The sequence below is a fragment of the Canis aureus genome, chromosome 13 (assembly GCF_053574225.1).
Source record: "Canis aureus isolate CA01 chromosome 13, VMU_Caureus_v.1.0, whole genome shotgun sequence".
NCBI classification, from domain to species: domain Eukaryota; kingdom Metazoa; phylum Chordata; class Mammalia; order Carnivora; family Canidae; genus Canis; species Canis aureus.
This window is the reverse complement of record NC_135623.1, coordinates 39,343,659-39,415,747: the sequence shown is the minus strand read 5'-3', so window position 1 is coordinate 39,415,747 and position 72,089 is coordinate 39,343,659. Positions and strand designations below refer to the sequence as shown.

At 39.2% G+C, this 72,089-nt stretch overlaps 1 long non-coding RNA gene and 1 other non-coding gene across 2 annotated transcripts; both read left to right on the top strand.

Moving 5' to 3' along the window:
* Positions 1 to 27,906: 27,906 nt before the first annotated feature.
* On the top strand, positions 27,907 to 45,737 carry LOC144282305 (uncharacterized). The gene is made up of 4 exons (XR_013350700.1): positions 27,907 to 28,071; positions 38,051 to 38,644; positions 39,471 to 39,681; positions 39,925 to 45,737. It is a non-coding gene; the product is annotated as an uncharacterized LOC144282305 (long non-coding RNA).
* Positions 42,591 to 42,663, top strand: TRNAK-CUU (transfer RNA lysine (anticodon CUU)). The gene has a single exon. It is a non-coding gene; the product is annotated as a tRNA-Lys (tRNA).
* Positions 45,738 to 72,089: the final 26,352 nt, after the last annotated feature.

Genomic DNA, 72,089 nt, shown 5'->3' with positions numbered 1-72,089 from the left:
GTGTTTCAGTACAAAAGCAGCCATCGAAAATATACTTAAATGAACAGGTGTGACTGTGTTTCAATAGAATTTATCTACAAAAAATAGACTGGTGGGCCAGATTTGGCCTTCAGAGTGTAGTTTACCAACTCTTAATGTAGTGTATGCCAACAAACTGATATTAAGAATGGGAATAGGGGTGTCTGGGTGGTTCAGTTGGTTGAGTGTCTGACTCCTGGTTTACAGCTCAGGTTGTGGTCTCCAGGTTATGAGATCAAGGCCCAACTAGGGCTTCATGCTCAGCGGGGAGTCTGGTTGAGATTATCTCCCTCCTGTCCCCCACCCTGGCTCACACACTCTCTCTCTAAAATAAATAAATAGATAGATAGATAGATAGATAGATAGATGATAGATAGATAGATAGATAGATAGATAGATAGATAAGTAAATAAATAAATAAATCTTAAACCAAAAAAAGGGATGGGAATAAAGAAGGCCTGCCAAGCTGCAGAAACAGCATTTGCAAATGTCCTGTGGTAGTATATGTTCAGGGAAAAACACAAACCAGCAAGGCTGTTTTATGATATACAAAACAAAGCAAGAGAGTAACAATAGACACATTTGGAGAAGTAGGGCAAGAATATGGAGGGACTGAAATGCTAGAGTAAAGAATCTATTCTAAATCCAGCAGGTATGGGAATACCATTGAAGTTCTTGAGCATACTGATGACCTGCAGTGACTGTACATAGATTAAGAGGGTCATAAAATAACCTAATCAAGGAACTAATGACCATAAGAATGGAAAGACAGGGGCAAACATGAGAAAGATTGAGGCAAAACTGGCAGGAACTGGCATAGACAGAATAAAAGATGACACTGACCTCTCTATCCTGGTGTCGGGGAACATGCAGACCCAGGAATAAAACCAGGAAAGGCAAGAGGAGAGACTGGCTTCAGAAAAAAAAAAAAAAAAAAAAAAAATGACGAATGTGTTTCAGACATGTTAAGTCTGATTTTCATACTTGTTTTGCCTGGTTAAAGCCTAAGTTTAAAATACTGTGACTTATAACAGCATTCCTTTCCAAAACTGGATTAAAATGTTTCTGCCATTTGGCAGGGAAAAGACTTTTAAATTCTTTTCCCAAATATACCTTTCTGTGATGTTTGATCTCTGTTTAATTTTTCTTTTAAGTTCCATTTGTCCTAACAACTAAAAACACTTAGGAAGTTCCCTCTCCTTTTCCATGTTTTTAAATTTTTTAGTCACATGTTATGTAATTCTGGACCAATTTCTTTAGGTTCACATTTCCTTCATAAAATGGGACAAATTAATCGTCAGTGCAGGGAATTTGGGTCATTCCTTATGAACTGTGATTACTGAGGTAGAGTTAGGGTACAGCCCAATGATAAGAACACAAAACCTAAATGTCAAGCTAGAGAAACAACTGAAATTGAATTGTAATCATAAGATGTGTCTCAAAGGAAAATTGATGTGGCACATAGAAATTGAGGTCAGGAACTTGCAAGTTCTGAGTCAGGTTGCCAAATCTTGGTAAGAAACATCTGAGAGCACAGCCCAAAAGACTAAATCAAGTCATATGGTTGAGACTCACATACAGGAACCATGTGCAACTGAGGATGCAGAGTGTTAGTGGAAGGGAGAGTGTGTGGGTCTTATCTGATTGTGATCAACCATGAAATGTAAACTCACCCCAAACCCAGTGATATTTGGAGCCCCTAATGTCAGACAAGGGCAGAGCTGGTTAAGTATAAAACTTACAGTTGAAAGCCACACTCAACTCCTTAGGGCATAAAACAACAGATCTACCATTACACACCTATTAGAATGGCCAAAACACAGAATACTGACAATACCAAATGCCAACAACAGAAACTCTCAACCATTGTTGATAAGAGTGTCGACTTTGGAAGACAGTTTAGCAGTTCCTTACAAAACTAAACACAGTCCCATCATACCAGCAATCATGATCCTTGGTGTTTACCCAAAGGTGTTGAAAACTTAACATTCACACAGAAACCTGCACATGGATGTTGACAACAACTTTCATCATAATTGCCAAAATTTAGAAGCAATCAAGATGTTTCTTAGTAGTAGAATAGTAGAATGAGTAAAGAAGCTGCGGTACATCCAGACAAGGGAATATTATTCAGAGCTTAAAGGAAATGAGCTATCAAACTATAAAAAGACATGGAGCAACCTTAAATGCATATTTACTTTTCTTGAAAGTGAAAGAAGCCAATCTTAAAAAGCTATATACTGTGTGATGCCAACTATATGACATTCTGGAAAACAAAAAGCTATGGAGACTGTAAAAAAAAAAAAAAAAAAAAAAAAAAAAAACCAGACAGAAGTTGCTAGGGATGGGCTGGGAGTGAGTGTTAGGGGATGAGCATGTGGAGCATTGAGGAATATTATGGCAGTGAAACTATTCTGTATGATACTATAATGGATACAGGTCATTTATACATTTGTCTAATCCCATAGAAGGTACACCACCAAGAGTGAACCCTATGTAAATTATGGACTTTGGGTGACAATGATGTCACTATAGCTTCATCAGTTGTAACAAAGGTACTACTCTGGTGGGAGGTGCTGATAATAGGGGAGGCTGTACATATGTGGGGACAGAGAGTAAAAGGGATATCTCTGTACCTTCCTCTCAGTTTTGCTGTCAACTTAAAATTGCTCTTACAATAAAGCCTTAATAATTTTTTTAAATCATTCACTAAAAAAAAAAAAAAAAAAAAAAAAAAAAAAATCCTAACAAGGATGATGAAATTGGAAGATACAAGAAAAACTTGCAAGGAAAAATTGTACCACAATCTGAATAAAGTCTGCAGTTTAGTAAATAGTACTGTACCAAAGATAGTTTCTTAGTTCTGACAAATGTAGCATGATTATGTAAGACGTTAACATTAGAAGAGGGATGAAGGGTAGATGGGAACTCTTTGTACTATCTTTGCGACTTCTCTATGAAATCTAAATTTATTCTGAAATAAAGAGGCTAAAATAAAAACAAAATCTCCACATGCTTCCTGGTTCTACAATTTACCTAGTTGAAAGATTAGTCACGGCTTAGATTGGCTTTTCTGCAAAAAAGTCCTTACTGCAAATAACTCAATTGCTCAGGGCACATATGCCGAAACTCAAGGATTCTGGTTTCAAGCCTGATTCTGTTTTACTAGTTGTGTGACTTGGAGCAGGTTTACTTCACTTCTGTAGGTCTCTATTTACTTCACATACCAAGTGAGTACACTAACAATACTTACCCTTCACAAAATCATCCGCGAGCTTTGCACATTGCCACTGATACATGGATAGTACTCAATAGATGCGATTGGTGTCAATAGTATCAATTGATATCTGTATATTGTCTGTGTGTAAAAATTTAACTTGTCCACAGGCAGAGCTGAATATGCAGCCCTCAGTCATATCTCATCACTGCCCGAATGAAATGCTAGACTTGTTTTGCTGTGCTTTGGGTTCACAAACAGAAGACTTGTTCCAGCCTTCTCTCAGAAGTATGATTTTCAACTCAGGCAGTCTTTTATATTAAAGCAAGCACTGTGAGCAGATGGTCCCTGTTCTGGAGTTCCAGAATGACATTAAAAATGAGTGGGCAGAGGGATTTTATTAGTCATTTGTTGGCTTCACAGCAGCCATTTCCATGAAATTATAGGACAATGACAAAATTAAGGCAGCTTATGTTGGGCTTTGGAAAGCTGGTCCCTATGTCTGCAAATATTCATAGGTCAGGAATGTAGAACACGGGCAATAAATTGGAGAATTACTGCCTGATGATCTCGGGTCCTTCTGACTGAAAAGCCAAGACCTCTCAGGAGCTAGGCCCAGAGGAAAATTAAGCTCATGACAGGAAATATTGTGATGCCGAAGAAGGCCTATAATGCCTCAGCTTTCTGGTTAGCACTGTGCTGCCAATGGAAGGGAGGTATTTCCTAATGGGCTGCTGGAAATTGCCCTTGAACTGGATCTAACAGGTGAAGAGAAACTGGGATCACACCTGGGACTTTAAACCAACCCATCCAAGCAGGACTTCTTTTCAAGTCTTCCCTGGACTGCCAGGGCCCTGCCTACCCCTTTATCACCTCATAGTCACCCCCTCTTTCCCCAACCATTCCTCTGCCAGACTGTCTTCTCACTATTCATTGCCATCTCCACCAGCCTACCTCCCAGCTCAAGTTCTCAGAAGCTGGTGACAGATGATGTGGAACAAAGGAGCATGAAGCTTAGAGGCTCAGACTTAAGTTCTGGTGCTACCTCCACTACTTGCTTGCATGTGAAAGAGTCTGAACATCTCCCATCATCTCTGTTTTCTCATGTTCAAGAGCTTCCTTTGCATGAAAAACAACATCAAATCCTCTCCTTGATCTGCAAAAGCCACATGGAGTTGTTGTGAGGTTTAAATGGAACATATATTAAAAGTAACCAGTACCTTGTAGCCACTCCATAGACATTAGTTACCCTCCCCTTATCACCCATTGGAGGACTTTATTTAAAAATTTTTTAAATATTAAAATACATATTTTTTAAGTAAGTTCTTTTTTCTACACCCAACATGGGGCCTGAACTCATGACCCTGAGATCAAGAGTCATATGCTTTACTGACTGAGCCTGCCAGGCACTCCTGGAGAACTTTAATATCCACTGCCATTGGCCTGAATTTTGGTCTTGCTCATAGGACAGTGAAAAATAAAATATCTTAGAATTTCAGAAAATACTGCCTTTTGAGATTTCAAAGCCACATGAATATCTAATGGAGTGTCTGATCTGAGCTCAGCTATCTCTGACAGCAACTGATTTTGATTGTTACACAAAGAATATATAGGAAGTAAGTAGTTAATTAGATGACCTTCTTTCGGGATCCCTGGGTGGTGCAGCGGTTTAGCACCTGCCTTTGGCCCAGGGCGCGATCCTGGAGACCTGGGATCGAATCCCACGTTGGGCTCCCGGTGCATGGAGCCTGCCTGCTTCTCCCTCTGCCTGTGTCTCTGCCTCTCTCTCTCTCTCTCTCTCTCTGATGTGACTATCATAAACAAATAAAAAAAATTAAAAAAAAAAAAAAAGATGACCTTCTTTCTTAACACTCATGTGATATTTGCTTGAATAAATTTGCCCACTCTTTCCATCGATATTTTCACTCTAAATCCAGTGAGAAGAGAACAGGGAAAGCACTCTGATCCAGGTCTTGTGTCTCCTTAAAAGTTTTCTGGATATCTCCAATATATCTATCCTCTACCCTCTTTTCCCTAGGAAGTGACTGGAATCGACTTTGCCAAAATGTTATCCATTTCTTTCAGCAGTTCCTAGAATTTCTAAAAGTGACAGAAAGGCTGCTTTTGTATTTTTTGGAGGATGACAGGGAAAGAGAGATCATTTACAAGTGACTGAAAGGTTATATTAGCTTTTCAAATTGCCCTTCCTTTAAAATCTCAAGTTTGATACTGGGCACCTTTGGTTCTAAAGCTGAAAAGAATTGGTCAGTTGCTGTGACTCACAGGGACAGCAAGTTAGTTTTATCAGAGTAACTTAACTGTCAGAGTAACTTTCAGAGTAACTGTTAGAGTAACTGCCAGAGTAACTGTCACAGTAACTGTATGAGAAAGAGTATGTGTCAGAGTAAGTGTCAGCTCTTGTGCAATGATTTCAGCATGGTGCTCCTATCTGTGCACCTCAACTTCAGAAATCAGTACCGATTGATTGGATGTGAATTAGACTTACTGTGGTGGGCATTTCACAACGTATACAAACATCAAATGTTTTATGTTTCACAGCTGTAATTAATATAATGTTATATGTCAATTATACCTAAAAAAACTTTATAATGTATTTTTACCCTCTGCCTTATATTGTTCTCTGTCTTCTATTCAATTTAGAGAATACGTTGTATCTTCATGTACTTACTTTCAAAACTTTTATTAGAATGATGATTAGATATTTTGTGGAAAATAAACATATTGAAATGAAAAAAAGCAAACATTTGGAAGAGCTGGTAAAGAGGTGTAGCAGGTCAGAGTTAAATTCAATGTGTGACTAAAAGGAAATTGTTTTAGGATGAAGAGAAAGAATAGAAGAATGCAATAAAAGCAAAGTAGAAGAAATGATTATGACACCAAAGAGGCAGGATAATGCAGCAGTTAGGAGCATAGATGTTCTAGTTTCTCAACCCAGATCCACTCATGTTAGCTTTGTGATTGTCTTAACTTTTTTGCCTGTACCAGAGATGATGTGCTAACGGTAACTGTCTAATAATGTTGCTAAAAGGATTAAATGAGTTAGTGTCTATCACATAGAAAACACCATAAAAATCTCTGTTAAATACAAATAACAATGGCATAGTAGAAACATGACATGATGCCTTTGTTGAAACCCATGGAAATGTATGGCACAAAAAGTGAACCTTAATGTATGCAAATTTTTAAAAGATCATTTAGGACATTGGGTGGAAAGCAGAATATGAGAAAACAATCTAGCTATATGACAATTGGATCAACCAAGCTCCCTGAAGATGGTGGAGGGAAAGAGACCAACCTAAATAACTTTGGGAAAGAGTGGAGTCTATGAGACTAAAGGCAAAAGAAACAGCACATGAGGTCCGTATTGCAAATGACAGAGTTACATATTGGTTAGAGTCTCTGATAACACTTTTGTTAACAATTAAATAAATGGATGGCAGGTGTTGGAGCCAAGCTTCTCATTTGCTGGAGTGGGAGGTTACAGGAGAGTGAGGGGAGGCGGCAAGAATGACTGGTATGGTATGGTATGGTAATGGACTACAGTTGGACACATCAGTATGAACTAATGTTAAGCTTAATATAGAGACAGTTATATAGAGAGAGTTATATATAGACATATTTACAGATGTGTGTACATACATAAGCTGGTCTACACATATGCATTTTCTTACTCTATCGGTTGAGAAGGCCTAGAAGCAATAACACTCAGTAGCAATGAGTACATCTAGCACCCAGATCTTGGCTTTTAATGCCATCCCATAAAAGAGTCAGGATTCCTGGAGGAAATGGATAACTGTGGGACTGAGAAGGGAAATGTAACAGCTGAAATGGGAGCATCTTGCAGTGCCAAAGAGTAAAGAAACTAACAGCTCAGAAAAACTAACAACAACAACAACAACAAAAAAAACCCACTCCCACAACAAAAAAACAAGTTCATATCAATGGGAGTATTTCAAAGGGACCCAAGAGTTGATAGAAAGCGCTCCCAATGACCAAAGCTGGAATAATTTGAGCAATAAAATAAAATAGTATTGGTTTATAAACCAAAATATAAAATGAATATCCATCGGTCCATATTGACATAAAGAATTGAATAAATAAAATTATTGGGGGGTGAGGAAAAGAAATAGACAAAATTCCCAAGCATACTTCCCAATAATGTATGTAGATAGGAAGCGGACATACCCCTCCACACACACACACTCTTTAAACATGGGCAGTGCATAATGACTTCTTTCTAACGAGTACAGTTTGGAAGAAGGAGGGGAAAGTATCTTTGTAGTGGAAAAACTGCCACTCGCTACCTTAGCTAAGTAACCAAGGTGAACATCAACAGTGATAAGTCATGTTGATAGCATATATTCTCAGAATGATGTGATAAAAATGGAATGTGACCTATGTGGTGTTCCTCTGCAAAACACATAATCCCAGTGTCATCATGAGAAAAACACCAGACATATCCCAGGGGAGGGACATCCTACAAAACATCTGACCAGTACTCCCCAAAACCGTCAATGTCATTAAAATATAGGAAAGTCTGAGAAACTGTCACAGCCAAGAATAGCCTGAAGAGACATGGCTACTAAATTTAATAACGTGGTATCCTGAGTGGGATCCAGGAACATAAAAGGTCATTAAGTAAAAACTATGAAAATCTCAGTGAAGTGTGGACCTTATATAATAATAATAATGTATCAACAATGGTTCATTAGTTTTAACAAACATACCATACAATGTACCATACAAATGCAAGATGCTATTAGGGGAAACTGAATGTGGGGCATATAGGACACCCATCCTATCTTCACAACTTTTCTGCATATCTAAGACAGTTATAAAATAAAAAACTGAAAAAAAAATGACTAACATCTATGAAGCACTCATTATATGGTAGATACTTCTATGTATTAAGTTTATAACCCCAAAATGATTGATACCACTTATAATAAATCAACCAAAAATAAGATCTTAAGTTAGTTTCATAGTAAGTATTGGGGGAAAAAAATAAGTTTGATTGGATACCCATTTTGAAAAAGAAGACTAGGGCACCTGGGTGGCTTAGTTGGTTAAGCGTCTGCATTTGGCTCAGGTCATGATCCCAGGACCCTGGGATCAAGTCCTGCATCGGGCTCCCCATAGGGAGCCTGCTTCTCCCTCTGCCTATGTCTCTGCCTCCCTCTCTGTGTCTCTCATGAATAAATAAATAACATCTTTAAAAAAAAAAAAAAAAAAGAAAAGACTAAAATGATGAAACTAACCTTATTTTTTAATATTTTTATTTTTTGGTTTCAATAAAATTTTTTTGCCTTTCTTTTTAAAAAATATTTTATTTAAATTCAATTTGCCAACATATAGTATAACACCCAGGGCTCATCACATCACATATCTTCCCTAATGCCTGTCACCCAGTTACCCCATCCCCCTTATTCATCTCCCCTTCAACCCTCACTCTATTTCCTAGATTTAAGAGTCTCTCATGGTTTGTCTTCCTTGCTAATTTTTCCGTTAGGTTTCCCCTCCTTCCCTTATGGCCCCTTATGCTATTCCTCATATTCCACATATGAGTGAAACCATATGATAATTGTCTTTCTCCAACTGACTTATTTCACTCAGCATAATACCCTCCAGTTCTATCCATGTCAAGGTAAATGGTAGGTATTCATCCTTTCTGATGGCTGAGGAATATTCCATTGTATATATTTGCATAGCACATCTTCTTTATTTATCTGTCGAATGACATCATGGCTCCTTCCACAGATTGGCTATTGTGGACATTGCTGCTGTGAACATTGGGGTACAATTTCTACTTTACAACAATCTTGTTTTCTTTCTCATAAGCCTGACCTTCCCCCTCCAGGCACGGCTGTCAGGCCATTGGCACTTTTCTAGTCTTCCCAGAGAATGCCAATACCTCTGCTTCCAATTGCACAGCAAGGTTGGTTTAGAATTTCCTCTCTTCCCAATAAAGCAGGTTTGTCAGTACATTTTAACTGCATGGTAGCTATAGTCTATTGACCTCTGACCTCTGAGGTGCAGTGTTGAGAACAATTCTGATTTTAGGTCCAGAAACAGTGGAAGAGGCCCCCATGACAGGCTAGAAATATCCGTCATGACTTTAGGATCCAGGAACTGATGATATATAATCTATGATCTCAAAAATGTAGCGACCAGCAATTTCTCAGCCCCTCTATGTGTATGCTGTTCCTCACCTCAAGAAGTAGAGTTGATGTCCCCTCTCCCTAAATCTGGGCTGAGCTCCTTAGACCAATAGAATTTGGAAGAAGCAATTTAGGACTCCTGAGGCTATCTATGCCTTAAAAGGGATTAGTAGCTTTCCTTCCTCTCTTTTAAAGCTAGGTGGCATTCAAGAAGTCAACTAACAAGACCACCATAAAGAAGCCCAGGCTGGCCATATGGAGAGAGAGTCATCTTCTGGAAGATCACTGAGGTGCCAGTCACATGAATCAAGCCTTATTGGACCATTGGAGTCCAAAGGTCTCCAGCCTGAATGGCTCTCGGTGACATTATGTGGTGCTCTGAAGGGTCAGCCAGTTTAGTCCTGCCCAAATTTCTGACCCACAGAATCACCAAAAACAGCAATCATTGTTTTAAGGCATTGACTATTAGAATCGTTTATTACACAGCAGTAGATACACAAAACATCGTAATGAGACAGGGTTTTGACATTTTTAATTTAAAGAGAAGCAGTTAGCTCCCAGGCCCCAATTCCAGGTAATCTGATTCAATGGGTCAGGGATTGGTATGTTTTAAAAGTTCTCCTTTAGAGACTCTTACCTAGAGCTATGGTTCAGAACCACTGGTCCAGCTGGGATCATAATAAGTACTACACACAAAGTTAGAAAGTAAACTGAGCTGTAGCACAGGGATAAGACTTTAGCAAGTCATTAAAATCTGGGATTAGCCAGATAAAGTAAAACAAAACAAAAACTCTTCCTTGTCATCAATGATATGACACACTAGGCCAGGTAAGTTGCAGAGGGGCAAATAAAGAAAACAGGAATCAAAATGTATAACCAACCTGGCAAATAAAAGAAAACTCCTCTTCTTTGTTTGTTTCTTTGGTTTTTTTGTTTTGTTTTGTTTTTCTGAGCAACGTAAGATTTTTCTTTCTGCTTTCTCTATCTCAGCCTTTTCTGTGTGTCCATACTAAATAAAACTTGGCCTGGAGTTGGGTGACCAAGGTCTGCATTTAACATCACCTTGAGTGGATTTTGCAGTGTGTTGGTGGATCCATTAGGTCCTCACCCCCAAATTCAGGCCCAGTGTTACCTCATTTGCAACATACATAGCAGTACAATCAAAGGAAAATACTGATTTTTTTTTTTTTTTTGGCTAAGATTTTTGGAATTGTATTTTGTGCTTCATGTCCTATTCTCAATAGAAATTTGGATAATAAAAAGGCTTGACAATTTTTGGTGAAAATGAGAGAAACGAGTTTAGGAGCCTCAGATGTGTGGAGCACTGTTAGATATTTTCATCTTTCCCTGGAAAGTCATTAAGGAAATACGTATGCCAAGCCACACCATCAATTTCCAGATATTGACTCTAACAGAGATGTCGACATTCTAGTCACATCAGCAGAGTTTAACCTCAACTAATGTCTACTGACACCTGACACTTTCCTTGCCCTTTAAACCGTTTATATCTTTGCTCTAGGCAAAATGCATTCGGGTCTCTATTGATATGTAATTGTCAAGTACTTGAATCTAAAATTGTAGACTTCAACGAACCAAAAAAAGAAAAGAGGAAAGAAAGAAAAGAAAGAAAAGAAAAGAAAAGAAAAGAAAAGAAAAGAAAAGAAAAGAAAAGAAAGAAAAGAAAAGGAAAAAGAAAAGAAAAAGGAAAAGAAAAGAAAGAGTGCTGGTTTTCATTGGAGGCATGTCTGCTTTGAAGCTTCATATTTCAGAAGCTGAAATAAGAGTCTCCAGTGGTTTTGATTATAATCGTTGCTATGTGGTCCTCCTGTTTTCCAGGGCACCTAATATAAGACCACGTGTGCGATTGGCTGAATAGCACTGATTAGTGAATGAATATGACACAGAAAAGCCTAGAGGTCTTTCAGCCCCCAGCCACTTTCCAGGAGGGGAAAGAACATCCTCTGGGCCAGGCACATTCAGCCTTTGGATGTGTTCATATAAAATACTTTCAGCGCTCCAATTTCCACTCCTGTGGATTTTTCCTGGCTCCAACTCAGTGACCTGATTCTCTAATTTTTCCCCCTCTGAGAACATACTTTTTCTTAAGTTATTTTTTTCTCTGAAATCCACACCGCCTCCCCTCCCTTTCCTTTTGATTTCTTATTCAGCCTAGAAACTACCTCACCAGTTGTAATTAGCCCGAATACTTGAGGGAGGGAGGAGGGCTCTCCTCAGGAAATAGCCAGAATAAAGCAGGATTCCTTCTTCTCAGAGTAGGGAAGAGAAACCCAAGCCCATGTAAGCTGATTAAATCTCTTCTTGCTTTTTCATCTATTGTGAAGCACCGAACTCTGATGAGGGCCTGTTCTTTGTGTTATTTTATAACCTTAATTGACCCATACCACACATTGTCAGCTTGTTAGGCCAAATACACTTTCTAATATGCTTTCTTGGACCAAGGGAAGAGCAGAAATATACAATTTTAAGTGTCAAGTTCGCAGCTTTCTATGTTTTTTTCTATCTCAGCCTTTTCTTTGTGTCTGTACTAAATGAAACTTGCCTAGAGTTGGGTGACAAAGGTCTGCATTTTACTCCTATTAATGTCAGCTTGAGCAAATTTTGCAGTGTGTTAGCGAGTCCATTAGGTCCTCACAAATATTATTTCTGTGAAAGGATTATAACGTTTCCTATGTTTTCTACAAAGTCAATTTGTCGGGTTTTTCCGGTTATAGTAACTACGAGCCACGCGTGCTGTACATTGTTCAGCCTTTTAACGATATAATCTCGAGTGAATATAATACCCCTCTAAAATAACCCTGAATGTAGTTATTGATACCCCCATTTTGCAGATGGAAAATCTGAAGCTTGGCATTAGATATAATAACTGGCCCAAGGGGGCACAGCTAGTGTCAGACCTGAGATTCAAACTCAGGGCTCCTTAGCACCAAGCCTTTATATTAACCACTATATTAAACTGTCTTTCAGGGATCCCTGGGTGGCTCAGCGGTTTAGCGCCTGCCTTTGGCCCAGGGCGTGATCCTGGAGTCCCGGGATCGAGTCCCGCGTCGGGCTCCTGGCATGCAGCCTGCTTCTCCCTCCTCCTGTGTCTCTGCCTCTCTCTCTCTGTCTATCATAAATAAATAAATAAATAAATAAATAAATAAATAAATAAATAAATAAATAAATCTTTAAAAAATAAAAAAAATTAAAAAAATAAAATAAATGTTTAAAATAAATAAATAAATAAATAAAAATAAACTTTCAAAAACATGTACTGCCAGCTTGAAAAATCATTGAAGAGGGAGAGAACAAGAGAGAAATTAAAAAAAAAAAAAAAAAGAGGAAAGAGAGACAAAAGAAAAAGTTTTCTTTTGTGAGTATCCCATATGTGATGGCAGGGGAACCCACCAACTGCATAGCTGGTCAGAAGCATTAAAACCTGAGAAAGGCAGGTGCTTGGCAGAGAATACCCTGATTTGCAGAGAACTAAAGTAATAAAAGAAAGCTTGTTCCCTGGGTGGCGCAGCGGTTTGGTGCCTGCCTTTGGCCCAGGGCGCGATCCTGGAGACCCGGGATCAAATCCCACGTCGGGCTCCTGGTGCGTGGAGCCTGCTTCTCTCTCTGCCTGTGTCTCTGCCTCTCTCTCTCTCTCTCTCTCTCTCTGTGGCTATCATAAAAAAAAAAAAAAAAAAAAAAAAAGGTGCATCATCATAAAAAAAAAAAAAAAAAGGAAGCTTGTTACCTGGTTGCAGTGTTTCGAAGAATGCTTACAGGTATTGCTATGTTTCAAAATTAGTTGTTGGGGCTCCTGGGTGGCTCAGGTGTTAAGCATCTGACTCTTGATTTCAGCTCAGGTCATGGTCTCAGAGTCCTGAGATGGAGCCCTGCATCAGGGCTCTGTGCTCAGAGAGGAGTCTGCTTGAGATTCTCTCTCCCTCTCCCTTTGCCCCTCCCCCACTCCCATGCCCATACACTCTCGCTCGCCCCCCCAAATTAATAAATTAATCTTTAAAAAATTTTTAAAAATAAAAATTCATTGTTGAACTTGATGTACACTCTGTCTCTAGTCATCAAGAAGTCACTGGGCTGAGATATAATCCTCTTTATCAATTAGTGTTTGTTACTGATTTGGAGAAGATGTAGACTTTTCAGTAAAGAAAGCATAACATGCTACTCTCCCAACAAAATTTCATAAACTTTCTCTCTCAATAAAAACAAGTGGTGCCTCGGTGGCGCAGTTGGTTGAGCATCTGACTCTTGGTTTTGGCTCGGGTGGGGATCTCAGGGTCATGAGATAGAACCCCATGTCAGGCTTGGCACTCAGTGTGGATCCTGCTTAAGATTCTCCCTCTCTCGCCCTCTCCCACTGTCCCTCCTGATCATGTACTCTCTGTCTCCCTAAAATTAATAAATAAATCTTTAAAAAAAACAGTAAGTATAAAAATGAGAAGAAATGTAAACACAGAAGCTTACATCATCATGTTTGCATACCCCCTACTGTGTGCTAAAACCATTTTATTCCTTTTCATGTATTTTTCAAATTCTGAAGTGAATATCTATGTAATTATAATCTTTAAATTCTAGTTCTTAAATATCTCTTGATTTCTATTTGCCAAAATTGATTATGAAAACTAGTACTTGCACATGTGACTGCTTTATTGATAGATACTATGTTTAGACCAGAGACTCCTGATTCAACTGCCTGTTACACTGGCACCGACACCACCAGGAAACTACTCCCTGACCTGCACAAAGTCATTATTTGATGTGCCCGAAAGATAACTGTGGTTACAACTGCTTGGCTGTACCCTTGATAAAACTCCTGATACGACCCAGAACGAGTTTCCAGAGCTACTGTAGCTGACAGTTGGCTGACTGACTGGAACAGAATCCTAAGAGAGACATAGGTGAAATCTCGGGGACCATGGTCACTGGACAATGAACACTGGGAAATCTACGGGAAATGTAATTTCATTTTACCTTTGAAGTTCATGGTGAGAAGATCATTCACATTTGTGACCATGGCACTGAGACATTTTTGCAATTTCCCATAGCTTAGGGGCTTTTCATGGTGCATTAAGTATCTATGGTGTTTAAACAGCATTACAACCTATTAAATCCACGACCCACAAAATAGAAAGCTTGATAGGCACAAAAAAGTAATTCACAAGAACAGTTTTCTAGGAGGTTATTTCTCTGTAAACTATATATTATATCCTTTTTGTAAAGAGTAGGTATTTGGGTCCTTGGGGTCATCGATAAGTGGAAGATAAAGGGGAAACAAATTCAACTGCTTCTACCTACTTTTCTCTGTCACATGTTTTGTTTCTTACAGTAAATGGGTATAGATGAGTCTGTAGCATTGCATAGTCAAGACATTAGGAGTCATTGCCTTAGAATTCATAATTCTACTTACTTTCTATGCCAAAGTTTGACCACACCTGTGTATCCAAAACTGAGAGAGAGACCTACTCATTGCAATAAAAATATCTTCAACCAGGGGCTGCTCTAATTTAGCTTGGCTTTGGTCTTATGAAATGACTCACCCAACACTTACAAAAACTTCTCCCATATTGAATAAATAAAATATAACTGAATCTGTAATTTGCAGGAACCAACTGAACTACTTACTAATCCTTACTCACTTGGAGATAGAAGGACTGCAACATTTTATCCTCTGAAATGAAACTTTTTTTTTTTTAATAGATCCTTGGAAAATAACCATTTGACTTCTGAACACAATGTTTCAAACTTCAGTGTTAATTTCATTAAGCAGTATAATCAGAAAGTCACTTGAATCATCATGTAATCATTTTTGCTTCTGGACCTTAATAGTCGTGGCTCTAAGGCCTGAATGCTCAAATAGTCATTCCAACCAAGAGGGAATTAATCAACCCAATGCTATTCAAACCCCAAAGTAACTCCTTGTAGCAATTCTCATTTTTAAAAATGTAATCTTAAAAAAAAAAAAAAAAAAGAATAGGGTACTAGGGATTTGGGGAGGATTCTTACAACAGAGGTGTGTCGGCAACTTTGGAAAAACAAAAGGAGAGGCACACATCTTATGGAATCTTGATACCAAGTACACACAGTCTACAGGGTGAGGGCACACTTCCTATCTTCTTTAGCAAAATTGAACTAGTTCTATTGAGTGATCTCACCATAAACTCTGGAGAAAAACTTAAGTGTAATTTCAAGACAAAAAGAGTAGAATGTTCAGGTAGAAACCCAAATATCTCTAGTGTCATAATATCATACAATAACATGTAGTACCCATTCTCCCTCTTTTTAAGTTCTGCTTGTTAGTATTAGTTTTTGTAATTTAAATGGTGTCCATATTCATTTATGTGAAAACTTTCCTTAGATTACAACTTCATATTCATTCCACAAAAATTTAATGAGTATCTGCGCCTGTGTTGTGTTGTAGAGAGGATGAATGAAACATGGCTCAGCATTCAGACTGCTCAGAGATTAGTTGAAGAGATAGAGATAGAAGCCAACATTATGATTGTAAAAATGTTATAAGAGTGTAAGTTACTGTAGCGTCCCAGGGGAAAGAAGGTACTCTTTGGACCTCCCCCATTCTCTGTCATACACACTTTGTATAGACTTTCATCCTCACTATTCTTCAAACAAAATATGGCTCCTATGTTGCCAAATTTGGGTCATGCCTTAGCCTTCATCTTGCTCAATATGTTAACAATATTTCACATAGTTGTTCATTTCCTCCTTCTTGAAAGACTTTCTTCACTTGGCTCCTGGGAAGTGATTCTTACTTCACTTCCTGTCTCATTGGTCACTCATTTTAAGTCCTTTGTTGGCTCCTCTTCCTCTTCCCAACCTCCAAATGTTGGAGTGCTCCAGAACTTAGCCTCTGACCTCTATTCTCTTCTCATTTCTCCCTAACTGATCTACCTCATTTCTAGGTTTTAAACATCATCCATCGCAGATAACCCCCAAATAGCTATCTCTGCCCATGTTATTTCCACTGAACTCAAAAGCTATTATTCAACATCTAATTAACCTTTCCACTTAGAGATCCGATAGGCATCTTGAACATAACATAATTTTTAAAAAATATTGGTTATCCCCACCCATCTGTTCTTCCTACAGTTTTTGCTATCTCAACAAATCAGATTTCATCATTCCAGTTGCTCAGGTCAAAACTCTTGATGTTATCCTGGAGTACTTCCTTCACACCGTAACTTTCAGCTTTGCCTTCAAACTATATTCAGAATCTGACAACTCACACCACGTCCACTGTGATCACCCTAAACAGCATTTGTCACCTGGGTTATCGCACTAGCCTCCTTAGCAGGTCTCTCTGCTTTCATTCTCACCTCCCTACACTGTGTCCTACATGGGACCATCAGAGTGATCCTATTAAAATATAAGGTGGATCACACCACATTCTGCTCTCTATCTTTCAGTGGTTTCTATTCTTAATTACAATAACTGTGGAAGAAGCCAAGATGTCCTTCAACAGATGAATGGGTAAAGAAGATGTGCTCCACATACACAATGGAATATTCCTCAGCCAATAGAAAGGATGAATACCTACCATTCACATCAATGTGGATGGAACTGGAGGGTATTATGCTAAGTGAAATAAGTCAATTGGAGAAAGACAATTAGATGGTTTCACTCATATGTGAAATATAAGGAATAATGCAAGGGATCATAAGGGAAGGAGGGGAAACCAAACGGGGAAAAATTAGCAAGGCAGACAAACCACGAGAGACTCTTAAATCTGGGAAATAAACTGAGAGCTGCTGAAGGGGAGGTGAGTGCGGGGGATGGGGTAATTGGGTGATGGGCATTAGACAGGACATGTGACATGATGAGCACTGGATGTTATATGTTGGCAAATTGAATTGAAATTTTAAAAAATAATAAGTAAAAAGAAATAAAGCCTAACCATCAACTTTTAAAAGAAAAGAATAAGAAGAAGAAAACTCAAAGTCCTTTCCGTGGCCTATAAGGCTCTAAAAAACCTTGCCTACAGCTACTTCTCTGATCTCATCCCTCTCTCCTTCACTCCACTCCAACCACACTGGCTTCCTTTTACTTCCTCCAGTATACCAAGAATACTCTGCCTTGGGCGCTTTGCACTTGCTATTCCCTGGGCCTGGAATGCTTCCCCACACCTCTTTCCTCATCCACACTGACTGAACTCAGACTTTATTTTCATCTTTGTTCTCCATCTCCTGGTCCAAGGTTACTTTTTTCTTTTTTAAAGATTTATTTGTTTATTTATTTATTTGAGAGAGAAAGAGAGAGAGAGTGCGAGAGAGAGAGCATGAACTGGGAGAGAGGCAGACGGAGAGGGAGACAAAGACTCTCAGCTGAGCAGGGAGCTCAATGTGGGGCTCGATCCCAGGACCCCGGGATCATGACCTGAGCCTAAAGCAGACACTTCACTGACTGAGCCACCCAGGTACCCATTCTATCTAAAGTAACATTCTCAGCCCCTGTCTTTGCTATATTTTCTCCATTTTAGTTCCAGCTGGCATTATGCTTTTGTTTGCTACTTATTTGCTGTCTATTTGCTTCCACTAGAATCTGAATTCTTTTTTTTTTTAAGATTTTATTTATTTATTTATGACAGACACACAGAGAGAGAGGCAGAGACATAGGCAGAGGGAGAAGCAGGCTCCATGCAGGGAGCCTGATGTGGGACTCAATCCTGGGACTCCAGGATCACGCCCTCAGCCAAAGGCAGACACTCAACTGCTGAGCCACCCAGGGATCCCTAGAATCTGAATTCTATACAGTAGAAAAGGTTGCCCTTTTCACTGCTGCATCTCTAGATCCCGGGATAGATTCCGACACATAATAGTCTTCCAAAAATTAATAAATTAATTTATTTGAGGTGTGTGTGGGGGTCGGGGAGGGGGGGAGGACAAAAACTCCAAGGCAGAAGAAACCAGCTCCTATAAAGGAATACATTGGTCTAAAACAAGGCTTGGCAAACTACAATCTGGAGGCCAAATCTTGCCTGCTACTTGTTTGTTTGTTTGTTTAGTGAAATTTTTTTGAAACATAGCCATGCTTATTCATTTATGTCTTAATGATGATTGTTTTTGTGCTACAATAGCAGAATTGAATGGTTGCGCCGGAAGACCACATGGCCTGCAAGCCTAAAAATATTTATTGTGTGACTATTTACAGAAAAAGTTTGTCACCCCTTGATCTGGAGGGTAGAATGCATGGCAGAGAGAGTGGGAAAAGAGAAGGGTAGGTGAGCGCAAGCTGGAAACGATTTAGACAAGTTTGGATGTCAGATGTAAGCCAAGAGAGAATGAGACAATGGATGCTTTTAGGCAAGGGAGCCCCTGAAAGGCAGGACTATGTCTAATATTATTTGTGCATAAAAGAGCGCTTCATATTCAAACGAGTCATCCCAGTGGCAGCTGCTGCCAGGACTCCAGCCTTAATGTCACGGCCATGTCTGGGATTAGCTGTTGCTGCAGGAACCAAAAAATGGTGAGAAGTCATTTGCTTTTCCCACCCCGTCCATACTAGAGGTTGGTTTGGAACTGATCTATCTCTTGTGGTAAGTCTGGTATAGACTGCTCCAACAGAATCCATTGGAACCTCTGGATATCTGGCCTGGGCTAATTTCAAAAGTTCCAGAAACATGAGATTGGTTCTAGGGTCACCTAGAGACTTGTATTTTTGGCCTTATTGGTCCTGCTTTAGGAAGCTTCTGGAATTTAAGAAACTTCTGAATCATTTCTATATACAGTGACAAGCCAAACTCTAACATTTCAGTGGTTTGACAGCTCAACCAGTGGTTTGACAGACCTTTTCCTAATTATCTAAACCATGTGGATCAGTTATACTTTACTAGTAGGCAAGGTCAAAAGATTGCTTGATCCTCTTGCTTTTACTCAGATTGGATTGGATTTCACAATAAAGCAACCTTTCTGCTGGTATTTTTTGGCTCTTAGTATTTTTGTTCCAGGCAGACTGTAAGGAAGGGCAGAAGTACATTTTGAAGGCAAAAAAAAAAAAAAAAAAGAACAAATGTGTTCTGAATTTCACAGAACAAAGTGGAGCTCTGGCTTGTGGTTGAGCCTGGGCACAGTGGCCCCCCCCCAGCGCTCTTCCCTCTGAGAACACAGTGGTGAAATCTGGTCTGCTCCAGTGAAGCTGTGGCATTTGGGTTTAATTTGATAAATCCCAGTGTTGCCTACTTCGGTTTGGGACTTGGTTCTGGCCAGACTTTTTTTCCTTTTTCTTTTTTACCCATCTCTCAAGTGCGTATAAGCAGAGCAAGCCAAGTTTCCACTTGTATCTACTGAATCACTCAACTGGTCTGCTGCCTTCACATCAGTTTGTGTTGTTTATTGGCTTCTGTCTTTAAAAATTCTGAGTATGGATTAACTGAAAATTGATCGGTTATCATTTCGAGGAGGAAGCGGAAAGCTCCAAACAGACAACAGTCTAGCCTTAAGCAAAAGAAACAAAAACTTTGATTTCTACTGTAGATTTGGGGACCCACCCTTTCTCTTGGCTTTGCAGCAGATCAGAGGGCTTTTTTCTTTTCTTTTTTTTTCTTTTTGGTTTAATTTAATACTTCGATTTTCGGGAAGGAACCAGATCAAGCTTTTTAGGCATTATCTGCCTGGGACGTGCTGAATTAATTGCAGGCTTCATTTTGTAGGAGTCAGTATCAATGGATGGGGTGCTAGCTCAGCCCTTTTGAAAGCAACAGACGGAGGTGGCTCCAATAATTACATTAAGACCGTGGATACACACTTGCCTTGGGGATTTGGAGTTGGGTTTAATCAAATCTGGATTTGACATTTCACAGCCCACATCAAGGATTTCTACAAAGGAACATCAGAGCATTGCCAGCTATGATCTTGCTCTTACTTACTGCCTCCTCCTGAGTAACTGAACAGGCCTTGTGCTAATCTTGTTGATGCTTTGGCTACATCTCTACCCTGCTGCATAGCACTCAGAGCATCTGTAGGCTATAGTTTCTTTCAGTGAAAAGGCATTCATTTAGTGCCCATCATGGCCCAGGCCCTGGGCTGGGATCTAGGAGAGACATGATGGTGAGCAAGACTGACCAGATCCTGAGCTACCATCATACTTACATGGAGAAGGGACCACAAAAGCCCAACCCATGCCTCTAAAGTAAGTAACCATTTGTCTTCATTCATACACCTACCATGTACCAGGAGGTGGTACTTGCCCTTGAGTCCAGTGGTTATCAAACGTGAGTCCCCTAAGAAGCCCCGGGGATGCCTATTTAAAATGGGAGTGAGGTATTTGTGCTTTTCATAGGCAGACTTTCTGGAGGCGGTTGTTCTTTGAGCCATATTCTGAGAAATAATGATAAAAGTAGAAGTGGTGCCAACAAACATTTGCTAATGTGGTATAATGAAAGCTGCCCCTGTCACAGTGAAGGCTTAGAGGGGAAAGAGCTTCATTGGGGAGGCCAGGGAAGGTTCCTGAGATGAAGATCTAGCTCTTGCAGGATAACAAAGAGTTTCACAGCTGACCATACCACAGGCAGAATGCTGGACGGGAGGGAGAAGTCCAGGTGGAGAAGACAGCAGGTAGAGGACACCGAGGTGTAGCAAGTGTATGTGTTTGGGTGCCCTGTGAGTGTAGAGCTGAGAGGGAGAGCCCCAGACACCCCAGAGGCAAAGCAGGCTGGAGGCAGGGCATGGAGGATCTCGAAAGCCAATCGTGTTCAGAATTAGAGCTGAACTGCCAGCCTCAGGAGGAGCAGGGCTGCCAGCTTCACCCTAATGCCCTTAGCATTAGGCCAGCATCCTCCCTGCACCTGCTCCCCACCTTACTCTCCATTCACTGGCTTCGTAATTCTCTTGGATCCACCTCACATCTTCTGGCCCCAAATTTCTACTCCTTTAGGAACAAGTAAAAAAAAGATGCAGCTCGAACACCTGTAACATAATGCACTAAGTTTTAGAAAGGATGCCCGAGAGCATATTAAGCCTAGGTGAAGTCATTTCACTTAGAGGGTGGCCTTGAACAAGACCTTCTATATATTAGTGATCCACTTATTAGTGGATCCTAAGTTTCTTAAAACCATGACAGTCATTGGCTGTTTGTAAAAAAACAAAACAAAACAAAAAAAAGGATCTTTTTTACTAATTCATCACTAAGGGAGCCACAGCTGGAAAGGAATACAAAGATGCATAAATGTGGGCTATTTCTCTGGCAAGACATCATCAATTCACAATGATTGGAAGAAAACAACTACTAGCATAAATATATGAATATTTTGAATTGTGGACCATCACAAAGCATTCAGTCTTATTTTCGAGTGTAAGAATTCAAACTGAGTTCCTATTGGAATTGGATCCTCAAGGCCTGCTGAAATAAATTATTTAGAGTGATTTGTAATGGAACATATCAATGTCTTTTTCTGTAAACAGTCCTTCCACATTTTTTAAATGGTCCATGATTCTATACAACTTTAACATTCTCCTTGAAAAGGTGAATGCATCATTCATTTCTTTAGCAAACCTATTGCTACATGAAGTGTAAGATAAATTTTAAACTCAGCCCCAGCATCAACTGTTACAGATTAAAAATCTGTCTCACTCTCTTAAGAGTAAGAGAAACATATTTCGGCAACCAAAATTCATTAAAAAAAAAAAAAAAAAAGTCAGAAGTAGTGAGGTGTTTCTGTGTTAGCCCCAGCTTCTTTCCACAGGTTATTATTCTTGTCTCTAAGACTCTAGGTCAGCCGTGGAATCAGGTTTCAAAAGCCTTTAGTTCTGCAAACATCCAAAAGTCATGAAAAATTCTCATTAAGCCCATTGGCAGTGTTCCTCGTAAACAGCAACTGCCCCTCCTTCCCACAATGCTGGGCTATGAGAACCCGGGGAGCTGCCTGCAGCAAATACTCACCCAGAGTTCTCACCACACACACGTTTCCATGAAAAACAAGCACCAATGGGGCTGGCAGGAGGGGCAGACACAGAGTGCCCATCCATCCCCAGTGCTGCTCGGGCCCATTCCTGATTGCTTTAAGGCTAGCAGCTAATTTGCAAGCATTGGAAGGAATTCTGTATGAAGGTTTTTGCCAATCAGCAGGGAGGCCAAGACTCCCCTTCTTGGCTGCTCCGCGTGGAGCTGGTCTCCCTGTGGTTCGGGAGGTTCTCTCCCTCTCCATCACAGCTTCCAGGGTGGTAGGTCTGGTCTCTGCAGCTGACACAGAGGCAGAGGGATGGGGTGTGTGTCCAGTCAAGACCCTACATTCATTCCAGTTCTGCTAGCACTGTGTCTGACACGCTTCAAGGGAGGCCTCGTTGCTGTGGTGAGCATCAGTTTAGGTGAATAAATTCACGTCCTTCGGGATTTTATAAACTTTTAACTAGATCCCCTCATAATGTGGATCCTTCAAGGCCTAAGAGGCATAATTATTCTATTCTGTCCTCACAGGACTCTCTTATCATCTATTCCATTGATTTTGCCACACTTTGCTGGACTTTGCAGCTCTGTTCTGTGTCTTTTGAGAATTCTGTTGAGAGACTGATTTGGTATAATGGGTAACCTCACAATCCTTTTAGTTTGTAAGCCCAGAGATGAAGCAGAGGCTCTGCTGTGAAACTGCACTGTGACCTAGGACAAGGTGCTTAACTTTCCTGAGCCTCTTTACTCACCACTAAAGTTTAAAGACCAACAGTATGTTCTTTATCAGGTTGTTATAAGGATTAAATAAATTATCACATGTGCCCTATTAGAACAGCACCTGGTCCATATAAATGTAAGTGTGATAATTTGGAAACACTGATAGAACGAGATAACTGAATTTTTCATTTCTTCGTATGAATATTCGACACACTATAATCTATGCATTTGCTAAGAATACAATTCCAGAAGTTTTCTGACCAACGACAAGTTGCAGTTGAATCCATCGAGCTTTAAAGTGGTAGCTGCTGGAATGGTGTTGACTTTGCCCGTGCCATGTACAGGAGCACATTATGCACTTTACTTAAGGCCATATTTAGTATTTATCTTTTATTCCATGCTTACTCTCATGTAGGTGCTGCATTAGGCAGTGATGTCTGAAAGAACAAATCGAAGCCTACCCTTAGAAACCTTTCAGTGTGCTCACAGTGTGCGCATAATTACCATAAGCTTTGTTCCTCTGTATTAGTGTTTATACACTGGAACAAACAGTCTTGATGTCTCAGTGACTCAATAAAGTCTTGCATTTATTCATGTTATATTAGCGATCTATTGCCGTGTAGCGAATGGCCTGAAAACTTGGCAGTTTAAAACCAAATATTTATTATCTCTCTCAGTCTCTGAGAATCAAAAATCCAGGAGCAGCTTAGCTGAGTGATTCGAGTTCAGTTTGTCACCCAAATCATATTGAGACTGCTGGAGTTGTAGGTTAGCAACTCCCTGAACTAGCAGGCCTCAACTCCTTGCTGGCTGTCTGAGGGAAGCCTCCATTCCTTACCATGTGGGCATATCCTTGGGCTGCCTAGGTAAGCCCAAGACAGGACAAATGACTTCCTTGAGAAAGAGTGGTGACAGAGGGAAAGAGAGACAATGAGCGTGCAAGCTCCAACACAGAAGCTATGGTCTTTAGTGATTTAACCTTACAAGTGACATACCATCACTTCTGCCGTACGCTATGTGACCCTGGTACCTTTTGGGAGGTAAATACACAGGATATGAAAATCAGATGTGATGGTTGGACTGTCGACCACACAATGAACATGTGTCATAGTCTACTGTGAGTCATTGGTCAGGAGAGACAGAAAAAGGCAGAGTCTGTGTGTTCACACAGTCTTATTCCAGGACCCAAGTTCCTTCCATCCAGAGGCTCCTCCTTATGCTCTTGGCATTCCTCACCTTCACTCTGCACCTTGCCAGGAGATCGGGAGCCTAGTGTAGAGGATGAATGTAGGAGTTGCCCAGTAGATTCTAGTAGCCAGACTGGAACATTGTATACATTACTTTGGCCCACATTCCATGGGCTAGAAACCACCTAATTGCAGGGGTGGCAGGGAAGTGTGTTCTATCTGTGACTTGGGATTTAAAAGGAATGGGATTTGGCGAATCTCTTTTCTACTTGAAAAGAGACTGTACATTTAAACAGCTTATTTAAAAAAAAAAAAGCAGTCTGTTCAGTTTTAATACAACAACAAAAAAATATGATTGCCTGCCACTACGCGACAAAGCGACTGATTGATTGCATATTTTCACCTTTTCAATGCATTGTAAATGCAGCCCCTATTTAAGGGGCCCATAAGCAGGTGGTGGAGAGCAGATCCTGAACCATTAAGTTTGCTGCTTTTTCAGGAATACTATTAGGATGCTGGCAGGAACAAGTCTTGCCTTGTTTCCCAAGTGGGGAAAAAAGAAAGTCTTTGTTCCCAAGCAAATGAAAATACAAATCACAAGACTAAAATTATGAATGCAAAACAATATATTAAAATGTGGCTTGTATTTGCATGCATTTTAATATGCATCTGTCATTCCTTTTGCTAAATTCAGTAGGCGCTGAAAATATTAAACAACTGAGTACAATTAATAATTAGAGGAATTGTTTTAAGATATATTTCAACCTATGTTTCTATTGCCAAACCTCTTGGTCTTTCAGGGCTCTAAGATGTCAAAACATATCATTTTATTGGTCAGATTTCAGATCTTTGTGGCTTGAGAACAAGTCATGAAAATATTTTTTTACAAATTGATGTGATAACACTCGAAAGATTAGAGCATGACTGAAACCATTTCTAGGATAGAAAATCACATCTAAATTTGAAAGCTGGAAAAGGCTTTGGAGATACTTTGGATTAGATATTTTCATCTCTCCTATTTATCCTATTTATTCTCAAGTCTGGCTATCTTTATTCTCCATCCAATGAATGAATGTCTCATCCAACAGACTCATGAGAAATTTAAGACCCCTTTTTCCAAAACCCCAATTCGCTAAGCCTTCTGCTCCAGTTATCTTTGCAGTCAAAGTTTTCAGTCACAAATGCCTCTTCCTGGGGACCGTTTACCTGGCTTTCAAAAGCAAACCCCCAAAAGAGAAATCACTTTTAGGGCAGTAGCAGAAATGAACCTAAATTTCAGTCAGACTTTGAATCCTTGCTCTCTGCACCTCAAGGCTCCTGGCCCAGGGAAGAATCTATTTCATGAGAACCTAGCTCTAAGTCATAAACTTGAAATACATCAAGCTCTTTGTTGTTAATTGGCACTTACCTCACCTGAGGGCCTTTGCCAAGGAGAGCAGAGGGGTTAATGGGGAAGGAAGAAAGGAAAGAGCCTGGAGCTCTGGAAAACAGTCCCAGCCACATGTGATTTTTCAGCTGGGGGACTTCCCACCCCTCAGTATGCTAGAGCAACAAAGTAGCCTATGTGCTTTCTCAAACCTCCGCTGTTTGTTTGGGGGGTAATGCTCAGACTGGGGCTCGAGTGATAACTGCTTCATGTAATTATGAAGACAGCTTGAACACTATGCCCCTCTTTGTTTCGGCCTCCAGATGACGGCTGTCTAACCGCTGTTTGTGCCAGTTTTATTTCAAAGCACTTTTCTTTCCATATTTCAAAGGTCAGTGTGTTTACTGGTGGCCAAAAAGAGCCTGTGTGTAAGAGAAAGAAACACATGTGGTTGAGTGGCAGAACTGGATGAGGAGTAGGGAGTACTGGACTTGAATCCTAGATTGGCTTCTAGATACGTGAAAGAGTGAAAGAGCTGAGAATATTTGCCCTCTTCTTTTTCATTACATAGAAAGGAGGGGAGGTAAGTATCAATGGCCTCTTTTAGGGGAAAAAAATGTAGAAATCTGGTTTAGGAAGAAGAAATGTGGGTATTTCCAGTAAAGAAACATTATCAAATATGCAGCCAAGAAAACGTCTACTTCATCTTCTCAAAATGGAAATATTTCCCCCTTCAAAGAAAGCAGGCTGGATATTCTGGCCACCTTTAGAAACCTTGAGATTGTTTTTGGTCAAGGAATATTAGCACAGGGAAATAAAGCAAACCACAAACACTTTCTCAGGAGGCTCAGTTGGCTTTCTGACATCATTACTTCAAACATCAAGGTTGATCAGACCGTTACCTGCCCATATATAAAACATTAGTGTTTCTATTATGAATATTTGAGAACAGCATCAGATTTCAATTACATAAGCTTAATAACTATTTCAAATGTTCTTCATGATTCATTTTCTTCTGATCTGTGTTTTCCCCATCTATCTTCCTTCAATTCTCTGTGTGTTGAGCTCCCAGGGAAAAGAGATGCATACAACTGTTGTAATGGTACAGAGCACCTATTCTCAAACTAGATTTGCCGGCGTTCAGGTCTTGATCCGACCACTTATTAGCTGTGTGACCTTGCATCAGTCGCTTAAACTCTCTGTGCCTCTGTACCCTGCCTACGAATAATACAGGTGTTGTGAGGATGAAATGGGTTGACACGCGTGAGGTAGACAGAAGAGTGCCGGGCATTTAGCAAGCATCCAAACTTGAGCTAATCATGAAATGAATCCTACTTTTGGGGAAAAAAAAAAAAATCTTCTCTTTTGTGCTAGTATTTTTCTTCTTGAATCAATCCACCTACACCTGTAGAAATAAAAAAAAAAAAGTAAATTTGCAAATGCCAAGGAAACGGTGCCTACACCTTAAAAGGAGGCAGAAAGTGAAATAGAAAAAGAGATTGGACATGTCTGCGACTTAATCTTCCAGGTCCTGTGGTAAGTCAGGGTACTTTCTGCTCGGAGTTTGCGCAAGACCAGCAATTCTTGGCGATTCTTGGCCGTGCCTCTGGAAGGGATACAAGTCGGAGAAAGGCTAAGGCGAGGAAGCCCGAAGTGCACTGCGCACGTCGTCTAAGCCTTGCATTTTTATCTTCTGGAATCTACGGCTTGTCACAAAGAAAACGCGGTTCGGCGAAGCGCAGAGACTTTTCAAAGTCTGTTGAGCCGGGCAGGGACGCGGCTGGGAGGCGAAGCACTCCTTACTGGATGCAGGAGTCGTCGGTCGCCTTCCTCCGTCACCTGCTCAGGAAGGAGGCAGCCCAGGGCCCAGGTGGGGGCCGCCCCACACAGCGCCAGCGGGAGCCGCCCGCATTGGTCTCTAAGCCATTCCTACCCCCTGCTCAGATGAAGTAGCCTCATGGGGCAGTTTGCCGCGAACCGTGTAATTCTAGGCATCCACGGGAGGGCACTTTGGAAAGTAACGTCCTTTTCGCTGCTGAACCCAGGACTGCCTCTCGGGCGCAGCCACTCGGGCGGCGGCCCGCGCTCCGCCCCCAGCCCTTCCGGTTCTCCGCAGAAGCAGAGGTTCATGGGAGACGGTGCCGCACATGCGCAGAGCCTCGAGGCCCGCCTCCTCCTCCCGCGCGGCCGACCCTCTGAGGGGCCGACGACGCGCACCGAGGCGCCTGCGTGAGGGGCTGGCGCGCAGCCCCGGGCCCGGCACCCGCCGGAAGTCACGGCTGCGGAGCCGGCCCGCGTCAGGTTAGGAAGGTTCCAGAAGCCGAGGGGCCCGGCAGGCGTGGCTGCGGGGGCAGCGGCAAACCTCAGCTCCCCGGGCGGGATGTGCCGGCGGGTTGAGGCCCTGAGCTCGGCGGGGTGTGCGGTGGCAACGATGGCGTGAGCTGCCCGCAGAAGCTTCTAACAGCTTCTCTTCAGGTTTATGAGGTAATGCCATTGCCCACCCCACCCCATCCCCGCGCTTATTTTAAATTTTATTTTTTTCCTAATTACTGCAGTTTGGAAGTCGAGGTTGGAGGTGCCTCGGTGGGTTCCTGCTGCGAGGAAATCGAGCACATCCTCCTCCTTCACTTGCAGGACATCCAGGGCGCCACTTTGAAAGTTTTCCTTCAGGTTACAAGGGGAAACTGGAACGATGCCACATGGACCCCACTCTGGGTGGTGTGGGAAAGCACAAAACCTCTTCATGGAAATAGAGCTTGCGCATATGCATTTCTTCGTGGCAGGACCTTGTTGTCCACTCCCCTCTTCATTGCCTTGGAACAAGTACGGTCCCATGTTAATAGGAACCTGGCAAAAATAAATAACCAAAAAACAAAACAAAACAAAAAGCCAAAAAAAACCGTTATTTTCTTCATACCTAATTATTTCATTGAATTCAACCAGGTTTTCTAAACCTGTTTGTATTTAGACATACGGCATGAGTAATTTGTGAGCATTTACCGAGAACTCTTATCCAAATTTCTTTTAAGAAAGATGCCAGGACCTCATTCTCAGTTCTGTTACTGAAGCTGTGATTTTCCCATTTTAGAGTTGAGATGCTACAGCTAAACGGGAATATGGATTTCACTTTCAATAAAATCACTGGCTGGTAAAGCCCAAATTAAAACAGAGCATTGGAAATCAAGCTGCCTTTTTCTATTAGAACTAACAAGAGCTGTTTCATTTTCCAAGTCAAAAGTTCTAGATACTGAAATCCTATTTGCAGGCAATGCTCAAGCATTATTAAAAATGCAGATAGTCATCACGAGCTGGCATGTCTTCTCGTGGTTGCCAGGATGTCTTAACAATAAAGCCGAGGACAGGTGCACATAACACATCAACGTTTTAATCGAAGAATAAAGACGGAAGACACGAAATTCTCCAAAGCAAAGGAGAGATAATGCCTCCTCTTGAGAATCAACAGTGACCTTGTTGTTTAGAAAAAAATAAAAATGCTACTCTCCATCTCTTTTCTGTATTTCTCTTCTGTCTGCAGTTTTCGATCTTAAAATCACAACAAAAGAGGAATAATGGCAGCAATGAGAACTTTGTTTGTCTTGGTGCCCCCGTTAGTCCCTATTTAGAAAAGGGATTCTTAACCTGGCCTTCATACAAAACTTTACATACATATCTCTAATGGTATTTTTTTTTCTGAGAATTGGGTCCAAAGCTTCCATAAACATGCAAAGAACTTATGGCTGTCCAAAAGAAGTTAAGCCAAACACACAAACACTGAAAAAATATGTGACACCCTCTTAGTCCATCTTTCCTGTACTGCTATTTTGTTTCCTCAGGGTTTTTGATAAAAGCTAATGAGTAGTCAATTCAAGGTTAATTTTTCTGGTCAGAGTAGATATGGTGCTGCTATGACTGTGAATATTGTAAAGAGATGGAATCACTGGGACATCCTACCACCTACTTCAGTTCAAACCCATCTTTCCTCCAAAACCATTTCCCTTCTACTATGGTATCATCCTGTCCATTCCCTTAGGCTTGAGATCTGAGTTGTCTTGGAGTCTTCCCTGACCTTTATCTCTCCTGTGTAATCAATCAACAGTCCTTTTAGGTCACCCTCACAGGTTTCTTACCACTCTCCCGTTCATCATTAAAAGCCAGCATAGACTACCACTGGTGGTTTTATAACTGGCTGAACATTAGGATTACATGGGGAGCTTTTTACATTACACTAAAGCTTACATCCTGGACTCAGAAAGTTTCATAAAACTCTTCCGGGGTAAAGCCTGGGCATTTGAATGTTTGAAAGCTTGTAGGGGGCAGCCAGTGCTGACAGTTACTTGCCTACCCTAGCTGTTGGACTATATATATATATATATATATATATATATACACACACACACACATATATATACACACACACACATATATATATGTTAAAGTACATATATTTTACTTTAAGAGCTTTCTAGTTGGTGATCTAGTATCCAGTGTTGCTATTCTTTATCTTATTCCATATTTACTGTATATATAGTATACCATAGTATATACAATAAAAATATATATTTATATTTAACTATATATATTTGACTCTATAGTGTTTACCATATATATTTTTGTGTAAGAGCCTTCTTGTTGGTGATACTGTATCCAATCTTGCTACTCTCTCTATAACATATATATATTTATAGATATATTTTGTTGTTGTTTTGTTTTATTTTGTTTTTACTATAGGAGCCTTCTAGTTGGTAATCTTGTATCCAGACTTTCTACTATCTTATTCCATATTTTCTCTCCCCCAGATTAATCTTCTCAGTATCTTAATTTTCTCATGGCTTTCTTTGATTAGGAAACCCCATTGTTATTTATTGTCTGTCTGTAGAGGCACCTAAATTACTCTGTGGGACTTTAAGGGTGCCCCAGAACCCCACTGGGAACTCTGAGGAAGGATGAAGAGATGAAGGGGCAGTGCTCTTAGAGCATCTCTCCCCTAGTTTTGCAATGGAACCCTCCAAGATAAAGGGGTTTGACTCGCTTAAAGACACAATCTGTTAGTGACAGAGATGGATCTAGAACTAAATCCTCTTACTCTTGACCCCCTTTCTGATTCGGAATGCTACATATCCCAGGGCCATTAATAATTGGTGATGGAAGTCAGTGCTGGGCCTTTGCCACATTTCTCCATTTGTTAGCTTTATTCTGCTTTCCTCTGTTTGGAACATCTTCAGCAGGTGTATCTACATCTTTAGGAAAATCTGATGTGACTGAGAGATTTGGCTAGTCCAATTTGTCAGACTTGTTGACAGCAGCCCTGGGAGCTGTGGGACCAGTAACACAGAGGCCTTGATGCCATGCCTGTCAACCTAATATCATGGTGTTTAAGCACAGAGAGTTCTGCTTTAGCCTCAAACTCTGTCCATGATACTTTGTATTAAATAACTTTAGGACCAGCTCTTCGGTTATCCAAATAGCAGCTTATCTGTGATTCAAGGAAGATGGAATGCTCTACCTACCCCTAAATATCATCCTTACCCACTTTCTACATTACATGAAGTTCTTAATTCTGGTTATTCTTCCTGGTGATAAGACAATCTTTATTTTGTAAAATGCAAATGTGAAATCCCAAAAGCATAACATTAACTGATCAGCATCCATTAATACCTTAGATTAGATTTTTTTTTTTTTTTAATATTTTCACTGGTTCAGAGCAAAGTCCTGACGGAACAGAACAGAATTAGTGTGGGTAAAAGGTGACTGAGGAAGGGTAAATATGGAGGGGAGCAGAGAAAAAAATCTGGAGGTTGGGTGCAGTATTCTAGGAGGAACCTAGAGAAAGTAAAACGGACAGAGGGAGCCAAAGGCTTAGCTTTGCCTGATTCCCAGTCTTGCCAAATTCTGTATTTATCCTGAGTTCTCCTTGGTTAGCTCCCTTTCTTTATTGATTTTGCCTGGCATTGGCTAAAATACTAAAAATTTTGGGGAAAAAATACTACCAATCTCTGTAGCTAACATTAATTGAGCACTCACTATGTGCCAGACATTGATCAAAGCATTCTACATGCATCAACTTATTTTATCCTCCCCATAACATTTGGAGATTAGATGCCATTAATATCCCTCATTTCATAGGTGTTGAAACTGAGGCCCAGAGGTTTGAAGAACTTCCCTAAACTCAGCCAGCAAGGAAATGGTGAAATCAGGGTTCCAACCCAAGTGGTCTGGTTCCAATGCCTAAATTCTTAACCCCTGTGATCTACTGTCTCAAAATCACAGCATCTGTAAGCAAATGATGGGGTTCTTCTTCAAATCCAGACAGTCTGATTCCAGATCATCCCACTATAATGCTTCCTAGGCTGCAGTGAATCTTTCAAGTACATCATGACTTTTACAGTCATAGAGACTGTAGTGGTCCAGAAAAAGTGTCTTGGTTTAGGATCTTTCTAAAGTGATCGTAGTCTCGTGTCTTAATAACAGTGCTCTATTGATTTATTATCAAATGCCACCCTGACAAAGGCAGTCAAGTTCAAACCTCACAAAATGTGGGACACAATCCCTGTCCAGCTGTTATTGTCCCACACTGAAATGGAGAATCCAGATAAAATTACTTCTGGTCTCTGTAAAAGACCAGCTGAAATAAAAATTGTTTAATATATCTTTTTCTTCTATATAACCAAACATCCTAGCACCCAGGGAACATCAAAGATAAATCTGAAATCTTGGATTTAGGAAATCACTGTACCACCTTTAGTTGTTATTTTGCAAGGGCCTCCAAAGGGCATTCGGGATATTATCTAACGAATCCTCATTGACATTCAGCCAGGTTTTCACCCCCGGAGTGCTACCTTCCTGCTAAGAAGAACTTCCCTGGAAATAAAGCAGATGGCAGGTGTCAGATTAATATAAAAATGTAGCTGTAGTTTGGAGAAAGGCTTGCTCAATGCATCCCCTTCCCCGTAATGATGGAATGAATTCTAGTAAGATGGTCCATTTGGGGGCTGGAGAGAAGAATAAAATGTCTTTTAGGCCAGTGCTACTGGAACTCAACTTCTTGATGATTCTCTGGGAGCTGAGGAGGGAAAGAGAATGGCTGAGGGAAGGGAGGAGGGAAAGGCTGAGAGAAGGAACAGGAAGGTTATATGTTGTGTAAACTATAAGGGCTCCATCTTGGAAATCCTTTCCTTTTTTCTTCTAATAATTAGCTATTTTCATACCTAAATTAAATCATTTCTCCCTACTTTCAGTAAATAAATATGAAACAAAACCAACCAAACAAAATGATACCCTTGTTTCATCAGAAAATAACCTTTTCTATTATTCTGCACTTTTCAGGAGGCAAATGCCTCATCCTCTCTCAATAGATTTGACCTATCTTTGCTTGGGAACATCTTTCATTTCCATGGAAGTCTTAAAGAAATAGCAAGACATTGCAGCAGAAATTCCCAATCTTTTTGTCAAGAGAAGCTGCTTTTCATTTCCCCTAAAGCTGTAAGGTCAGGGGTGGGGGTGGGGAGTTTCCAGCAGATGTTTCATTCCTCCCTGGGGAAGCTGTCAATCCCCAGGCTACTCAGTGGAGCATTATCAGATCAAGCTTTGAGCTCTACCAGCAGACTCTTAGCAACTGGTTGAGGACTGGTATAAAAGGATTCCTCCATTTGATGAGCAATGGAAAAACTTAAAAATAACAGAAAGATAAGGAGGGAGAGGATGGAGAGACAAGGAAGGAAGGAAAGGAAGGAAAGGAAGGAAGGAAGGAAGGAAGGAAAGAAGGAGAAAGAGAAAGAAGAGAGAGAGAGAAAGAAAAGAAAAGAAAAAAGAAAAAGAAAGAAAGAAAGAAAGAAAAAGAAAAGAAATAAAGAAAAAGAAAAGAAAAAAGAAGAGGAAAGGCAATTACTTGCTTTTTCACTTCCTGAGAACATGTTCTGAGTACCAGCTAAACTCGTTTGCCACCAAAGTTGATCAAACAGTGAAATTGATGGAGTTTAGCCTCTGGAATTTTTTTTTCTTAGCTTTGTATCATCCTTGTACACATCCCAGGCCACTTTTCCTGTAAATGCCCTTGTTGCCCTGGCAAGTTTCCAGGCTTGCAGGTCCTGAGTGGGACATTCAGCTAGCTTTCCCTCTTTGGAGTACCATTCTTGCTGGGCTAAGAACTTCCCTGGAAATAAAGCTGTAACTAAGGTACTCACCATCCCGCTATTTATTCTTGCGTCATTCATATTTCTTGAGTTTTCAGGATACAAACTATGCTTCTGGTTCGAGTTGGAGGATGTAATATGGAGATGGAGAAACTGAACTTTCCAGGTAGCTATGCTAGGAATAACTTATAGAAGAGTATATGGACATCAGAATTCAACTACAGAAAAGTAAACTGCAAAGCTTAGAGTTTGAAGAAATTTCAGTGGATCATTTGATCCAGTTCAAACATCTTGGATAGAATGATCCCATTTTACAGATGACACAGATGACACAATTGACACAATAGAAGCTCAGAGACTAAAGACCATATCTAAAGTTATCTGGTCATCTTTAAGACAGAGGGAAGCTGAGGGCCCTTATCTTTTACCTCCTACTTTATGCTATTTTACAAATATTTAAAGGAATGTATGATGCCAAAACATAATGATTTATGCAAATGTGGTATCTACCAGGGAGAGAAAAAGAATGGGATACTTAATAATGCAGCATAGGAAGTCATGTGATAGCAATCCCTTCTGGTTAGTAGCATACTTTGGCTTCTTTAAGAATCTGACCCAAACTCAAAGTTAATTAAAATTAATGGTTTAGATTCCTGACTTTATAATATAGCAAGTTATTTCTTATGCCATTTTTGTCAATTTTATTCTATACATGGTCCTCTGTTAGAATCTCCTCCTATCCTCCTCCTCTTTGCCTCATGACTTGCCATCTCAACTTGGTTGTTTTGGTACTGTTGAGATCTTTCCCAAAAGGCTGAGTGATTCCTCAGAAGATCAGATAGATAACACTATTGCTGGGTCAACCAGGTTCCCAGGCCTTATCTCCTATATGCTGCTTGTAGATGGCCTTAGTCAGTATACACTAGACATGGGTGAGTGAGAAAGAATGTTTCTGGTAATAGTTATGATTATAAACCCCAGAGCTATGTATAAATCGTTTTCATCATCACTGCAATAAGGATAGGCAGAGTTTAGAAAGAAAGAGAAGACAACAGATAGTGGGGGTTCGTTTGAGGTGTTTCCATTTGGTGTGTATCTTTGCGACAACCCAGTAGTATCTGGAATTCTAGATATAAAGTTGAAATACGGATTCTATACTTGAACTATGAATTTTGAATTACTACAGATAGAGACAAAGAACGTTTCTGCAGTTGATATAAAAATACCCATTCCCACACAAATGTGGGAAAGGGGACCATATGGAACATGAGAAGAAAGGGCCATATTTTAAAGAACCAAATGAATGCAAGGAAGAGATACAAAATAGGATCGGAACATAGATGTTTTTCTTAACCTCAGTGGTTAACATTTTCCAATTGTCATGTAGGAAAAAGTAGAAGGTTTTTAAAAATAAATATTATCTAAAATTATTATTAATTTATATTATTCAATATGATTGTGAATTTGTGTATATATACTCATGCCGTGTTCAGTATCCATTACCCTGTAACAAGTTATCCCAAGATTTAGTGGCTTAAAACAAGTGGCTTAAAACAATAAAACATTTATTATCTCACAGTTTCCAAGAGTCAGAAATCCCAGAGTGGGGATTTTAAGTAGATGTTCTGGCTCAGAGTCTCTTGTGAGCTTCCAGTCCAGATATCAGCTAGGGCTGCATCATCTGAAGCCTTGGATGTGCCTGGAGGATCTACATCCAAGAAGGATCCCTAAGTAGGGTTGTCCAGAAGTCTCAGTTCTTTGCCACATGGACATCTCCATACAGCCACCTATGTGGCTTCAAGACATGGTAGTGGGCTTTTCCCAGAGTAAGGGGTCCAAGAGACAAAAAGAGAGACATACAACACTTAACATGGAAGCTGCAATCTTTTTTTTTTTTTTTTTTTTTGGACTTTTATTTATTTGAGAGTGAGAGAGAGAACACAGGAGTAGGGGGAGGGGCTGAGGAAGAGCAAGAAGCCTGGTGCAGGCTGTATCCCGGGACTCTGAGATTGTGACCTGAGCTGAAGGCAGCCACTTAACCCATGGAGCCACCCAGGCACCCCTAACTTTATCATTTTAACCAATTCTCAAGTGTAGATTTCAGTGGCATTAATTATGTTCACATTGTTGTGTGACCATCACCACAATTCATTTCCATCATCCCAAACAGAAGCTCTATATCCATGTAGCAAAAATTCCCCATCCTCCTACTTCCAACCCCTGGTATTCTCTATTCTACTTTATGTCTCTGTGAATCTGCCTACCCTGAATACCTCATGTAAGTGGAATCATAATATTTATCCCTTTGTGTCTGGCTTATTTCACTTAGCATAGTGTTTGCAAGATTCATCCAGGTTGTAGCATGTATCAGAATTTCATTCCTTTTTATGACTGAATAACATTCCATTGCAGGTATATACACATTTTGTTTATCCATTCGTCTGTCACTGGACATTTGGATTGTTCCCACCTTTGCTGCAGTCTTTTTATAGCCTAATCTGGAAGTGTAATCTATTCACTGGAAGCAAGTCATTAAATTGAGCCCACGCTCAAGGGAAGAAGAGGGAGAGAAATATCAAAGAATTTGTGGATATGTTTCTAAAAGAGTAGAAGATACTTAAGTTGGTTTTACCAGCTGCACATGGTGCTTTACATGGGGCTTGGTCATGGTCCTTAATTCCTGTAGATTTTATAAAACCCTGAGTTTAAGAATCTTTGTGACTGCACTTGGAATAGCCCCAACAAGAGCACATGATGAAAATGGGCAAACCAGAAAAATGACATGCCTGGTGAATATTGCTCTAACAAGGCTGATTTTGGTACATAAGGCATTATGGGTATAACCTAATTTCTCTGCTGCTCTCAGTCCTGGGTTTACCAGCAGAAGGAATGAAAGTAGACCTGCCTTGTGTTTCATTCTACTGCATATGAGTGGGTACATTTTTCATGACAGTAGTAGCTGAGGCATAGGTATTCAGAGCATATTCAGAGTTATTCCTGTTGGTGTCTGTCTTTGTATGTAGTAGCAAGAAGGCTTAAACTATACTGACAAAAATAACAACAAGAAGAAACAACCTCCCACCCTCACTCTTACCCCTTTTATTAATCCTGTAAATGTTCTTCCTTCTTTTAAGATGAGCACCATAAAGCTGAGCTCTTTTGCCTTTTTAATTTATTATGCTACTTCAATTTTCAATTTTGTGATGAATGTAAGGAATTTGGAAGTAGTTTGCAAAGATGAAGGCAGGTAGGATAAAAAAGCAATTACCTCATGCCAGTTATACCAGGAAATAGTGGAGATGCCATTCCTGCAGCATTTTCTGTCTATTTTTCTTCATTACTGTAATGGTGGCCGCTCTCCTCATTACCCAGCACATTTCTCTTCATTACCAGCTGTGGTGATGGGGGTGATGATGAGTGCTATTTACAGCTGGAATTCTGTGAAGGGCCCAGCAGATGAATAATAATTATTCAAACAGATATGTGGAAGCCAAAAAGACAAATGGTTAATGTGAAGCTATTGTGTCCCAGACAGGCAGGGAAGTAATTTCTTTCTTTCTTTCTTTCTTTTCTTTTTTTTTTTAACATTTTATTTAGAGAGAGAGAGATCACAGGGAGGAGCAGAGAGAGAGGGACAAGCAGACTCTGTAATGGGTGCAGAGCCAAATATGGGGCTCGGTCCCATGACTCCAAAATCATGACCTGAGCCAAAATCAAGAGTAGGATGCTTAACCAAATGAGCCACCCAGGTGCCCCAAGATAATTTCTTTTGAAGGGAGAGGGGGCATGTATTCCTCATTCATGGACTATCCTGCAGTGTTGGGTGGAATGGCTTCTTTAAGTTACTTAGTTTGTTATTATAAGAACTGACTGAAAAATAATGATTCACTTAAAACTATCAAACAAATGTCGAGGCCCACTGTAACCCTTGCCAGAAAGAAAGCAGGGCTTTCCTTGGGTCTACACTAAAAAGCTATCTCACCACAAACTTCCTCACACCCTCCACCCTTGTATCAAACTATCCACCTACCCTATCTGGGGCAATCTTGTTAGGACAATATTTATAAGGTGTATTAACTATCATCTATCCGTGTGTCTGTGTGTGTGTAGCTGTCTATCTGTATTAGTCTGAGTTATCCAAAGAAACAGAACCAACAAAAAGTGTGGGAAGAGAGAGAGAGAGATTTTAAGGAATTGGCTCACCTGATTATGGAGGATTAGAGAGTCCAAAAAATCGGATGGGGTAAACCAACAAACTGCCGATTCAGGAAAGAGTTGCAGTCCTAATTTAAATTTTTTTTTTTTTTTTTTTTTTTTTTTTTTTTTAATGATAGTCACACAGAGAGAGAGAGAGGCAGAGACACAGGCAGAAGGAGAAGCAGGCTCCATGCACCGGGAGCCCGACGTGGGATTAGATCCCAGATCTCCAGGATCGCACCCTGGGCCAAAGGCAGGCGCCAAACTGCTGCGCCACCCAGGGATCTCTTCAGTTCTAGTTTAAAAGCAGTTTGGTAAGAGAATTCCTTTTCATTTGGGGAAGGTCAGTCTTTGGTCCATTAAGACCTCCAACTGATTGGATGAGGCGCACTCACGTTATGAAGGGTAAGTTGCCTTACTCAGAATCCACTGATTTAAATGTTAATCTCATCCAAAAAACGCTTTCCCAGAAACATCCAGAAAAATGTTTGAGAAATATCTGGCCACCGTGGCTCAGCCAATTTGAATTTGTGACCCGCGAATAACAGTACTAAACTGAGTTTTTACCTAGTGATGAGTCTTTGACTTGGACTATAAAGATTCTTCAGGGAGTGTGGGAGAATCCATCCAGCAGCTCTAACAAGGAGTTGAGTCCTGCCTTCCATCCTGACTCCTTCCAGGCACTTGACTTGAGGGGAATAATTGCCCCAGTGGCAGAAGGGGATCTATAGGTGAGTTTGGAGGAGAGCCAGAAAGTACGTATGATTGGGAACTGTGGTGAATTGTTTATTAAAGAACACCTTCCAATTTAATTATCTAATTGCTAGTCTTGCTTTGACTTTCTCACTAGCAGTGGTCCTCACAGCTATCCCATAGCAATCTTGCCCAACTCAAAAAGGTGTTGAAACAGACTGTAGAAGTTCCAAGCCAGGCAAGTAGGAGCAAGTCAGCTTCTCAGAGATGGGCTCATGAGCAGGCCTCTAGTTAACCCCTGCTAGACCGGAGCATCTGGGAATAAGGCCCTGGGAAAAGATTTCCACTAGAAGGGCATTGCCATTTGCCAAACTCTGACGGTGTGTGCAGCCTGTTAAGAATGATAGAGGCGGTGTTCCAGCACAGCGGGCTTTCAATATGAGACAGAGGGATGAAAGGAGTACAATATGAAAACAGCAGGTGAGAATGGATGTATCACACAGGGAAAAGATGTTAGAGGAATACTGAGGTATATTAATTCTCCCCAGGCCCCCTCAAATTCAGTAGCTTCAGTGAGAGCAAAAATATGCTCTTGAATTAGGCTGGGCTCCTAACAAGTGCCAAAGCACCATCTGCTTCATAGCAAAAGGCATAGGAGGTGGGAAAGGCAGACCTGCATGGCAATCAATCATGATACTGCCTTCAATAACCTCGATTACCTCAGGGTATCTCACAAGGTGTCCTGTGTGGACAAGCTTAGGGAATTTGATATCTCCAATATGACTCTTCCCCAGACTTAGGCTACTTCCGCAAGCAAAAGGGCATTTACCTCATGGCTTTGGGATAATTTTCATTTTTATAAAGGCTTGAAACAAGCAGCAGAAGCAGCAACTATTTGGCACCTGGAGAATCCCTCCTAATGATCTGGGTCTGGAGATGCTTCTCAACATAGTGTTTGTGGGCAGGTCATCAGGCCCTGTCTGTGACAAATTGTTCACACCATTGAGAAAGGACATGATCCTGTACCTTCACACCCATCTCATTGTAACTTCAGGGTAACAAAGGCAAACCAAAGGTAAGTGTCCTGTAGGTGTGTGAATCAACTACATCCCTGAGAGAGCTCAGAGAGTTCCTTAAGTAACTAGTTTCAGTCTTTTGGCTTAGGCCTTTAGATTTATTTTCCCTAGTGCTTGGGCCACTTGCCATTTCCCTAAACCAATTTCCTGAGCCCCTGAACAGGAAGCATGCGATGACAATCTCCCCAATCTAGACCCAAATAGCTTAAGTCCATAGTGACTTTGTTCTGTCTTGGCACCAGACATCCATTTGGAGAATTTGGATGAAGCAAATTTCATCATGCCTCTCCTCACTGTCCCTGGGTAACCTCCATTCTCATGGATTCAGCCACCACCAGTGGTCTTGATGACCTCCAAATCCATCTCTCTCATCGGAGCCCAAAACTTTCTTCAGAGCTTAAGCCTGGACTTCTCAACCTGAATATAAAATGGACACCTCAAAAAATATGTTCACAATGGAACTCACCCCAAACATGTTCTCTTTTATTTCCTAGCCCTGTTAGTGGCACCCTGCCTCACCACTCACTGGAACTAGTTACCTTTTACTTCTCCATTTCTGATCTTCACACACATCGAATTTATCACCAAATTATGTGGATTTAACATTCTGAAGAGGTTTTGTTTTTTTTTTTTTAAAGAAAAATATATCTCTTTCTTTCCATTCCTGAAATTATTACAGTAATCCAGGCTCTTAGAGTTATCCTAATTTGCTTACAACCGGTCTTCTTCTACCTAAATTCGTTTTAGATTGCATACAACAGTTTAAATAATTGATCTCAAATACTTTAAATCTTTAAAAGCTCCCCATCATTTACTAAGCACCAAACTAAGCAGTAAACTACTTATCCAGCCCTCTTTGACTTCCCTCTCCAGTATTATCTCCCAATAATGCCCCCTGTCCCTTTCCACTTTTGAAATATCCTTTTAATTCCACACATGGACCATGCAGCTTCCTGCTCCATGCCTCTGCGGGACTTATTCCTTCAATCTGGAACACTCATCCTACCCTTCTTCATAGGCTAATTATGCCTGACTCATCTTTAATACTCAGCTAAAGCATTAGCTCTTCCAGGAAACCTCTTGTGAACTCAGAATGGAACAAGTACCGTTCCTCTCTATTATTCCCCATAATACTCTGTAGATAAATATCTCTTTTATTATCCCACATGTCCATTTCTCTTACTGAATTTTTAGGACCCTTTTAAAAAAATCTTTACTCTCAGATTTCCTCAGATTCCTAGAATGACAGTAGAAATGGGAAAAATTCATTTTGCACATAAGTCCTATATCTTTGTGGTTTTAGATTTCACTGAGCAAATGTTATTAATTCTACCAACAAATACCTTCAATTCACTAAAACGTCATATCAGTTTATTGTACATGGAACATCCCTGTGTAAAGATCTCCAAAGATCTTTAATATCTCCACACTTGGAAGCCACACATCTTCTCTTTAACCTACAACATCTAATTCTCCAATACCACTGACCTCGTTGAAAAGTGATTTTTGGATTAAGTGCCTTCTGTGATGTATGTTTCCAATATGGCTGACATTTCCAAGTGACTAACATGACTTACTCTCTTGGCTGCAATTTTGGGGTTCCACAAACAGTCATCAGAACATCAAACAAGCAAAGCAAACTGGCAAAATCCCATCTTAGATTATGTTAGGGATCCAACACAGGCATTGCTGGAACATTAAGAAATCTCTAGAGAATACCTAAGAATAGAAAGGGACTCTCTGCCAGCTTACCTAGTTGGAAAAGAATATCTGGCATTTCATTATCTCAATTAAATCTTTGTGTTCGTCACACTATAAATATAACTGGGGTTAAGAAATCAATCCTCATCTATGAGAGGCTTGGAATTTAAAGATGCAAATATTCTTGGATGCATGATACAAATACTTATAGATCATATTATGTTTTTGCTTTAAAATTCTTAACTCCTTGATTACATTCAGGATCAAACTCCTTATGATACAACATCCCTGAGAGACATTATGGCATGGAAAACAGAAGTGTGTGTCCCAGCACCAGAGTAGATTGATATCCAAATACTTGCTAAGAATATAACTATCCATATTTCAATTTCTTCATCTGCAAAATGGGAATAATAAAATAAGAATAGTGCCTATTTATGAAGTATTGTGGCAATAAAAGACACGACAAGAACCTGGAAGAGTGTCTGGCACATAATTATTAAATAAAATTTAACTACTGTTAGGTAACATATGACTTGTCCATTTCTCTATTACATTTGTCATTGTACTCCAGCCATATTGAACTTGAAATTCCTCTGTTACATTATTCTCATATTGCTTTGCACCTGCTACCAGGAATGTTTCTGCCTCCTTCTTATGGTTAAATCCTACAAATTTCCCTACCAGTCTCTGTTAATGGACCAATTTGTGTACTGTCATAGATCCCTGTGCTTCCTGCTCCCACTGTCCTGATGCTCCTTCACATGTCCATCTCCCACACTATACTCTAAAGCCCTCAGTGGGAGGGAGTGTTTTCTTTTCCTTTCATCTCCCAATTTATACACAGTAACTGCCATATAAAAGATGCTTAAAAATACCTATGAAATGAGCTGAAGACTAAATATCCCCCCAAACAAATGTGAAAAGTGAAAATAAACATCTATCTAATTCAAAAGAATGAGAAGACAAGCCACAGATTGAGCAAAGAATATTTGCAAATGATACATCTGATAAAAAGAAAATTATCCAGAATACATAAAAAATTCTTAAAAACAATAAAATCAATAAACCAATTCAAAAATGGCTGAAAGACCGTAATGGACACCTCCCCTGTAAAAACATACAGATGGCAAATAAACATATGAAAAAATGCCCCATATCATATGTCACAAGGGAAATTAAAATTAAAACAGTGAGATGCTGCGGTGCCTGGCTAGCTCAGTTGGTAGAGCATGCAACTCTTAATCTCAAGGTCATGAGTTCAAGCCCCATGTTGGGCATAAAGACTACTTAAAATAAAAATTAACAAAGTAAAACAGATACCACTGCACATCTACTGGAATGGTCACGATCCAGAACCCTGATAGTACCAAATGCTGACAAGGATGTGTAACAACAGAAACTCATTCATTGCTGGTTTGGTCTTAAGTGTGATGGAGGACATGAACTATATGGTTGAGTATCAGTGTACAGGCTCTGAGAAATGCCTCTCAAACTGCAATATGTAGAAGAGTGACCCAGATTCTGATTTCATAGGTCTGAAATTCCATGTTTCTAACATGTAGCCAGGTAAATAACAATACTGCTGGTCTGTGAACCATATACTGATGGAAGGTTCTAGAGTCAGGCCCTCTGGGCTCAAATCCCAGTCCTGATATGGGCTTTTTAACCTCCTGGGATTCAATTTTTTTCCCATCTGAAAATTGAGAATGACAACAGCCCTGACCTAGGGTTTTATGAGGATTAATTTAGGGAATATATATATATCAGGCATTTAGAGCAGTACTCTGAATCTGATAATCAGTGTTTGCCATTATTACCCCCTTGGAATTTAATTTATCCTGACTTGAGCTCATACAATTGTTATGTGCTTTCTTATCATATGCTCACCTATTTTGGGCTTTCATTCTCTCTTAAACTGAAGTATGAATCTCCATATTTTCCAGTTTACTGCTTTTTGATAGTAAAAATGAAAGCACGTAGGAATTGGGAAATTTCACTTGTTTTTCATGTACCATCTACCCTGTGTAGTCAGCTTATGCTTTTCATGTTTTTCTTCTCGTTCCAGGTGTACTTTGAAATATTCTATTTAACATTTTTGGCATTTCGTTAAACTTAATTCATCCTGATGCTATTCAATGTCAGAAGTCTGTTTAAAAATAACAGAGTCATTTACATTAGCTATTGTAAATAGCTAAGTGATTCATTCAAATTATTTTGTGTGGCCTAAATGAAAAAAAGCTTCTCACACTCAGGCTCTTGCTGCCCGGGTGAGGAAGCCAGATAATAATAGGTCAGTTTTCCCTTATGACTGATACGGGACAGATAGGACAGATTGTATAGTTCATTATCAGTCCTCCAAGCAGTCACCACACCCTTGTTTTAAGACAATTTAGAAAATTGGGGTTGTAATGAAGGGGATCATTGCTGGGTACGAATTATGTTAGTTTTTACAGAGTTGTTGCCAAATCCTACTTTACTTGGATAAAAGGCAACTGAGAGTTTTAATGTCACTAACATGCCTCATAAATCATGACTGTGCTAAGTATTATGAAAATTAAAGTGATAAGGCTGCAGTTCTCACAAAGAAGCAATCATTAGATTAAATGATAAATTGGAAATCATCCATACCTAAGCCGGTGGCTGAGAACAGGCAGGTCCCAAGACACACCATGCTGTGTAAACCCTGAATAATAAAGACAACTTAACTTGAATTCGGTTTAAGAGATTATAAAATCTTCCCACGTATATTATTTTATTTGATCTTCCCAGCGGAATCTCAAGGAATTCCACAGAAACATTTCTTTCTGCCACGTCTGGAATGGTAGTCAGTAGTTTGGATTCTTAAATCAGATTGCCTGATTTTGTTAGTTTAGTTCCTCCAGAAAACAGATGCCAAAATGGGATTAAATGTGCAAGAATTTTCTTAAGGGAAACGCCTGAGTTGGAGACAATGCGGGAGAGAGCTGGGATAAGGTGGGTCATCAGTGGTGCTTGTCTGGGCCTAAGTAAAGGAGGGAGGGTTGGGTGGAAGCGTCCTAGACTGTTGTGAAGTCTAACAGAGATTTGGAAGGATCTTTACACATACTTTAGGCAAAGTGACCTGTCAGAGAACCTGTATCATCCAGAAATGGACCTGTCACAGCATCCCTGCAATGGATTTCAGTGAGCTGCAGCTGAGCACCCTGGTCAGTAATGCATCCTGTAGTTGGAGATCATAGGTGCCCCATGGTTAAAATCCTAGTTCCACCATTAATTAGCTGTTATTTTAGCAAATTACTCTGCTTCTTTCTAAGACTCATCTTCCTCATTTATAAAATGGTAATCATAGTGATGCCTCTTCTATTGTGTGCATTAAATGAGATGCACATAAAAATATTATTTTTCTCTGAGGCTTGTGGGCCTGCAAGTACCAACTTCTTCCATAAAATAGGAGATCCAGGTCCATCCTGCTGGGTGGCTTGTGATAGAGGTAAAGTCGGGTCTGAAATTCACAGATTTGCTAGGCTAATGGGCACTGCTTTCTAATCTCACTCATCAAGAAGCACCCCCAAAATTTTGCCTTTTGACTTTTGAATATGTTTCTCTTTTAAAAAATGAAAGAAATATGGGGAGCCTGGGTGGCTTAGTTATTAGTTAAGCGTCTGACTCTTGATTTCAGCTCAGGTCATGATCTCAGAGTCCTGAGATCTAACCCCACATTGCACTCCACACTGGGCATGGAACCTGCTTAAGATTCTATCTCTGTCAAGAAGGAAGAACATGATAAGCAAAAATATGGTTAAATACAATTGACTTTAATTCTCTTTAGTTTTCTAAATTATATTTGGTGGTTGAAGCCAAAAGTGTAACACTATCTTATGTAGTTCTAGATGTACATTGAGGAAATATGTAAGCAAATTAAATTTTAAGCAGGTAATTAGGGCACACAAATCAGAAAGGAAGAATACAACTTTCCCTATTTCTAAATGATGATTTTCTATGTAGAGAGCCCTATGAAGTAAAAGGAAAAACAAAATAAAATCTTCTAGAACTAGTAATTGAGTTTATCAAGGTTGCAAAGTACAAAAAAAAAAAAAAAAAACCAAAAAGCAAAAAATCAACTGTATTTCTATATACTAAAAACAAATTACCCAAATAAAAAATGCAGAACCATTTACAATCAATAAAAAATTATGCATTAACAGAATATGTGTAGGACTTGTGTGCTGAAAACTGCAAAATGCAGATGAAAGAAATCAAAGAAGACCAATTTAAATGGTGAGACAAAAAAAAAAAAATGGTGAGACATACTACATTCATGCATTGAAAGATTTGACATAGTAAAGATACCATTTCTCTCCAAATCAATATACGGGTTTAACTCAATTCCTATCAAAATCCCAGCAAGGGTTTTGTAGATAAAAACAAAACTATTTCTCAAATTTATATGGAAAGGCATAGAAACTAAGATAGACAAACCAATTTTGAAAAAGAATAAAGTGGGAGGAATCTTCTTTCTCATTTCAAGACATCATAAAGTGTTAATAATCACAAATATATGGTATTGGCAGAAGGATAGACACATACATCAATGAAACAGAATAGAAAAGCCAGAAACTGACCTACACAAATATGCCCAACTGATTTTTGAGTAAAGTGCAATAGCAACTTAATGAAGGAAAGATAGCATTTTCAACAAATGGTACTGCAGCAGTTGGATATCCATAGGCAAAAATTGAAACTCGACCAAAAACATATAACTTATACAAAAATTAACTCAAGATGAATTATAGACTTAAATATAAAATATAAAACTTAAAAAGTTTTAGAAAAATGTATAGGAGGACCTTTAGAATGTAGAGCTAGGCAAAGAGTTCTTAGATTTGAAATCAAAAGCAAGATTCATAAAAAAAATTGGTAAGTTAAATTTAGACTTAATCAAAATAGTACCTCTTGCTTTGTGAAAAATCCTGCTGAGTGTGAAAAGACAAGCTACCCATTGGCAGAAAATGTTGTAACCCACGTCTTCAAAGGACTAATATATAGAACATATAAAGAATTTTCAAAAATCAGTACTATTAGCTTAATATAGAGACCAAAGTATGGAGAATTATAAAACACACAATATTATAAAAGACAAAATCTTGGGCCATCCCTGGGCTCTATGCTATTTTGCCACATAGTTTTCTGTGAATTATCTTATTTTACTCTCATAACCTTTTGCAGTAGTAATGTAGAAAACACATATTATTTCCTGGTAAATAATTAAATAATTAGATTATTGAATAGCTGAATGAATAAATTAATGTATGAGTGAATGGATGGTGCTATAGACTAAATGCCTATGTTTCCTCCAAAAATTCATACACTGAAACCTAATCCCCACTGCGATGGTATATGCAAGTAAGCCTTTGGGAGATGCTCAGGTCATGAGAATGAAGTCCTCATGAATGGGATTTGTGCCCATATAAAAGACATCACAGAGCTCCCTCAGTGATTCTACCCTGTGAGTACACGTCAAGAGAATGGTCATCTTTGAGCCAGGGAACAGCCTTCACCAGATCTGGACTGTGTTGGTACTTTGATCTTGGAATTCTCAGCCCCCAGGAATGTGAGAAATAAATGTCTGTTGTTCAAGCCTCCCAGTCTGTGGTATTCTATTGCATATTCTATTATAGCAGTCCAAATGGACTAAGACAAATGGATGGAAGGATGGATGTATGTATGTTTGGAATTGGATGAAGTGTGGAACATGTAAAAATTGTTAAAGCACAGGGCATTTATAAGCATGAAGTTAAGTAGTTTATTTTAAGTGAATTTTGGTCACAAGACCAATTTAAAGTCCTTGGGCCCAGGCAGAAGGATGCAGGAAGTTCAAAGAAAAACAAAAATGAGTCACACCCTGTAACTATAAACAAGAACTCCTTACATACTAGGCATTTTTGGAAATAGTGTATAATTTTTTGCGGTAAGTACAAGATAAAGACTTTTGTTTAGAACTTTTCCTGTTACCCGCTGCATGTTCTGATCATCTGCAAGGCTGTGTATCTTTTATCGCTCAGACTTGTGGCTGACCACGCCTAGGAAATCAGCTACTCGTTTTTAATGTAGCAGGAAATGCAATGGCAAGCTTTCTGATACGAAAGACCACCAATGCAGCAACACATGTGCTTGAATTACCATTTGCCTGCCTTTGACCCTTGACATGACTTGACCTTCAGCTTCTGAGCATTCTCTTTCCTAGCTTTGGTTCAGAGGTCACCACACTTGACCTCTGACTCCTAACTTGGTTTGGGTTGTAGTGCACAATCTGTAGTCCCCCAAGGTCCAGAAAAGCCTTTTTACTAGTTCCCACCGGCTGTTGTCTGCTTTGTTCTCGCTCTCCAGGTGTGGCCAATTGAAATATGCAGCCACTAACAATCGTGTGGCCCATTCAAGTTGCCTTGTGCCTCGTGTACTGCCTTTGATTGAATGCTAATAATTATTACCGTGAATGCCCATTTCCTAAAATTCTAACCATGCTACTACATTCTCCATCTCATAACATTTAGGAATCCCATGAGGAGAATACCAGTTAGCCCTTCTTTTTAAAGATTAGGAAACTGAGGCTCAGCAAAATTGAAGGTAGCTGATCTAAGTTTGCACTGCCAGAAAGTGTCAGATTTAGGATGTGTAATTTGTACTCCAAATCAATTTCTCATGCGTCTATTTATTAAGCATTCCCACCATAGACCATCCCAGTGTTGGTCTGGATATTGAATATACACAAGTTTAAAAAAAACTAGGTTTGAGGCACCTGAGTGGCTCAGTGATTGAGCATCTGCCTTTGGCTCGGGTCGTGATCCCGGGGTCCTGGGATCGAGTCCCACATCGGGCTCCCTGGAGGGAGCCTGCTTCTCCCTCTGCCTCTCTCTCTGTGTCTCTCATGAATAAATAGATAAACCTTTAAAAAACAAAACAAAACTAGGTGTGGGTTTTAAAAGATGCTATATCCTGCAATGTTCCATGAAGCTTTGACCACCTGTAGTAGGTGCAAGATAGCCGTACCTCACCTCAAATCTCTGATACTGAGCTTAGGATATTCATAGGAAGCCATGTGACTCATGCTTGCACAATCCAGAAATACCAGGGAGCTAATGCCCTGGAGTTCACCCTTGACTAATGTGGGTAGGAGCCAACGAACCACTTCCCCTTCACGTCACCCAGCAGACGTTTCCCAAAGGCATTTGCTGGCCCTCTTCAGAAAAGTGTATAGAAATGAGCTCCCATTAACCACAGCAATGATCCACTGGACAATCCATACTAGTATCTGGTTCCTTTCTTGTTTCACTTCCCTTGTCCATCACTCCTATTCTTGGGATCCATTTCTGAAGTAACTATGCACACACTAGATTGACTCAGCCCTTGCTTCTGGAGAAACCCAGGCTGACTCTACCTATCAGTGAGTCTGAATTAGTACATTTACTGAATTTTATCATAGTTTTACGTCTTACATGAATGATCGTGTACAAGGATTAATCAAGTTTATTTGGTTTCTTGATCAGTTGATTTGGCTCCAGCAGTGGTTTTATAACACTATTCACAAATAGCCCTCTGGAATAAATTATCAACATATTTGTGTGAAGTTACTTGTTTCTCATTCATAAGGGAACTTTAATTAGCTGCTAAGTAAGATGAGTTGAGTCAGAAGTCTCCTGACTGTTAATGGTTCTTATGTGAATAGTAACTGAAATCTTTCTTTGATGATAAAAATCTATAGTAACAAATCCATAGCTGTTCTTTCACATTCTTGAACTTCCCTTCTGCCTCCTGTAAGCACCATCCCTCACAAGATGTGTAATGTTTATCCCTGAATTGGTTAAGCCCTATATTCTCTATAAGAACATACTGGCCACTTTAGCTCATTTGACCACTGAGTTCACGACTGCTTGAGGTGAGGAGGTAGATAAATAGGGATGCACATTTTGGAAACGTTTCCTGGTGATTCTGATGCTCAATCACCCCTGACCTCTCCTTTACCCTCTGCCCCTTTACACACACAGGATCTCACACCTGGGTTTAGGGAAAACCTAGATGCAAACCGTGCAATGGGACAATAAAATCAATTCTACAGAACATTGCCTTTAGAATCTCCATGGATAGAAAAGTAAAACCAGATGAGTAAAGTGGGTGGAGGGAACAAAACAAAATTGAATGTCTTTCTTTCATTTTATTCATCCTTAAGAGGCCCAGAATTAAATTGCTTTTCATGAAATCTCCTTAGCAAGTAAATTTGTATAAAAGCAGATAAGCTTAGAAATTCTCACATCTTTCAGAGAAAAATATTCCAGGTAATTATAATCTAGGGATCTGGGGAATTAATGGTTGTGGTTTATTCTGAATGTCAAGCAATAAAATTATAGAAATAGAGATCATATATAGATCATATACCATGGTTGATTTTGCGTTTTAGTTGTCCTTTTCATTCAAAAGCAGTCATCTAAGCTGTATGAATTAACTATTGCAGTCAGCACTGAGTTGCATTATTTGACAGAATAGCAAAATTCATCACATCAAAATAGAAAGGATTGCATTAGCTTTTTCACTGTCCTTTGTGTCTGATATAAAACCTAGCATCAATGATCTTGCAGGAGTTAAGACAGTGGACACCAAGCATCAAGAAAGACTATCTGAGTTATCTGATATAAAAATTCAATTATAAAAGTGGAAAAATACATGTGAATGTACACATGCATACAGGAATAGCAAGATGATTCCATAATCGCTAAATCTATATTTTTTAATATTTACCAAAAGCATTTATTAAATATCAGCCTCTATGTGACACTTTTCAGGATGATACAGATTTCTCCCCTTCATACTTTTTCCCGATCTCTGCTATAGCATTTATGACACTTTATTATAGTTTGTTACATATTATCTATCTCCCTAAACAGAATAAGGGCACAGAAGACAGGCCTGTCCAGTCTGCCCTAGCATGCATGTGGCCCATGGGAGACAGCAAATCATGTTTTTGGATTCACTAATCCATGTGAATGGATTAGTGAATAATTAAAAATTATTTGGTAGTTGGATCTAGACTAATGATGTCTGAGCTTTCTTTTTGGTCTGAAGACATGGGCAGGCTCGTCTCGTCACTGAGAAGGCAGAAGTTCCGTCTCTATTATGGCTCTCCTTGCATGTCATACGTAAGCTATTAGCTTAATACAGAAACCAAACTATAAAAGATTTTATAAAACACACAGCATGCCATAAAAGACAAGTGCATGGGCCATTCCTGGGCCCTGGCTGGAATGTGTATTATTTGCCAGAGACTTTTATGTCCTTTATCTCATTTTACCCCTACAGCCCTGTGAGGCCGTTATGCCTTCCATTTCCAGATCAGGAAATGGAGGTTCAGAAATCTCAAGTAATTTGCTTCGAGAGACAAAGCCAGGCACAGAACCCAGGCTTTCAGAATCAAGGTCCAGGGTTCATTCTGTTGGAGTTCGGCTGCTTTCTTCCTTTAAGAGTATTTGTTTAGACAAATATTCCGAGGGGAAAAATATCCAAACTGCTTGGCATTGTATCAGTTCAACACGAAACAACCTGGTGATGAGCTGAATTATTCACTCTTCACTTGATTATTTTGTCATCTTGTACACACAAGCATGCTCTGGTTAAGAATGAAAAATGTCTTTCATAAGACCATTGTGAGCTCTGCCCCTGGCATGTTCCGTTCAGTACAGTGTTGTTATTTTTCTTTTAAATCTTCAGACTTCTTCCAAATGCAAAAATGACCTAAGCTCCTTTGTGTTTTCCCTCCATAATTTATTCCTGGAGTTATTCCTCATGTTGTATTTAAAATTTTTGGCATTTGCTTTTAAATGCACTTGTGATTCTTGTGGAAGCTTTAATATGGGAGATCAATATTTTTCCCCTGAAAAACATACTTTTAATTTTACACACATCAACAGACTACTATGATTTGCCCTATAGAAATCCACCTTCTAGGCAACTTTTTTAAAAAAATATGCTATTCTGCAAAATGCAGCACCTGTTCAGACGAGAAGGAAAGGAGCAAAGAGAAAAATTCATTACGTGGCACCATGAATTCTTTGATCGGTTGTCTCTTTTCTCAGAGCCATTTCCCCCCATCACTACATTTCTCAGACTCCAAATGGAGAATTATAATTCCGGAAGGTGATGGAATGAGCTGAGAGCTCCGCAGATGCTGAGGCAGCCAGTTTACTATTAGATTTCAAAGGCAACAACCCCAAACTGATGCCTGAGGAAATTTGTTTTTATTTAGATAACAGAGAACTCAAGATGAATAAAACAATAGATTTACAAGTGCTATTCAGAACTACTATGTAAATAAGTAGCTTACACAGCCAGACATAGGGATAAACAAAGGAATGTCAACTGACATTCAAATCTCATTACTGCATTAATGTAATCTTTCTGGGTATGGGGTGAAATAATTCATATGAATGTGTATAGAGGAACAGAAAAATAAATTAACCAAATACAAATTTTCAACAATTTATCACCCAGCAATATAATCCTCTACAATAAATGCCCACAATACCTGATTCTTCTTGCAACGTTTCACCCGTTTCCTTTATTTGAGCAACTAGAGGATCTCTAAAGACCTCCTCATCGCATCAGACTGAAATGGGACTGACCTCATTCAGCACAACCAATTGTTCATAATTGGGTTTTGTGAACTGTGCTGAGTATTAGGTGCTTTCTATCGAAATTGTCTTCTACGTGATTCCTCACGAGCCCCATCCATTTCAGCTTTTCATTTCTTCCAGTAAATGTGGTCATGCTCAGAGCTTCAGAATCTTTACAATGTGAAAAAGGATGGAGTGTTGCCATTATCATATATAAGAGCACGTCTCAATTCTGGGAGGGGATCTCTCTGCTCTGAGATGCAGGGGTTAAAATGGCCTCCCTGGCTAAGGATTTAGTGTTTGTGTATTTAAATTACATTCAATAGTTCAATTATTTAAAGCCGTGGGTTCCATGTACCAGTTCACACACTGATTCTACTCTGGGACCAAATTCTTACCCATCCACTGAAATAAGAAAAACAAAAACATTAAAGTTGGGAGGTTTTAATACATCCATGTTCTTATGTTTTAATTCTGAAATTCTATGGTATAGCATAAGTTGTATGAAATTATGTAGTGGATAATACAATATTGGTTTTGAATACTCTCTTTAGATCAACTAAGGCTTGACAACTCTGTTGAATTCACAGTTTTTTAGACTTTGCTGACCTATAAAATCCAAAATTTGCTACCAGGAATTTTATTCAAAAATGGTTGAGAAAACTAGTTATTCTTTGGATAAAAAGACCAAAGTCATTTAACAAAGTTTCACAGATATTTCACAGATAAACCCCAGACTGAGTAAATACGTAATCACAAAAGACAGAACAAAGAGAACCGTTGGAAAAAGTAAATAGGAAGATATGATCATCAGGCTGGGCAAAACTTCTGAGGAAAACATGGAAACCCAGAAACCATAATGGAGAAAAGTTATGAAAGAACAGATGTTCTCTTAAGGGTCCCATTTCCCAGAGTATTCATTATCCAAATCCCTCCGGTTTCTGTAAGAAAGCTCAGTTGTTCTAATATAAAAATGCCCACTAATAAATATGAACACCTCTACTTCTTTTATGATTAATACTAATATCTATTTCCACCCATTGTGTCAGTGGCTTGGTGATTGTCTAATATTGCTAGTAATGAATAAACAATTTAAATTCCATTTGAGTTGACAAATCTTAGAAATGTTTCAGAATTTTGTGAAGTTGATCACAGTGATGTGGGAGAATTGGCCAAATCATAAGCAAAGTTAGTGACAAATGAAGATTCAAAAGAGTTGAACAAGTTAAAAACTACCACAGAGATCCTTAGGCAAGAGGATAAAGTCCTCTAATAGTTTTGCAAGGTAAGTCCTCTTTGTAATCATCCTGAGAAAGCACTGATATTGTGGAGGGCTTTTCAAAATGCTAGAGTACAAGTTTGACTTACACTGTATTCACGATCAAAATAAAACAATTATGTTTTTTAAATGTGCTCCAAAATGAGCACTAAAATAATTGTGTTTGAATGTTTGAAGAATTAATGTTTAGAATTATAGTTAATATAAGATAAAATTAAATCATTATCTTCATTTTTTTTTTAAAGATAAAGACTAGGGATCCCTGGGTGGCTTAGCAGTTTAGCACCTGCCTTTGGCCCAGGGCATAATCCTGGAGTCCCAGGATCGAGTCCCACATGGGGCTTCCTGCATGGAGCCTGCTTCTCCTGCCTGTGTCTCTGCCTCTCTCTCTCTCTGTGTGTGTCTCTCATGAATAAATAAATAAAATCTTAAAAAAAAAAAAAAAGATAAAGACTAAATCAACTTAAAAATATTTACTAGGACATTTTGGTCCATTTTTAAAGTGGAGTCACTAAAAGTAAACTTCTTATGTAAACTCTCCTTGGAAAACACCTATTCATAAATATATATGTGTTATATCTACGTGTGTGTGTGTGTGTGTGTGTGTGTATATATATAAATATATATGTGTTATATCTACATGTGTGTGTATGTGTGTATATATATATATACACACAATAAGAGATAAGATTATGAAGAGAAATTATGAATTCAGAAGAAGAAATATAATTGATGTGTAAAGCTATGAAGAGATGCCTAACTTCACTAGTATTTAAGAAAAGTAGGGGGATCCCTGGGTGGCTCAGCAGTTTAGTGCCTGCCTTTGGCCCAGGGTGTGATCCTGCAGTCCCAGGATCGAGTCCCACATCGGGCTCCCTGCTTCTCCCTCTGCCTGTGTCTCTGCCTCTCTCTGTGTCTTTCATGAATAAATAAAATCTTTTTTTAAAAAAAGTAAAGTAAATTAAAGCAGTAAACTAACAGTTTCACCCATCATATTGGTAAAAATATATGTATGTTTTGGCAAGAGTCTGAGGAAATGGGCACTCTCATTGGAGTGTAAAAATTAGGTTCCTTTTTGCTAAGTAATCTGTCATCTATATTAAAATCTAAAATAAACATACTCTTTGACCTGACAGTTCCATACCTGGGTCTATTTTGTACAATACTACCAAGGATATGTAAAAATACAGGTACAGGATGCTTACTATAGCATTAATTGTAGTAACAAATAAAAAAACTTATTAGAAAACTTCAGTAAATGTGGTACATTCACATAATGGAATATTAAATAGTCATAAAAAATGAAATGCGATCTGAAAAATAATGTCTAAAATACAGTATCATGTGAAAAACCCAGGAGCAAACAAATTTGTTCACTATCATTCCACTGTGAATATATATATTTTGCACCCCCTCCCCTCGCTCAGCTATCACACACATACACACGGCAGCTTGCTGAAAATCAGGTATGATATTTTCCAAATTCTTCACAGTGATTATCTTGGGGTGCTAGGATTGGTAGAGAAGGAGGTGATTCTCACTTCTTGCTTTATGTATTTTTTTTAAATGATGGAACAAAACTATTTTTTTTCAGGATTTTCAAATTAAAAACAAAAACAAAACAAAACAAAACAAAAAAAACAATGCTAGTGACAATTATAGGCCTAGGATCTTACTTGAGGCTACAGATGATATCCAAGGGAGCACCATGGCTGAGAATGTACTTGTAGCCAAAATGCACACGCATGCCATCCCAAACTCATAATCTAGTTCAGGCCCCTTCACCTGGGACTCAGAGACCTGCAAAGAACTGTCTGTAGAATTCAGGGAGTCACAGTAATAAAGAAGCACATCTAGGGGTGCCTCGGTGGCTCAGTTAACATCTGCCTTTAGCTCAGGTCATGATTTCAGGGTCCCAGGATTGAGCCCCACATCAGGCCACCTGCTCAGTGGAGAGTTTACTTCTCCCTCTCCTTTTGCCCCTCCCCCCTGCTCATGCTCACTCGCTCTTTCTCTAAAATAAAATCTTAAAAAAAAAAAGAAGCACATCTATTACTGTATCACAGATTTGAAGTTTCTAAGTATTTTGATAATTGTATATAAGCATAATTGTCTTCCTTTGTAATTCTTTTTTTTTCTAATTTTGTGCATTTAAACAATTTTCCGAAAAGGGGTCCCTGGGATTCATTAGATTTCCCCAGTGGGGCCATAGCACAAATACAAGGTTAAGAAGTCCTTTAAATGTATTGGAGTTTGGGAGAAAGACACTGGAATGCAGTAAACATGATGCTAGATTATAATTTAGAGGTCTGTCACTTACTCTTTACATCCTGCCTAAAGATAGCCTTGAACTCTTTTGAAAGCTTCTAATCTGTAGCAGGCACTTTTCCAGGTGCTGAGAAGTTGATGTGCACTGAACAAGCAATGAACAGTTCAATGAGCTCTCATGGAGCTTACATCTAGAGGGATGAGGTGGGGAGAGGGGAGATGGAAAAGAAGTAGACTAAATAATTACAGATTGAAGTAAATTCTATGAAGAAAATAAAAGAGCACAAACAGGCATTTGGATGCACTTTTCTAAATGCACCAGAAAACCATGGAATGTCTTAAGCAGGGTGCAAAACTGATTGGAGGAGAACAAGATGTATGATGGTTTGGAATACGGAGGTAGAAGTGGAAACGGGGAAACATGGAAGGAAATGAATTATATTTGATTGCTTTTCAATAGACTCCTTATTCCACTTAAGAAATAGAATATCCATTCTAGAAATTATCCCCCAAGTCACTAGCATATTCTGTAGATTAGACTAGATGATACCTATACAATACCATGAAAACATACATCATACTTGTCCATCTCATGGTATAGAGAGGCAACAGTAGGCTGGATATTAGCTCAGGCTGATAGAAGTTCTACAGAAAGAAGATTGAGGCATATGTTGTCTGCAGACATAAGGAAAACCAATTCAGATTTTGTGTAAAGAATATGTTAACAGAACATACCCCTGCAAACCACCTGAAAAAATTAGGAATCCCAGCATATTCAGAAGATAAAGCACAGTGTTTTCAGCAAGAGACATGCATGACCACGCTTGCAAGATGGAAGCCTGCTAGCCAGCTCCTAGCCACGCTGAGAATCTTTCATAACAAGGAGCCTCTCTGCTTGATGACACACAGCTCTCAGCAGCAACAGCTGTGTGATCATTGTTAAAGCCTGGCAGCTTCAACAGCTTTGGCAAAGAGCCTTGTGTAACAATATTGCCAGAAGTATCTACCAGGGATATGATACAACACAATCATATTTCTGCTTCTGTTCTTGCTCTTGTCATTGCTATAACTACCATTTATTGAGTGCCTACTCTGCACTCTTGCAGTTGACTAGGAACTTTCTGTATATTACTGTATTTAAACACCAGGCAAGCACATAAGTTTAAGTACCAGTATATGATGAGTTCAAAGAGTTTAAGTACCCACCCAGCATTGTCAAGTAGAACTTTCTACAGTAATGAAAATCTTCTATATCTATGCTGTCCAATAGGATAACCACTAGCCACCTCAGTTGTTGAACTCTTGAAGTGTGGCAAGAACGAATAAAGAACTGATTTTTAAACTTTATTTTTAGTTTATGCAAGTATAAATTTAAAATAGCCTACATGTAGTTGGTTGGCTAGCATATTGGACAGTACAAAGACCAAGTTCACATGACTAGCAAATACCAGAAGTAGGGATTCACTCCAGGGATTATCTCGCTCCAGAGTTATGCTTTACAAATTAGTACTAGTTGAAACACCCTAAGGGATGTCGTCGTGTTGGCACAATTACCACTTTTCAGTTAGTGCTTATAGCTACTTTTTTGCTTACAAGTCTAGAAGAGCACTAAATTTGGGTGCCTTGAGCAATCTGTCATTGCAAATTCTATGTGTATAGGCAGTGCCACCTACTATGAATATGTGGTATTAGGATTTCCTGGTTATGTCCACCAAGCTAACCAAATGTGAAGGTAGGAAACAAGACTAATAATGAAATTATTGGTGCTAGATATTTAATGTTTGTCCCTTTAGATCTACTCTTTGCTGTTCTCTGCTCTGTTCTCAGAGTCCTGACAATATGGGCTGCTTATTAGGGTTCCCTTGCCTCGCAGCTTCTGGTTGTATCTAGCCAATGGAAGCCTCTGGTTGGAACCTAAAGGATAAAAGGAGAAAGAGCTGCAAGTCTTTATCCCTCCCAGCTCTTTCTCTGCCTGGCGATTGTTTAGCTGAGGCTACAAAATTCTATTTGAGAACACAGCTCCTAGTGGGAGGCTTTCCCCTCAGCCTGCAGGTTTTACCAGGTTCCAGTAAATATTCCTTCCCATTCCCCTTCAGCTAAGTCTGATAACAGCTTCCCATGGTTGCCAGCCTGGGATACTTCCTTGACTCTTATTAGCTTCCCTTACTCCTGTCCACACTTTCATTAAAAAAATTCCTTGAGTAAACTTCCTCTGGTTCTCCTTTGGAATGTGTCATCTCTTTCTTGCTGGGGACACTGATGGATATACCATTCGATGAATTTAAAGAATAAAAACTAGTAACTCACCGATGAACTTACAATAAAGAAGTAATATGGTTTTTCATAAGGTAGTTATATATCCTTAGCCACACACACAAAAAAATGCAGCACATGGCAAATTATATATAGGAAAGCTGTGCCAATAAGTGATGTCTGATGACCTGAATTTTGATATTGAAAGGATCCAAAGAAAATATATAAGAAGGGACATTCATTGCAACATTATTTTCAATATAAAAAAAGTTGGAGCAAGTCATATGTCATAGGTCCATCAGAAAAAGTGTGGCAAAATTGTAAGTACGTTTTATAAGGAAAACTATATAGTCATCAAAAAGAATGAGGAATATTTTAAAATACCAAAATAGAAAGATGTCTATGACATAGCTTTGAGTAGAAAAAAGAAAGTTATCAAACTGCACATATAATATATTCCAGTATTTCTAAGGTAAATGTTTATTTAACAAGTACAGAGCACCTACTATGTGTCAAGCATTGTTCTAGGCTCTGGGGATTCAGCAGGAATCAGAACAGAGAAAAAAGTATCCCTATCCTTATGAAACTTGCATTCCACTGGAGGGTGGCAGGTAATAAATGAAATTAGTCAATTATATAATATGCTAAAAGGTGAAATATGCAGAAAAGAAGGTAGACAGTTTTGGACAAGGGGTACAGTGTTTCATAGGATGATCAAAGAAAGCCTCACTGGGAAAGTGACAATTGAGTAAAGACCTAGTGGAGAGAGTAAGGCAGGTGCATACCTGGGAAAGAAACATTCTAGGTGGAGGAAATAGGAAATGCTAAGGCCCTTGAGGTTGAAATTTGCCTGATATGGTAGAGAAGGCTGCGAGGTAGTAGGGTGGGTTGGACCAGTGAGTGAGGAAAAGAAGTATGGAAGGAGCATGTGAAGAGGTATTTAACTCTATGTATTTGTATGTGAATTTTTTAAAGTTTAGAAAAATACCCATCAAGCTATTCGGTTTTAATTTTATGCACTGATACAATGTTTAAATGTTAAAAATAGATGGGTATGGCTTACAACATTTTAAATAAGTTTGTTTTTTCAAAGAAGAATCAGAAAACAGAAGACCACGTAGAGGTCTAGTAGATGCCAGGAAATGAAAATAACTCTCCCCAAACACCCGCATTTTTACAGAAAGTAACTCAAGAAATTTCTGGTCAAAACTACCTATTGATGTTACAGAATTTTCCTGAGTGCTAAAACTAATCAAAATGGCCCCAGGGCCATGAGTTCCATTTTTTGTGCCTGCTATGACAATGACCGCCCCATACCAGTTATTTACATCACATGTCTTGCCAGACGCTATTGCTTCTGACAGCGGACTTTCATTTATTCCTTCTATTGAACTTAGGGAATTTGTCGCCGAGAATATTATGAGACGTCATCTTTGGGATTCATTAAGCAAACTCTCAGTCTTAATAGAAGCTAAGGATGCCTTGAAGCAATTTGTTAGAAGAAACTGGCCAGTAACAGTTGTTAGATTCTTCATTTAACATGTGATTGCATACTCCACCAAAGTTCTTCTGGGTGACCCATGACATCTCAAAGTTTACTTGGAGTGACTTCTGTAAGATTGAGTTGTGATTTCATTCCGCCTGGCTCACTCTGCTCATTTTTAAGAGTCTTTTCAAGAACCATGGGACCTGTCTCTTCCTTCCCCATTTGCTTCCTCCTATTTCCCCAGTTACTTCCCAGCTTATGCCCCTATTAACTCTCATTTTTCCTCTGCAGGTGAAATCATACCTTTCTCACCCCTCCTCAGATTCTGGCTGGCATCTCCCTCACCTTTGGTCCTTCTCCTGCCACCCGCCCCAATTCCCCTTTCTCCCATGTACCTCGTTTTCTGATTGAAACCAAATGTTCACAACATGGATTTGAAATTCATTTCAATAGACTTTTTACTGTTTTACTTTCTTTATTTGAAAAGAAAATAAAAAATAGGAAAACACTGTAAATATACAAATAAGGCATTTTTTACTTTTTTTCCCTCCCAGTTATTAAAAAAAAAAAAAAAAAAAAAAAAGCACACCTGGGTGGCTCAGTGGCTTAGTGTCTGCCTTTGGCTCAGGTCATGATCCCAGGGTCCTGGGACTGAATCCCTCATTGGGCTTCCCGCAGGAAGACTGTTTCTCCCTCTGCCTATGTCTCTGCCTCTCCCTCTATGTCTTTTATAAAAAATAAAAAAATAATTTTTTTTTTTTAAAAAAAGGAATATGCAGGTTTGCCAGGTGAATTCCAACCACTGTAAGAGATAAGATGTGTACAAAGACTGGACTATAGGTAGCTGGATGGGGTATTGTTCTGGTGACCAACAGTAAGGAACTCATTAAAAGAGAACTTTTAGAAAAAGCAGTAAATACGGGGTATGTGTGGTGCTGGTCTCCATTCCTGTCTCCCTAAGAGACATTGCCAGCCGGTCACCACCCTGCCCCACATATGCTGATGGCAGCTTCAGGACCCTTCTCCACACAGTACTCCCAGGCAGCCACTATTATTCATGGACATTAAGGGTAAAATGTATCCTCCTTGTGGTCCTCTTCTAGAGTCATCTCTTCTAGAGTCATTGGATATTTTGGCTGGGTGGTCGCACTTTGCCAGGACCACAAGCTCAAGACAGAAACAGAATACTGGCTAATGGAACCAATCTCACTACATAGTGCCTCCCTCTCGGTGTGAATTAGAGAAGTCTTACAGCTAAAGCAGAGTTAGAAATATAAGTCAGATGCCTTAAAATTACCTGTCTTATTAACCTAGTGATTCCAATCCTATAAGAAATTAAAGAAGTAAATATTTAAACACACACACACACACACACACACACACACACACACACACACTGTTCATCTAAGTGCTTCTATCAAAGAAAAGAGGAACAACTGAAATCTCCAACAATAAGAAACAAAAATTCTGCATAGGATATGATGCAAAAGCTTAACTCCATGATTTAGTTATTGTACTTATATTGTTAAGCTTTAGAGTAAAATTGCAGAGTATAAACTCTATCATCCATTTTTAAAAATACTGTAGGTGAAGCAACCAAAAATATCTGTAAAGGAGACCACAATATTATCAATGCTTATCTCTGCAGGGCAAGCTCATGGATTATTTTTATTTCCTCCTTTTTGCTTGTCAGTAGGTTCTATGTGCTCCAAAGCAAAATCTATAAAATGTTTTAAATATCAAAATACATTAAGAGTTTTGTTCATTTTAATGAGGACCTTCTTTTCATTAGTGGTTCTACTAAATAGGGAAGAGCACTGAGAATGCTCAAGATGTCCTGGTGCAGTATTAAGACACTCACTCTAGGGCAGCCCTGGTGGCGCAGCGGTTTGGCGCTGCCTGTGGCCTGGGGTGTGATCCTGGAGACCTGGGATCGAGTCCCTTGTCGGGCTCCCCGCAGGGAGCCTGCTTCTCCCTCTGCCTGTGTCTCTGCCTCTCTCTCTCTCTCTGTGTCTATAAATAAATAAAATCTTAAAAAAAAAAAAAAGACACTCATTCTAGCTTTTGAGTTTCTGATGTTCTAGCCACAGTGGTTTCTGAAAGAGGAGGCACCCTGGAGCTGACCTGGAGTTGCCTGATGTTAATAAATAAAGGGCTATGTGTTTCAACCCTGTTTATTCTGTGATTGATTTGTGGGATGGGGATGACTTTTGTTTATTCTTCTTGCTACTAAATATAACAATATTGCAACACAAACTGAACAGGTGGTCCTGAAGAACAAATAGATCCTAAATGAGGAAGTCCTTTTCAGACAGTACAGTTCTTTACAAAGGCACAGTGTTGGTCAGGCGTTCTCTTCTCATCCGAATTCTTCACTGTTTGAATTTTTAAGCCAGTCTTTTTGTAATCACGGAGGCACAGCTTATAGGTGAGTAAGGAATAGAACAGCCCCATCAGATGCACTTTTCTGACCATGTCTGGTGTCCAGTGTCTCCTCGCGAACTTAAATTGGTTTGTTGTTCAGTTGACTTCCTTCATATTGTAAAGAGTGTCTAAAAATGGTTTCTCCTGAGTAAAAACAGCAAACAGTCAAAACAGTTAAGAATAAAAACCAGGGGGGAAAAAGAATAAAAACTGGAACACTAACAAATCCCAAAAGATCAGTAAGTTTAGAACCCTGGTTTCCAGTGCGCACTTCTGGTTACCAGCAGCCACATCGCTCAGGGCCACGTCCTGACTCTGGTGGGCCAGAGCCACTTGTGCCTTCATGTGTCCCTTCCTTTATTAAAAAAATAAAAATAAATTAAGATTAATATTTTTAGACTGCACTGTTCTAAAGATGAACAGGTTAGACTCATCATTATACATTCACTATTACTATGTTAACTATTCTGATTTTAAGAAATTAAAATCAAACCATTTTCATGGGCCACTAAAAGTAAAGTATGCCATGGATGCTTGTACCTACTGTGCTTAATGAATATGTTGGTCCTGGCATTGCCTGGGAACTTGGAAATGCAAATTCTTGGGTCCTACCCTAGACTTAATGAACCAGAATTTCACCAATGTGTGCTTTGACAAAACCTCCAGGTGATTCCAAACCACATTCAAGTTTGAGAAAAATTGGTTTAGACAATTCAAAGCTAGATAGATAGAACCTTACTCTAAAAAAACTAAAAATTCTTCAGCAACTCTAGTTTTTACTATCATGGGTCTGTTTTTAGAGGTCAGGAAGAGCGGTCATCCTTTTGACTATTTGTCAAAGTGGCTTTATCACTTAGAAGATATTTGAAGCTTTGGAAAACAACACCAACCACTTAGACTTTAAACAGTTTTAGACTAGTAAATTATCTTGGGGGGAAAAAAGTCATATACGTTCTAGTTACAGTCTGCATGTATGTATATAATATTTACGTGTGTTTTAAAAATCACTGCACTATGCAAAGCCTTACAATAAAAACTGCAGGCCTTATGATATTGGCGTGTCAGTGATACATTTAAAAAAGAGAGAGAAGGGCAGCCCCAGTGGCTCAGTGGGACTTCGGCCCGGGCATGATCCTGGAGACCCAGGATCGGGTCCCACGTCGGGCTCCCTGCGTGGAGCCTGCTTCTCCCCTCTGCCTGTGTCTCTGCCTCTCTATCTCTCTGTCTCTCATGAATAAATAAATTAAAAATCTTAAAAAAAAAAAAAGAAAGAAACCTAGTAAAAACAAATATGCCTTTCCCCATCTTAAATGGTTAATAAATGCACAACTACTACAATAATCATGGCATTTTATCTTGAAAGGGACCTGAAATTCGCTTGTGGACGTGGGCATCAGGACTATAGCTTGTGAGTCCCTATGAAGTGAGAGAGTTACCTGAAATATGACAAAATGCTGTAACATTAGGCGTGGATGAATGTTACTCATGACACATGTGAAATAACATAGCTGATAGATGTTTGAGATGTGTGCACGGTGAGTTTTGTGTATTCGTTTGCAGCTTAGTTCATCTGGGTGCAGTTTTCTGCATTCACGTACTATTTCTCTCTTGTGAAATTATGCATAAGCAAATGCAAAATTTGCATTCTGCTCAAATTGTTCCCTAATGGGAAACTCTATACAAACAAGCATTATCACAGAGCTGACTCTCTTTATGTGTGTGTGTGTATAATGTTATAGTTGCATATAAAAATTCCAAAAATAAGTGTTATTCCTACGGTTGAAAGCTGATCTTTGTATATCCTGTGAGTTCAATAGCATTGTTTTATATAGAATATTAAGCATAAATGGACAACTGAGAGACTGTACATGTGTATGTATTTATGCTAATGTACAATAAGCCCTATTAGAAGAAATAGTACACTTACATGTCAATCCAAACATTTCAATTGTTAAGTTTCATCAATATCTATATTTATTAATTCTAAGGAGTTACTGGCAATTAGGTTAGTTTTTAACTTTCACACTGGAAAAAAAATCAAGGATGAAATCACATTTTTATTGAAGATTTAAAATTGACACACAAGCTCTGCTGTTACACAAAAATAAGTGTTTCTAGGTTCTCCTATTGTGATACCAGTCACGGCAGTTCTGATCTTCACCCCAACAGTTGTTTTAAGGAATCAAATGCAGGCAAGTCTTGCTTTCCATGGCTCTAACATGCACAAATTTCAGTTGCCATGGTTTAGTTAAGTAACTCCAGTCCCCCAACAACACAGTTCAAATTTGTTACCCTGGTATATTAGCAATTACATAAAGTCCAAACTTTGCTGCTGGCTCTTCAAGTCCCCAAATCATTATGTCAATAACAGATTTGCTTCATGATCAGGGACTAATCACATCACTTCTTTCAAAGCTTTTTCTCGGTCACCACACGTCTGTTTTTCAGTTCATGTCTAGACAGCAACACATGTAGTTGGGTTGCCTCCTTGTCTCCCACTGACAGATTCATGCAGCATTTTGCAAAAACAGATCATTGAAAGAGGGAACCGGCTAAGAAATGTGGAAAAGTAGCAAAGAAACAAAAGTTGGAGCACTGGAAGTGATCCTTGACTGGAATGTAAATGGATTTATAGAAGAAATTGGCTGCCCGTGGGAAGGTTGACACTGCTGCAGGTGGGGAGACTCTAGACATGTAGACATGTAGACACTTAGTGAAGCTAATGTCAGACATGAGACTGATTTGACCACAAGGATAAAGATGCCCCAGAGGCAGAGACACTGGCAAAAATCTTCGCAATGAGGAACCATCAGAGATATTTCATGACATTGAAAGTGAAAAAGAGAAAATGTTGGAGTTAACCAGTTAGAAAGATGGGTGACGGTTAGCAGGGGCACAGAAACAGTGGTTGCTCTGCATCACTAAGTTGTATGATGAGAACAAGACAAGTACCATTCAAACTACTTTTGATGAGTTGTTTTTACAAAGAAATAAAACCTTACTTCTCAGGTTTATAATGTTTTAAATTACAGTCTACTAAATAATGGTCAGTGTCACTGCTTTTAAAAATTTCCTTACGCGTTTATAACAAATGGTAAGATAAATGGTACAGGAGCAGTAACATTAACAATGATGTTAATGTTTTGACTAAAGATTTTAAAGGTCAAGAACAGTCATAATTTTCCCATTGATTATTAAGATAGCTTTACCCGTTTGGGCTTGAAGAGTTATTTATACCTGTCTGCACTATGCAAGGCAAGGAGGACCTGTATAACCCACAGGAACCATGCATGTACAGTTATCTTGGTATCAATGGTAATAATAAATGAGCTAAGAAGATACTCAGTTTTTAGCAAATTAGGTTAATTTTGTGTTCTGTATTGCCAAAAATCTATCCAAAATCATTGGTCTCATGGGACACCTGGGTGGCTCAGTGGTTAAGCGTTTCCCTTTGGGTCAGGGTGTGATCCCGGGATTCCGGGATCGAGTTACACATCGGGCTCCCTGCGTGGAGCCTGCTTCTCCCTCTGTCTGTGTCTTTGCCTCTCTTTCTGTATCTCTCATGAATAAATAAATAAAACATTAAAAAACAAACAAAAATCACTGGTCTCATTTTAGTATAATTATTTGTTTAAACAATACCTGAGATACCCATTTCACATGAATTTCGATCCCATCTGAAAACTCCTCTAAAACAATGAGTTATTTTGGTGAAACAGAACAGGGCAGCACAGGGGTGTGAGGAAAGCTGTCTGGTCATTGAAAAGAACTCTGTCCCATCAACTGCATGAAGTCTTGGAGTCAAGCTCACCAATGTTAATTGAATTTGTCAGTTAAAAATATTTAGTTCAAATAAATATTTCGGTAACATTGTACAATTTATAGATAGCTCTTGCTACCTGTGAAGAAGAATGGCTGATGTAAACAAGGCAGACATTTTTAACATTTCCTTAGCAATAAGATACTTTATCATTATTCTAGAAAGGAAAAAGAATAAAACAAAATAGTTTTAGAATAATAATTCTTTTCAGATGTTTTGGAAACCTCTATTAATCTACCCTGGGCTGAGCTTGTTTCATGAAAGTACCACCAACTAGTGCTTTAGGCATTACCTTTTAAACAATTACCTCTTCTGCCTATTTATGTAATTTAGAGATCTAGTGGTTCCCTTTGATCAAATGATCAGCCTCATCTTTAACCAGTTGTGGAGGAAGGATTTTCAATAGGTTATTAATTAGATTTACACACAACTGCCATCCTCTGTATTTCACGCTGAAGGCTAGGTGCTGGCTTTTACTTGGAAGTCAAGTTCAAGTGGAAAATAATAAACCTTTGGAGTACAAGCTCTATGCCTCCCACTTCACGTTTACAGTTAGTATGCGATTCAGCACATGTATTGACTACATCAAGATTATGAGAATTTCTCTTTTTAATGTCATTTACTATAAGTAAATATATTCTCTATGATTGTGCTTACGTTTACACAATAAGTAATCTGGAGAAAAGCAAAATATTTCATTAATAAATCAGTTGTTTTCTCTGTACATAACTCAATAATTATTTTTATTCTCCTCCCTTTTCTGTCTTAAAAAATAACAATTTTTACTGAAAAGATTGAAACACTACATGTTTTGACATTGTGTAGACAGACATCCCTTCAGTCAACATTAGGCCAAATGTTATAAGCAACCTAAATCTCAGACGAATTATTCAAGGGGCTCTAACCACATTTTTATAGTATGAATGATTGATTGAAATTTGTTGGGATTCCAGAAAAACTAAAACCATCTCAATGAAAGCAGCGCATGATTTGAATATGTATAAGGTAATTGGCAATTCTAGCAATATGTTTACTTTAGCAGAAGCAATTAAATATAAAATAACAAAAATAGAGAATTGTACGCGGGTGTGGAAAGAATAGGTTAAGGAAAAATAAAAGTGGAGTATATTAAATTACACTGCTGTTTGTTTATGTTTCTATAATATCATCATCAGAGATGATTAACATAGAATTTTCAGTGTGTTCCATGTATAAATCGCACTTGCATGGTATTTTTATGTTTTCCACATTCAGAAATCTAACTCTGATTTTGAAGAACCAGAAGGAAATTATGACTGTAACTATGTAAAGCAGCATACTTAGGCTGAATCCTCTCTGGAAACATTAGATGCTAATGCTTATAATTAGCCTTCTTGTCCTGTGTGGGGCCATTTTGATACCAATGGGAATGTTTAGTGGCAAACTGTAATGTGCACAGCATAGTTGAGAAAGCCAAGTGGCTGCTTCCTCTGAGTCGTCAGATGTAGAACACCCTGCCATGAGGGACAGAAAGAGAATGGCATTCTCTTTAGTGCCTATGATGTGCCAAATTCTCTGCCACTTACAGTCTATATGTTGTTTCATTTAATATCTTCACACCAACCTTACACAATATGTCTACAATGCTCATTTTATAAATGAAGAAACTAAGACTCATAGAGGTTGTATGATAAATGAATCTCCTAACCAAAAAATTGAAGGAGGAAAAAAAAAAAAAAAAAAAAAAAACAAGTTACCTACGATATCCACAGGGTAATATAGTCTATGTACTTGTTTTTAAAACATGGTACACAATAGTACATATTGCCTGACATAAATACATAGGTGGTGAGCGTTAAGGATTTGGGCAGGATGACAAACATCAAATTGGAAATGATTCTCTCTTAGTGGAGGATTTTTGGGGTCAGACAGTGCACAGAGGGGGCTTTCACTCCATTTCTATGTTGGATTTTTTTTTTTTTAAGATTTTATTCATTGATTTGAGAAAGAGAAAGCCCAGGGGGAGGGAGAGAGGGAGAGGAAGAGAGAGAGAGTCTCAAGCAGACTCTAAGCTGAGTGCAGAGCTCGACATGGGGCTCTGTCTCATGACTCTGAGATCATGACCTGAGCCAAAAGCAAGAATTGGGCATTTAACTGACTGTGCCTCAGGCACCCCCTGTTTGATTTTTAAGCTGGGATTTGAGCATATGGGTAATCATTATTCCCTACTTTTTTTTTTTTTTTTCTGAAGTATTTTGTAAGGATTTAAAAAGTAAAAGAGAGGGATGCCTGAGTGGCTCAGCAGTTGAGCATCTGCTTTGGCTCAGGGCATGATCCCAGAGTCCCAGGATTAAGTCCTGTATCGGGCTCCCTGCATGAAGCCTGCTTCTTCCTCTGCCCATGTCTCTGCCTCTCTCTGTGTCTCTCATGAATAAATAAATAAAATCTTAAAAAAAAAAAAAGTAAAAGAGAAGTTCAGCAACCAGTTAAAAGTCACACAGCATGAAAGAAAAGGTGGAGCTGGGCTCAACCCCAAGTCTGCTGTTATTAGAGACTGCATACTTAAACTTTGTACCAGCTGGACAATGCAGAGGCCTTCTTGGAGAAACACAGTTTGGCTGGGAAAGAAGGGATTGACCATGAATCTCCCCATGACTATACTGTGCACCGTTGTATAGTGGTGCGGTAGAGAGGATAGGACCAAGGGGGCCTGTGTTTTGTGGGGAAGGAACCCATGCCACTTAGAGGAATGATAAAAGAGGCTCACCAGAGTCCCTTTCCCTGCTCCTGGTGCTCCTGCTCCGTTCAAGCTCCCCCAGACAATGGAACGAGATGTTATTAAAAAAAAAAAAAAAAAAAAAAAAAGCTTATTAACCACTTCGATATAGTAATAAAGCTAAGCAAATAAGCTGTAAAATTCCATCACAAGCATAATTTCTCATAGGGATAATGTCGAGGAATAACTGGATGCTGGCTACAAAATTAATTTGTGATACACTCTTAAAGTGCTGTTATATTAAAGTTCTTAAAATTGACTTCACAGAATGTTCTTCTTCTCCCTCTTCCTCCCCATTCCTCCTGACCACAGAGATCTATTGTTGCAGTTGAGCCTGGGAAACCTATATCTTTATATATTGCACTGTACATTATAGATTTATTATCTCTAACTCGACTTAGCACCTAGCATCCTGGCATGTGGTGGGCAGTGAATGGGATATGTGAAATGTTATCTGTTGTTTGCATTATTTATTTTTTTATGGGAGGCATGGAGTCTAGGGACTGAGCCTTTGCAAGGAGTCAGTGGTTGGGAAGAAGGCCAACAGAGTGGTTCCACCTCTCTAGAAACCTAGCTTATCAATGATGGCGCTTTGGGCAAACTATTCAACCTCTATACACCTCAGCTTCAGAAAAATTGGGATAATACAAATGCCTCTCCCTTAAGGTTGTTGTGAGAATTAAATGAGATAATACCTCTAAAATTCCTATAATAGTGCTAGGTACATAGTAAGTGCTCATTAAATGTTAGCTATTATTGAGATCGTTTTGGTTCCCACTGTATAATCTTTGTTTTTTTGAGAGAAGTATACACTGTTTGTCTCATTGCTTTCTGAATGGGTTCATAAAAAAAAAAAAAAGAAGAAGAAAGAAAGCCTATGGAGCTACCCATCTCTTTTATTTATTTATTTATTTTTCCTTATCAAAATCACTCTTTCTTGGGCAGTCGGGTGGCTCAGCAGTTTAGCGCTACCTTCGGCCCAAGGTGTGATCCTGGGGAGCCTGCTTCTCCCTCTGCCTGTGTCTCTGCCTTTCTCTCTCTCTCTCTGTCTCTCATGAATAAATAAATAAAATCTTTTTAAAAAAAGAAAAAATCACTCTTAACAGCAAAGTCACCATTCACCTACCATTACAGAAGAAAAATGACTTTAATCTCAAAGGCAGCATTAAAAATAGGATGAAAGAAAACAAATCAATAAAGGCAAAGGTCATAAGAAACAGATGATTCGAACATACAGCAGTACTTCTGAGCACTGAGTTATACACATGAATTTGAAAAGAAACACACTAATAAGCAGAACATCTGGAAGAGAAATGACATAATTTGGATACCAACATCCAAACAATTTTGTATGTCAAACTTTTTAAAGAAGCCATGTAACTTTATTTCAAAAGCCTTTAAAAAAAAAAAAAAAAAAACTATATCCAAAGATTTCACTTTCCAGCAATGTGATTTCCTTTCCTCAGAAGCCAGGTTTCCTTTCCTTAGAAGCCACACACACACACACTCACAGTCTCACACAGTCACATACATGCCCACACTCACACACACAGACACACACACCATGTCCAGAATTGCTTATATTCTCTACCATGGAAAGATTTAGAGGTTGCTTTAAGAAAAAATAATAAGATACCAAGGCTGAGGTTCAGATAAGCATGCTATTTCTTCTTGTTCCAGCTCATCATCAGACATGGCCAGTGTGTCATTAAAAAATAGTTGTTTTAATCATCATCAGGATTTTTTAAGTGATTGTTCTATGCATAGGAAGAAGCTATGGAAATTGATCACTCAGCGCAGCAGCTTTGAAACATTTTTTACCATGGTTCCCAATAAGGAATTCATTTCATTCAACCCAAATATTTTATCGTATTTCATTTTTCAAATATTAGCTCTGACTCACTAAATTTATTTTCACAATCCACTGATCAGTAATGACCCACTATTTGGAAAACACCATCTTTGGATGTTCTATCTCAACTGTTCCACTGAAGTAGTGGAGAAAAGGGAAAACTTGGGGGGTGGGGGATTGGGAGAGAAGGTCGGGAGAAGGACTACGAGGATCTTGCCGAAGTGCAAAACTTCTTTGAAGTTTCTTTATTCACCTCTAAGATTTATCCCACTTTGGCATTAGACATCAAACAAGACCATTAGTTTTCTATAAAAGGTTTTAAATCTCCCAGTATAATAAAACAGATGCTCCAGGGACGCATACTGTGTAATCCCAGGGCTACCTCTCTTGCTAAGGATATGCCCGTTGCAGTCTGCAAAGCAGGCTGTCTTGAATGATAAATTTACCCCTCGATAGTACATGAATTTACCCAAGGCTCGGGGCCTTTTGACTGTCTGACTATCATTCAGCACAGGTCACGTGGATGATCTCACCAAGAAGATGAGGACACCTCCCTTGCGTTGACAGACACACATCTGAGTGTGGCCCTTTGCCTCTCTCTCTAGAACTTGTAGGCCTGGCGGCTTGAAAGGGGAGGGCCTAACTCCATGACTCAGACCTCATTAGCCCACACCACACACACAGAGCCTCCCAGCGGCCATGGTGGCAGGAAGGGCAAGGGCCATGCTAACGAGGTCACCCTGCAATGGGCTAAGCAGAGTTGGTCATGATGAGCCAGATGATGAATGTGGAACCATGGAATCAATCATTTTGAAGGGAGGACATGTTAATTCTTCTTTTTCCGTGCAATTGGCTTGACAGCGGTTTGACATCATCCCTGCCCTGAGTCAGCCACCACCAAGATCACCATGTGCTAGAAGGAAAATGGAGAAAAGAAGTAAATAAACCAAGGGAAGGAGAGCTTCTGGCATTTTAAAAAGCGGTTCCTTTTTTCACTTGGTATCCAAAGATCCCAGTAGCTGTTTGGGATCCAAAGGCACGATGAAATGATGTGGATACTCTGTTGTTTCAAAGAAAACTCTCTGAAAGCTCAAACTTTTCCATTGCGAAATGAAATCTGGTTTTAGACATTTACATTAATTACCAAAAAGAAAAGAAAAAAAGAAAAAAATTACAAAAACCTTTCAGTGGAAACTTAAGATCCCTTTGACTGAACTATACCCATCTATATAGATACAGATGTAAATAGATATAAGCAACGAGGCTTAAGCAAAATAAGTTTTGTGAACCCAATGTGGAAAATTGCTGCAATAAACCATTTAAATGTGAGTATAAACTTGAAGTCTATCTCTGTCTCTCTTTTTCTTCTACTGTGCTGGCTCTTACTCCCAACCTTAAACCAGGTCCTGGAACTAAGGTAGATTTCAGCAGAATACCTTATTGTAGTAATAAAAAGGACCCCACAATTTGAAAAGCCAAGCCTCTTCTGTTTAAAAGTACAAAGGGTTTGTTTTTTTTTTTTCCTCGTTAAAAGAATAAAGCGCATGTGTGGAAATCCAGACTTTTGGGAACTTGAACACTGTATTTCTCAAACTGAAGACATAGCAATGAATTCCAAGTTGAAGAACTTATTTCAGGCAGAAGTAGCCACTTTAATAATATTTAATTACCCTCAAGCAAAAAAAAAAAAAAAAAAAAAAAAAAAAAACCAAAAAACTGGTTGGCTGCAGAATTTGAACACGAAGTTATAAAATATAGGGACATGAATTTTCTTGCCTTCTGGGACATTTCTGTCTGCTAGACATGTTAAACTGCTGGATTCAAAATGATAATCGAAAATGTTTCATCTGAGAGGTTGTTTTTGTTTTTGTTTTTTGTTTTTTTTTTTGTTTTTTTTTTTTAATTTTTATTTATTTATGATAGTGAGAG